The 72,089-nt window shown below is 35.7% G+C and overlaps 1 protein-coding gene across 2 annotated transcripts; it reads right to left on the bottom strand.

Moving 5' to 3' along the window:
- Window positions 1–37,111: 37,111 nt before the first annotated feature.
- On the bottom strand, window positions 37,112–39,074 carry LOC149210085 (antimicrobial ginkbilobin-2-like protein). 2 transcript variants are annotated; one of them, XM_089394354.1, is made up of 3 exons: window positions 38,113–39,074; window positions 37,605–37,737; window positions 37,112–37,491 (listed from the first exon to the last, which is right to left on the bottom strand). In XM_089394354.1, exons 1-2 carry the CDS (start codon window positions 38,855–38,857, stop codon window positions 37,652–37,654), a joined length of 831 nt encoding a protein of 276 aa, XP_089250480.1. In that variant the 5' UTR covers window positions 38,858–39,074; the 3' UTR covers window positions 37,112–37,491; window positions 37,605–37,651. The 2 variants fall into 2 exon arrangements, with proteins under 2 accessions (XP_089250480.1, XP_089250479.1); XM_089394353.1 differs by having other exon boundaries at window positions 37,112–37,495; window positions 38,113–39,073.
- Window positions 39,075–72,089: the final 33,015 nt, after the last annotated feature.

Genomic DNA, 72,089 nt, shown 5'->3' with positions numbered 1-72,089 from the left:
TATTGTGTTATTGTTTTATTAATGTGTGGGGTTGTATATGTTTATAGTTAGATAATGCATTTATCTCAATCTAATAACTCTTAATATTAATTGGTTCTCATATTAAGAGTAATTGTAAAATTATAAACAGAAGTACACTTCTCTCAACCCCCAATTTCATCTTTAATTTTTCTGAATGATTACTTGCCAAACAAAATGTATTACTATCAATAAATAATATATTATTTTCAATTAGAGAAATAGCAAATTAAAGATTATTTTAAAAAATTGGTGAGATTTTTTTCAATCTTGGGAGTATTTGAATCGTTTTGTTATAGAGGAAATGGATTCAGTAGCATTAAAAAGGTTTGAACATCCAAAATCCTCAAACTTGACAGTTGTAATCTGAATTTTCAAAAAATTATATTGCTAAGCACGTTACTCTCATAAAAATGACAGAAATGAAGAGAAATGCAAGAAGAAATATTACTTGATCTAATAGTTATAGTTAAAAGTATGTCTATTTTGAAATATGTTTTTTACAAATTTTAGTTTATCAATTTTTATTAGGTGGATGGTAAGGTTTTAATCTTATAGAATATTAGATAATAATCTCTATAAAATTTTAGGTGCCCCTTGGGTATGCTATGAATATGTTCTTCTCCTCAGAGTATTTTGAAGCATATGGACAAAATGTAATGACATAATGTTTGCAAATATGTTTATGATAATTGTACTGGCACATAATATAAACCAGGTTTTTTTCATTTAAATAAAAAAATAAAAAGTTAGATAATATTTACAATAATATGAAATCAATTGTCGATATTTATTTCCAAATAATTATGTTTTTTTAATTAAATTGATTAATTGAAAAATGTTATACGAAATCAGTTATGGTTTTGTATTGAAACAAATTCTATTTATAGATTAGGAATTTCCATGGTTAAGAATCTTGTCCATGTTGTGTTGTTTTCAATGTATATATGTTTAGCTTATATATTAAATGTATCACGAAGTGTTATGTTGCTTATGGATTTACTTCATGGTTAAAGATTTTGTTCCATGTTGCATTTTTTTAAATATATATATGTTTAACTTATATATTAAATGTATCAAGACGTGTTTTGATGCTTATTATAGATTGGAGTTTATTTGCATTTACCAATCATTTAATTTATATGGGTGCACTAGTTTGTACTCTAACTAAGGTTTTTGTTTTTATTAGTATTTTTCAATTTTAGTTTGGTGTAAAATTTAGTATAAGATTTTTTAAAATTGTAAATTTGATTTTTTGGCATAGTTAATTAATAGATGTTTTGGGTATTTTTTGAAATGTATAAATAAATTAATTAAAAATACATATTAAACAAGGGCTACATAGTAGCTAGTACTTGTGGCTTAGATTAAATATAGCTTAACTAAAATAAAAAATAATAAAGACAAAGAATTCATTACAAAATAAAACAACCAATGAAATGTTATATTTTTGGCCAACGCGTTTCGAACCAACAAGTGTGGACCACACTTGTTGGCCGCCAAAAATTTCTCTTATGTGATTTCTACCAAAAGGTTTTGCTTAATTCATTATGGATCACAGAAGCTTTGCTTGAATACAGAAAAAATGTTGTATTGTTAAATGCCATCACCAAAAATTAAGAAATATAATTAACTAGTATTGTTTATATTAAGACATGATCTATATGATGTAACCAATAAAGAGAGGGAAGGAAGGTATCTGCGGGAGGCTTTGCAACTTGAACTAGGGTTAGGGTTTTGCCATTGGGCACCATGGCAGGATGCACAGGGGGGAGTGTTGCTCTCTCCTACAGTCAAGTAGCTATGGATAGAAGCAAGGACGCGGCAAAGACGTGTTTCAAGAAGCCTCTGGAGAAGGCAACAGGGGCAAGTAACACGGACAGATTGGGAGGAAACAAACCTCATGAACAAGAAGGGGAACAACACGAAGCTAGTAAAGAAAAGGAGAAAGGGGATAGCAGTAAAAAACCTACTTCTGTAAGGACATCTGGGGTCTGCAAACTTAAGTCCACCATTCCTCGGGTCATCTTGAGCGACCCTGTGCTACAAGCGCATAGGGATCATATGATGGAACATGCGGTCATCTACAAATTCATGGGAATATGGCCGATGGAGAGGGCGCTGCATGTCTAGATAAGGAGCCACTGGAAGCCAAAGGGGGAAATAAACCTTCATCTAGGATCCAAGGGCTTTTTCACAGTAGTATTTACAAGCCTAGAGGATAAAGATAGAGTGTTTGAAGGAGGACTATATTTCTACGCTGCTGCAGGCCTCTACATGCGGCCATGGATAATGAACTTTGTTCTGGAATGCGAGACATTTTCATCGGTACCGGTATGGATCAGACATATGATCTAGGAGGATCCATCGATCCAAATGCACAAGTGTTCGAAGTGTCATCATCAGTGTTCATAAGTGTCGTTTAGTGTCGTCGTCGCTTCAGTTAAGTTTCCACAGATCGACAGTGTTGGTTATGATCAGGTTCAGGTAATGTTATGGTTTCATGGCATTCAGTTGATGTGATGTTGTATCTAGCTGTTGACTTATGTCATCGACAGTTCTGCTAGAGTTTGGTCGACGACATGTGTTTTTTCGTTTGACTTTCTAGGATTTATGGTTGATATAGTTGATTGTGTAACAAGGTTCGAGTTAAAGTACCTGGTCGACGACATAGTCTTGTCATCGTCACCAGTGTCAGTTTCAAATAAGTGATGGTCATCGTCGTGCAACGTTGACGAATGTCGCACGAAGACTACAAGGAGGTACCAGGGTTGATCGTCCGATAAAGGGTTCAATTTCGCCAATGTCACTGTGCAAAGCTGAAATGGGTCTTGAAAGTTAAACGAAACTTTTTACCTAAACCTAGACCTAAACCCTAACTCCTAAGATATCTTATTCATCTTCGTTACCCTAAGAATTCTATGCAGTTAACCTATTTCTAAACCATGTTCAAATCCTAATCTACACATCCAAATCCCTTTGCAATCCTAAAGCTCTAAACCTATGATCCTAAATCTAATGCTCAAGTCCTACCTATGTATTAAATTACATTTACAAACCCTAAGCCTATGTTTAAATACCCTCGGCCTATTATTATTGTTTAAACATTACAAAACAAATACTATAGAACCAAAACAGTTCTAAACCACCAAGCTAAACGGTATCGGAACCGTGTGTATGTGATCACTTGTTAGTAATCACCATCAGAGTTTATATAAACAGTGCTTAACCGCAAACAGACCACGCGGAAACCGTGACCGTGGCACGTGACAACGAATGGGAGACCGATAGTTAGTAGACCGGAACCGCCGGAGGTTGGCCGCAACAGTTAGCCGAAATCTGCCATGTGAACGGGGATGTTACCCCGCCGTTAGGGGATAACTGTCAGGTGTCTGACAGCGGTTAGACCCCCCACTGATCACATGCGGATGGTTAAACTATTCCCGCCCGGTTAGCAGACCGTTGGCAGTCAGCGCTTATCATATAGTTTATTTTGGGTTTTCATTATTTAAATTGGTTTTGTATTAATTAAAATACCATGATTAGGCCTAAAGGTGGCTAAACAAACCCTAAATCAACCCAGAAGTCGGCACTTTCAACTAGATTCATCCCTGAACTCTGTGAAGTAGGTTATTATGCATTTGCAGGCCTTTTTAAGGTGAATTGTTCATTGAATAACAGGAGGAGAGTTTTCAGCTTTTGTATGCAAGTTCTGGAGGTTAGAGGCGAATTTTGTTTTCTGAGTTTCGAGAGCATCGGTAGTCGGATTTGGAAACTGTAAGCGACGTTGGAAAGATGGTTCAGAGATCTATCTGATGACAGAGGTCAGAATTTCCTGTGTGTAAGTTCAGTTTGAATAAAACACTGTGTAATCCACTTCTTCTCATTCCTAATAAAATTGTTGCCCATCTTGAAAGCGGACCCGGAGACGTATTCCATCAAGGACGAACTCCGTAATCAATATCGTTGTCTGGTATATCTGTGTTTTCACTGTTTACACTTCTGTTTTGCATATTTCTTTTGGTTTATCAGCTGTCGTAAAGTGTTATGCTCCAACAGTTTTCCTCATTTTCCGTGCTTTCGGTTTTCATTTAATTCACTAATGGCTAATCAACTCTACATCAATATTTAATATATGATCATATTATATCATCTAATTTGGTATCAGAGTAGGTTTTCATTTGTAGAGTTTCCATTGAATGTTAACCAGGTCTAAGTCGCAATGAGGAGAAGGAACTCTTGAGTAGATTGATCCAGAGATTAGAAAGCGACGAGTCGTTCGGAAATCGACCATGTCAGGATCTGATGCAGGTGAAAATACTGAGAATAAGATGAGTGAGAAACAGTTTCAGCAAGAATTCTTAACGATGCAACAGATGTTGGGAGAATTGTACGAAGAAGAAGGCGAGAGATGTGGCATCCTCTTCGAAGGCATCGAAGAAGGACAAAGGCAAAGGAAAGAATGACAAACCTCCTTCACCTCCATCATCTCCATCATCCTCTTCTTCTTCTTCTTCTTCCAGTGGAGCATCTGAAACATATAAGAAACTAAGAAATCATCTCTTTTGAAATTTGATGTTAAATTTGAGTTACCTGTTTATGATGGTGAAATGAATCCTTAAAAGTTAGATAACTGGATAAAGCAGTTAGAAGTGTATTGTCGCATTCAGAACATTTCTAAAGATAAAACTAAAATTCAGTTAGCTACACTTAGAATGGGGGGAATAGCTTTAATCTGGTGGGAAAGAAAAACTCAGTTAGATGTAAAGCAAACAAGAAAAGTTATCTCTTCATGGTCTAAGTTTTTGAAAGCTCTTAGGAAACAGTTCTATCCTTTAGGATACATGCAACAAACTATTATTGATTGGCAGAATTTGAGGCAAGGTAAAGGGCAGAGCGTTCAGGAGTTTACTCAGGAGTTCAGGAAGAAAGCGTTGGTGCTTGGTATTTCATTGGATACATGAGAAACTTTGTTAAAATATATCGGCAGTTTACATTCATATTTGCAGCATACTTTATTAATGTTTAATCCTGATGATTTTGACGAGGTGTGTGTTCAGGCCATACATATTGAATTAGGTGGCAGACCATTCAAGTTGTCATCTCAGTCATCCAAAGAGATGGAAAACAGAGAATCCAGAGACAGTAAGGGGAACAGTTCAAAGAGAAATAAATCAGCAGTCGTTCAGAAGGAAAGACCTACTTGTTCTCATTGCCAGAGAATCGGTCATTATGAATCGAAGTGTTGGAAAATTCATCCAGAACTTAAGCCCAAAAAGTTCCTTAAGGCAAAGGATGAAAAGAAGGCAACTGCAACAATCCAGCAAGACCTCGATTCAGATTCAGGTGATGAACGGAAAATAACCGCCATGGTTACGGCAGGTAAAACTTCTGATATTGGTTCAAGTTCGAAATCTAATGTATCTTCTTCAAACATAAATCCTCCACATGAGGATAAACAAGTTGAACTCTTCCACATAAGGATAAATTCTAAGCATGCAAAGATTGACACAATGTTTGACAATGGATCGCAAGCAAATTTAATATCTGAACATATAGTTAATCAATTGGGGTTGGAAACACAAAATCATCCAAGGACATACCCATTAAGTTGTATTAATAAATCAACTCAGATACATGTCACAAAGCAGTGTCGGTTAAAATTTGCAATTACATCTAAGTACATTGATGAAGTGGAGTTAGATGTGGTCCCAGTAAACATTTGTGGAGTAGTCTTAGGGAGTCCTTATCTTTATGATAGAGATGCAGTCTTTTACAGAAGAGAACATAAATATCACCTAAAGAAAGAAGGGGTTGAATTTATTGTTAGGACACATAAAGTCAAATCAAACTTGGATTTAATTGTTTCAAATCAGGTTAAGCAGTTTATGAGTTCAAGTAAGTATGTATTCATGGTTATTAAGGAACAACATCAGGTTGATTGTTCAAATTGCAAGATTCAGTTTATAGATCAATTGGTTAAGGTGGTTAATTCTTTTCCAAGAAGTCTTATTCATGAATAGGATAAGCAACATGAGATACATTTAATGTCCTACGAACATCTTCTTAAAGACAAAACGAATCTCAATTCATTCATTCAACTAAATTATAGAAGCTATCATCATCGCAGTGTATTGCAGGGAATGGTACACGTGAGTCTAATCAGAGACTTGTTTCAGATGGTATGCTATTTTCAGTTTCAGGGGTGTAGGTCATATTGGGAAAAGTCAGTGTCACATTTCTTTAGTATTGCATCATCATTTCATGCTTTTAGAAGTAATGGAACCTCTCTTCAAGTGGAGAGGAAGTCTATAAGTTTTCATGACAAAGAATTTTCAAAAGCAGATCTAAAGTTTCCTTACCAAGGTTTGAAAACTAATGCATTAACTGAAAGTGTAAGTCAATGGAAATATCAGTTAATAGATATAGTGATTCAAGTAAATCAACAATTACTTAGATACTTTCAGAATCACACTAAGTTGCAATAGTATTTTCATCACAATTGGATGAGTTATGGGTAGCAAGTTCACTTAGTAATCAGTCAACAGGAAAGTAAATCAATTCAAGTAATTGATGCAAAATCAAAATCAAAGGAGTCTTTGAATATTTTAGTTATTCTGGAAAGTAGATTGTTAATACCCATTAGATGTATTGAACAAAGTTCTACAAATATTGTTTTCAAAGATGTTTTTGAATCACTAACTCATGATTCTTCGTGGAAATAATTCAATTGCCATGTTGATAACAGGTTGTTTGCCCATCGTCGCAAATTGATCATACTGCAGATTGAAGAAACATGTCACCGAATCAAAAAGTATCATGGTCAGCATCATCAGGGTCATCGTATGCAGATGATTGATTGAATTCATTGGTACATCGTCAGGTCAAGGTGGAAAGAGAGGGAGTTCTACCCTCATCGACTATTTCATTAGTCAAACTTTTGTGGTCCAAAAGCTTTCAAGTGGAGAGGAATGATCCAGGAGGATCCATTGATCCAAATGCACAAGTGTTCGAAGTGTCGTCATCAGCATTCATAAGTGTCGTTCAGTGTCGTCGTCACTTCAGTTCAGTTTTGACAGTGTTGGTTATGATCAGGTTCAAGTAATGTTATGGTTTCATGGCGTTCAGTTCATGTGATGTTGTATCTGGCTGTCGACTTATGTCATCAACAGTTCCGCCAGAGTTTGGTCGATGACATGTGTTTTTTCATTTGACTTTGCAGGATTTATGGTTGATATAGTTGATTGTGTAAAAGGGTTCGAGTTAAAATACATGGTCAACAACATAGTCTTGTCATCATCACGAGTGTTAGTTTCAAAGAAGTGATGATCGTCATCATGCAACGTTGACGAATGTCACACGGAGACCACAAGGAGGTACTAGGGTTGATCGTTCGGTAAAGGCTTCAGTTTCGTCGACGTCGCTATGCAGAGCCGACATGGGTCTTGAAAGTTAAACGAAACTTTTTACCTAAACCTAGACCTAAACCCTAACTCCTAAGCTATCTTATTCATCTTTGTTACCCTAATAATTCTATGCAGTTAACCTATTTCTAAACCATGTTCAAATCCTAATCTACACATCCAAAATCCCTTTGCAATCCTAAAGATCTAAACCTATGATCCTAAATCTAATGTTGAAGTCCTACCTATGTATTAAATTACATTTACAGACCCTAAGCCTATGTTTAAATACCCTCGGCCTATTATTATTGTTTAAACATTACAAAACAAATACAATAGAACCAAAACAGTTCTAAACCGCCAAGCTAAACGGTATTGGAATCGTGTGTATGTGATCACTTGTTAGTAATCACCGTCGAAGTTTATATAGACAGTGCTTAACAGCAGATAGACCGCGCGGAAACCATGACCGTGGCATGTGACAACGAATGGGAGACCGATAGTTAGTAGATCGGAACTGCCGAAGGTTGGCCGCAACAGTTAGCAGAAATCTGCCATGTGAACGGGGATGTTACCACGCCATTAGGGGATAACCGCTAGGCGTCTGACAGTGGTTAGACCCCCCACTGATCAGATGCGGATGGTTAAACTATTCTCGCCCGGTTAGCAGACCGTTGGCAGTCAACGCTTATCATATAGTTTATTTTGGGTTTTTATTGTTTAAATTGGTTTTGTATTAATTAAAAGACCATGACTAGGCCTAAAGGTGGCTAAACAAACCATAAATCAACCCAGAAGTCAACACTTTCAACCAGACTCATCCCTAAACTCTGTGAAGTAGGTTATTATGCATTTGCAGGCCTTTTTAAGGTGAATTGTTCATTGAAGAATAGGGAGGAGAGTTTTTAGCTTTTGTATGCAGGTTCTAGAGGTTAGAGGTAAATTTTGTTTTCTGAGTTTCTAGAGCATCGAGAGTCGGATTTGGAAACCGTAAGTGGCGTTGGAAAGCTGGTTCAGAGATCTATCTGATGACAGAGGTCAAAATTGCCTGTGTGCAAGTTCAATCTGACTAAAACACTGTGTAATACGCTTCTTCTTCTCATTCCTAAGAAAACGGTCGCCCATCTTGAAAGCGGACCCGGAGACGTAGTCCGTCAAGGACGAACTCCGTAATCAATATCGTTGTCTGGTATATCTACATTTTCGCTGTTTAAACTTTTATTTTGCAATCTTTCTTATGGTTTATCAGCTGCCGTAAAGTGTTCTACTCCAATAGTTTTCCTCATTTTCCGTGCTTTCATTTTCATTCAATTCACTAATGGCTAATCAACTCTACATCAATATTTAATATATGATCATATCAGATCACCATAATCCCTTCCTCTAGATTATTGGTTACTAGAATCGCTGAAAACAATAGGCAACAAACTGGGGCATTTTCTAAAGATCTCATATGCGACTCTAAAAGGAAAATACACCTCCTTCACCTGGATCTGTGTGGAAATGGACTTATCTGGAGCACTTCCGGACGCAATAATTTTAGAAGTATTGATGAAGAATGGGTACAGGCATTGGACTATGATCACATCCCATTTAGATGTCGCAAATGCCATGAGCATGGGCATCTATATAGAGACCGCCCAACAAAAAACATCTAGAGAAATGTGAAAACCATTGTGGATAAAAATATTGATGGTTTTACCAAGGTTGGGGGCAAAGGAAAAGGCAGAAAGAGGCTGCAAAAGAAGATCAATGAGGAAAAACAACCAAGCCACAATAGCTTTAAGATCCTAGAAGAAGAAGAAGGAAACAAAGAAACGAACCAGGAAATGGAGAACATTATCACTAAGAAGGAAAGGGATGACAACATGGAAGATATCATAGAAAACATGATGGAGATAAATAGGGACCATGAGATGACTCCAAGTGAGGTGGGAACGGAGGACCATGAACTGTAGGAGATTCTAGATAAGGAAAATTTGGATCTAGAGAAATTTCTGGAACAAGGAATGACCAGAGGAGTGGACTCCCTACCAAAAGAGGAATATGATAGGGTTCAAAAACTCTTCCTATGGAGATCACAAACAAAGGGAACTGGAGTCAAAAGAAATCATGAAAGCCAGGAACATAGAGGGATCAAAATGATGGAGGAGACACAGGAACAATCTCCAAAGAACCCAGGCAGGAAAAAAGGAAGAAAAAGATAGAAGGAGTTTCTCAACGAATGTGGGAAACTATTGATCAACTTAGGTAAGATGAAAGAGCTTACCAGTTACTCCTTTACAAACCTTTCTTAATGAAGCTCACAACTTCAAATATTAGAGGCATAGGAAATATAAGGAAACAAAGAAATCTCAGTACTAGAATAAAAGAAGAAAAACCAGACATGGTTTTTATTCAGGAGACAAAATGTTTGATGGATAAGATTAGACAAATTCATAATAAATCGCTAATCAAGTATGAGTATCTAGAGGTTAAAACAAAAAACTTAGCGGGGGGGATTCTCACGCTGTGGGATCCACAGAAATTTGGAATCATGGATGCTGAGGCATCTAGGAACTATCTTTCTTTGGTTTGTCAACCTTTAGGTGATAAGGAGATATACATTATCACAAATGTCTATGGACCTCAAAAGCAAGAAGGCAAACTCAAGCTTCTCACCTCCCTTGAGGAACTAAGAGAAAGACACCCTAATATGCCCTGGATCGTTATAGGAGATTTCAATATGATAAGATCTCTTACAGAGAAAAAAGGCGGTATCAGACAGCTAGGCAGAGACTCCATGGCCTTCCAGAACTTCATAATGAACATGGGGTTAGTGGACACTGGAACAATAAATGGGACCTTCACCTGGAAAAACAAAAGGGGAGGAGCTTCACAAGTCACATCTAGACTAGATAGATTTATTATCTCAGAGGACCTCTTTCTCTCAGGCCCTGCCATAACAGCTTCTATTCTTCCCTTTGGAGGTTCAGATCATTGGCCTGTACAACTGGAAGCCACTTTTATGGGTACACCAAGAAACAGACCTTTCAGGTTTGAGAATGCCTGGCTCTCTCATCCTGAATTCACCAGTAATATTGACAAATGGTGGAGAGAGGATCTAAACATTCAAGGCACTAGAATGTTCCTGCTCCAATAGAAACTTAAACATATCAAATCCAAGCTTAAAGGTTGGAACAAAAAGGAATTTGGCAATATCTTCAAAGCCAAAAGAGAAGCTGAGCAGAAACTCCAGGAGATCAATCAGATCAACATCACAGAGGGCTTTACATAGGAATGGAAAAAGCTAACTGATTCTTTGCTGGAAGAATAGGAAGAACGGTGCTTGCAAGAGGAGATTTTCTGCAGACAAAAGTCAAGGATTCAGTGGATTAAAGAGGGGAAAAGAAACACGAAGTTCTTTCATAAATCCACAATGGATCATAGGGCACACAACATAATCACAAAGCTCAAAGAATCTCAAGGGAGAGAAATCATCTCTCACATAGACATGGAATCTCTCCTTGTACAACATTTCCTCAGTATTGTAGAGTAGCCTCTGGGGGATAGATCCAGGTTCATCAACCATTTCACTCAATATATCCCTTAGTTGGTTACTAGATAAGATAACCACAATCTTAATAGGCTAGTGTCGAAAGAGGATGTCAGTGAAGTGATCAATGAAATGAAAAATGGAAAAGCTCCAGGCTCGGATGGGTTAAATGTAGACTTCTTCAAAGCATGTTGGAAAACAATCAAACAGGATATCCTTGAGGTGGTGGAAGACTCAAGAAGATCCAAAAAGGTTTTGAAGGTGTTTAATGCTTCCTTCATAGCATTGATCCCCAAAAAGGAAAATGCCATGACTCTAGATGGCTTCAGACCCATATCCTTATGTAATGTGGTGTATAAAATTATTTCCAAGGTGATCACCAATATACTCAAGCCCCTTTTACCAGCTCTCATCTCAGAGGAGCAAACAGGCTATGTGGAAGGAAGACAAATCCTCAATAATATCATCCAAGCTCATGGGGTGGTACACTCTCTCAAAAGCAAGAAACAAGCTGGTATGATCATTTAATTAGACCTAGCAAAATCTTATGACAAGCTAAGTTGGTCTTACATAAGGGCAGTTCTAAAAGCCTATGGCTTCGACCAAAACTGGATAAGATTGGTTATGGCACTAGTCACCATGACTAGTTTCTCCATCCTGCTTAATGGTGCTCCTTCAAGACTCTTCACGCCCTCTAGAGGTCTCAGACAAGGGGATCCACTCTCACCCTTCCTATTCGTTCTCATGATGGAAGGGATTGGTAGAGCGATTAAAATGGCTAATGTTGAAGGAAGAATCCAGGGCATCAAACTCACCTTGGATGGAGTGGCAAACACACATCAGCAATTTGTGGATGACACAATGCTGCAGGGCTTACCTACAGTCAGGGAAGCCAGAACGATCAAACAAATTTTGAATGACTTTGCTATGGCTGCTGGCACAGAGGTAAGCCTCAACAAATCAAAAGTTTTTTTCTTTAACACTGACATTGCTATTCAAAGAAATATCACCAGAATTCTTGGGTTTCAAAGGGACCAGCTACCTTCCAAGTATTTGGGCATACCTCTCACAGATAAACCTCTTAGCAAGGAAGTGTGGGAGCCAATTATAAATAAAGTGCAGGACAAGATCCGAAAATGTACATTCAGGTCTTTAAACTTGGCGAGACACCTTGTGCTCACACAAGTTGTCCTGCAAGCCATTCCTATATTTATGTTCTCAACTCTTCCTACTCCTAAAGGAGTTAAGCAACAGATGAGGAGCATACAAAGGGAATTTCTATGGGGAAAAGGAGAAGAGAAAAAGAAATGGGCTTTAGTAGCCTGGGACAAGATCTGCAAACCCAAGAGCCACGATGGCTCGGGGCTTCATGATCCTGAAACCATCAGTAAGGTTTCGGGAGCTAAAATCTAGTGGAGATGGATTAAGGAATCGACAACTCCCTGGGCTAAGATTGGACACAAAAATATGCCAAGAATTTGCAAGAGAAAGATCACATTAGAATGTCAAGGCACATTAAGGGCTCCCATATTTTGAACCTTGCCTGGGAAAATAAAAGTATTGTTCAGCGACATAGTTTCTGGGAAATTCAAGCTGGGAACCTAGCACGATTTTGGGAGGATAACTAGCAGCAGGAACCTAATTTGTATAAGGATGAATTAGCAGCTCTCAAGAGTGACAGAAAACAAAGGTCTACTTATGGTAAAAGACTTCTGGGACTAGGAAAGGAACAATGGAAAATGGAGAACTTGGAAGGATCTAGGCCACAGTGAAGAGAGTCCTCTGAGGGCCTAGGCAGACTCTCTTACCCAGGATCTAGAGCATAGGAGGATTCTGGTATCATCCTTGCCTGACCAACTAAGATGGGGAAAGAACACTGAAGGAAACTTTAACCTCAATGAAGCTAAACAAATAGTAGCAGGAATTAACTATCTAAATCCTGATCAAGTTTGGAAGAATCTTTGGAAAAGCCCCCACTTGATGAAAATAAATTTATTTATTTGGCTAGTTCATCAAAGGAAAATTTTAACTTGGGAGAATCTTCTGAAAAAAGGCTTCACTGGACCTTCCAAATGTTACCTTTGTGGTTCACAAGAGGGGACGATGCATCACCTTCTCAACCTCTACCCTTTCACCTCCATCGTGTGGGAATGGGTGGCCTCAATCTTTAGGCACACTGATAGGGACAGAGTCAACATCTCCAACACTTTGAAGAATTGGAGGAAAAACTTCTCAGGGAATGAAATTATTAATAAATCCTGGACCCTGGTTCCAAGCTTTGTCATTTGGAATGTCTAGAAAGAGCACAATAGTCGAATCTTCAAGAACAAAGCAAGAAAGCCCCAACACATAATTGACCAAATTTTAAGGCATCTCAAAGATACAGTTAGTAGCTTGTTGAGGACACTTCCTAAGGACCCTCCTCTACCCCAAGATGCGAGTATTCTACTACATTTGGGTCTCCAGCCCATAAGCCCTCAGGGAATTATCAAGGGAGTGAGCCAAATAAACTCAGATATAAACATTTGGAAGCCTCCTCCATATGGTTTCTTAAAGGTCAATATAGATGGAGCATCTAAGGGCAACCCAGGGTTAGCTGGTTTTGGAGGTGTTATAAGAGATGAACAGGGGCAAATAAAGAAGATCTTTCATGGGCACTTGGGGAAGGCTACTAATAACATGGCGAAACTCATGGCCCTAGAGAAATGCTTGGAAATATTGGTGGATTCAGATTCACACAATGTCATCATTGAAGCAGATTCAGAATTGATTATTAGAGCGGCCAAGAAAATATGCAATGGTACATCACCAGATAGAGTGTCGAAACATTGGAAGCTCTCACATGTCTTTCACTGTATACACTCCCACCTGCAAACCTTAAAAATTGTAAGCTTTGTCCATCTGAGTATATTTAGCATATGTTTAATCTTAATACTTATCAACAACTGTAGTGTATTAAAAAGTTTGTTAGATTGCAATAGTTTTTAATAGCTTTTAAAAAATTATATTCAGTGTCACGTGGCTCCCCACCCACCAATTTCTAGGGATTTGAGATTATTCCAATTCTAATAAGCTCTTCCATGATAAATTCTTCATTATTATTTATAATTCCAATTCTAATAAGTTCTTTCATGATAAATTTTATTTAGCGAAATGGTCCATTACTTTTAATAAATTAAAAAAATGATTTATAACATTAATTTATAAATTTTTTTTTTTTTTTTTAAGTTAAAGTTGACCCATAACCTTTTATACATGGTTAATCAGGTAAATGTGTGTATTACTAAGGCATTATTCGTGTTGCAATAGTTTTTTGGCTATATTTATGAAGCTTTCGACTATATCAACCCAATAATATTTTTAATGTGGTTGTGTACTAGTTTAAGACATAAATTTATATTTAAAACAAAAATATTTTAAGATAAAACTTTATATTTAAGACAAAAAAGTTTAAGACAAAACTTTTTATTTAAGACAAAAACAATTTGAGGCAATTATTTTAAGACAAAAATTTATAAAATTTGATAAAATTGGAGGACATGTATCTCTTACTATTCTCATGGTCTATTATTGGAAAAATAATAAACAATTTCCTCTAATAATTTTTAGTGCAATATTTTATGCAACTGCAAATTTGTTACATTGATTATCTTTGTGATCATCTTATCTACCATTTAGATCTTTCCTACTTCGCTACTTGCAATAATTCTAGTCAAAATTGTGACTCCAAAACTTGCTTATTATTTTTTGGTAAAAAGGGGATGAGACTCAATGACCGTGTTGATGGAAGCCCACTAGATCCCTTTGTTTCAATTATTTTTCCTTAAATGTCTTTCTATACAAACTTCTGTAAGAGTAAGTATCCTTCGGCCTTATGCAAGATTTGCTTGAGTATTAGTAATATAAACTATGACTAATTTGTATGAAAGACATTCCTAACACTCTTATTTTTTTAGCATGCCATATGTTGAACATTGTTGTGTTTATATTTTAAACCTCTCTTAGATTTCAATTCTTGATAAGGAACTCGTTGTTGGTTACGTATACAGATGGTTCTAGTCTTTATTGAGTAACACACGTTGTAGTAGTGTATACATTTCCTAAAGTTTGAAATTTCTTCAGCAGGTCTTATTTATGGGAAGAAAAAGGTTTATATTAATCTCTACAAATTAGAAAGTGGTTATGTGAATTAGATATTATGAACATCGTAAATGTGCCCATGGGAGTGCACTTGGTAGTTCCATACAAAAATGAAATAAGAGTTTAAACTGGTGATATAAGATGATTTGTGATGAGAAAAGGTCGATAATTGTATTTTTCATTTTTGTGATTCCTCACAAATCCTCTCTTTGTATGTGCTAATTCTAAATAATGTAAGAACATCCATGAACATCATGTTGGAAGCATATGTGCATACAGATGTATATATCACACAATTATAGTTAGTAGCAGAGATAGACTATGTTCTTTAGTTATTTTATTAAGACATGATCTATACAAATGTTCATATTTCCATCTCATCAACAAACATACTACATAAAATAAACAAAGGAATGTCCAACCTCCATATATTTGTAGGTCAATGACCTTGATTAACGAATGCATAAAGAACTTTCCTAGAAATATTCCTTTTATTTATATAATTATCTTTCCCTTCAAGGATGGTGATGGGGATGTTTCTCTGATCATGTTTTATCCTCGAATCTGTTGGCACCTAATACCTACAATCTTAGCCAATGAGCCTCAAAGTTCTAGGTTAAAAGAAAATAAGAAAAGTGAAGGGGGTATACGATAGAATGAGAACTACAAAATTATATAATTTTAGCTAGTCACAAAATTGCATTATGTAGAGTGTGTTTAGAATTGCAACAAATAATAACATTCCTTTTGGGCACCAAGTTGTAAGAATAAAGTAGACATCATTGCGTTGGAGTTTTTCTCCATAATAAGGAATTGGACCTAGCACCATAAATAAAGAAACCAAGCCCTTTATAGAGTCTATAAACAATGCTCATTCACGCATGTTAGAGAATAGCCGACAGAGAAGCATGAACTCAACATAAATCATAATCTCATTGACAACTAATTTTTTTGATGACAAAATGCATTAAACAAAAGGTTATCCATCAAATGTAATTAAATTAGGTTTCTTAAGAGTTGTCACAATATCCATAATTTCATTTTTCATTTAGGAACAAGGTACTTGGATTATTGTTGCTGGGTATCAAGTTAGCATTTAATGATTAGTTTCATCACTATCTACTAGAAGGTTATTACATCATTTTCATTAGACAAGCCTAAATCCATCTTAACTCTAGATCTATCAAGCGCCAAGAGGGATCAAATTTCTCAAGGTGCAAATCTCTTTTTTGAGTGCAAAACTCGAGGAAAGGTTTGCACCTTAGAGATTTGAAACCCTCTCGGCACTTGATAGATCAGGAGTTAAGATGGATCTAGGTTGGTTTCAGTCGTGTGTGGCCAAAGAAAACCTAACGAACATATGATTAATTTTATCAAAAATATGTAAAATCATCTGATATTAATATAATAATTTTAAATATGCTAAATATGTCTCAGTATAATGTGGTCATTTTAATTTTAAATTTTCTTAGTTACCAGAGTTTGTTGAGTGATAAATATTGTGAATAACTTTAATTATGAAAAATGATGAAATAAAAATTTTGAATGTAAAGTGACAATGTAATAGTGTTGAATGATAGAAAATGTGAATACTAAGAATATCGTAAATTATAAATAGTCTTCATTATGATTAATCTAAAACTATATTCTTCTACTATTCTTATTGTCACCCTTGTTACTTTTGTTGTCTTTTCATATCGATTATATGAAAAGGACAGGTTAAATTGTAAACAAGTTAAATCTTTAGCTCAATATATTGTAGTAAACATCATACCTTGTCTTTCTTTCTCTCTAATATTAATAGGTTGAATTACTATAACACAAAAATCAATGTAGATTGTCAATAATTTTTTATGCTTACACAGAAATTGATGCACAATATTAATCCAATAAATTTAAAATTAATGCACCATCATACATCCAATTACATCAAATTAGAAATCAACATCTACACTGAAATCAATGCATCTAATGCAAGAAATGAAATAAGATTAGAAAACAACATTCACACTGAAATCAATGCATCTAATGCAAGCAATCAAATAAGATTAGAAATCAACATTTGCACTCAAATAAATGCATCTAATGCAAGTAAGAAAATAGGTTTATAAACCAACATCTACACTGAAATCAATACATTTAGTGCAAGTAAGAAAATAGGATTATAAGCCAACATCTACGCTTAAATCAATGCATCTAGTGCAAGCAATCAAATAGGATTAGAAATCACCATCTACACTGACATCAATGCATTTAGTGCAAGCAATAAAATAGGATTAGAAATCATCTACATTGGAATCAATGCATCTAGTGCAAGCAATAAAATATTATTAGAAATCAACATTTACATTGAATCAATGCATCTAGTCAAAGAAATCACATAGGATTAGAAATCACCGTCTACACTAAAATCAATGCATTTAGTGAAAGCAATCAAATAGGATTAGAAATAATCTACATTGAAATCGAAGAATCTAGTGCATGCAATCAAATATCATTAGAAATCAACATCTACACTAAAATCAATAAATCTAGTGCAAGCAATGAAATAAGATTAGAAATCACGTCCTAAACTGAAATCAATGCATCCAGTCCAATAAATATTCTTCCCTCTCTCCCCCCTCCATCTATATCTATATCTCCCTCCATTTCTCCTTATTTGTCTCTCTATGTCAACCCCCCAAACAGACACATTGTCTCACTCCATATCTATCAATCTCTTTGTCCCTCCCTCTCTCCATCTCTCTCTTCTCCCCTCTCTTTACTTTCCATCTAGATCTCATTCTCCCTTTGTCTCTCTATATCACCCCCAAAACACACACTCTCTTTATTCAATGTATCTATCTATCCCTCCCTCCTCCTCTCCCTCTCTCTCTCTTGTTCCCCTTCTCTCCCTCTCCCCCCTTCTATCTCTTTTCCCTCTTGTTGTCCTCTCTCCCTCTCTCTCCATATTCCTGAACACTCCCTCTCTCTCTCTCCACCTTTATCTCTATAATTTTTTCTTCTTACCTCCCTCTCTCCCCTTCCAACTCCATCTCCCTTTACCTCCCTCTCTCCACTCTCTCACATCCTCTCCTTTCTCTCTATCTTCACCCTCCAACTATGTTACTATATCCTTCCCTCTCCTCTATCCTTCTCTCCCCCATTCTCTCTATCTCTCCTTCCTTCTCTCTTTATCTCACCCCCAAACATAAACACTCTCTCTCCATCTCTCTCTTCACTCCCTCTCTCCACTTCTCACTCTCTATGTATTTCTTCTTCCCTCCCTCTCTCCTCCTCTCTCTCAATTCCGCTCTCTCATACTTTCTCTCTCTCCCTTTCTCTCCTACATCCCTCTCTCTTCCCCATCTCTCTCTCTCTCTCTCTCTCTCTCTCTCTGCCCTCCAATCCTTTCTCTCCCCCATCACTCTGCTCCTCTCTCTCAAATATTGTCTCCCGTTCTCTCTCTCTCTCTCTCTCTCTCTCTCTCTCTCTCTCTCTCTCTCCAACTATATTACTATATCCCTCCCTCTCTCCTTCTCTATCCTTCTCTCCCCCTTCTCTCTATCTCTCCTTCTAAGTCTCTTTATCTCACCCCTAAACATACACTAACTCTCTCCATCTCTCCCTTGCAATGCCATCTCTCTCCACTTATCACTCTCTATGTATTTCTTTTTCCTTCCTCCTCTCTCTCTCTCTCTCTCTCTCTCTCTCCATTCCTCCTCTCCCCTATTCTTAATTTTGTATCCATTTCTCCCTTGTCACTCCCCTTATCTCTCCACCTCTATCAGTGTATGTCTCTGTTCTTCCCTCCCATATATATCTAGAGTTGTATATATCATCATATTAATATATATTATAATACAACAAATTTAATATTGTATTAATCCAAAGTTATTAAATTTAATAATATTAATATTATAATATATTAATATGAATATTAGATTTAATAATAATAATATTAATCTATCAATATTAATATTAGGGTTAATAATGTTTTTTTGCATGGTATTAACAATAATTTGGCCCATAGGCTTGGTATATAATTAGAAGTTGATTTCTAATCTTATTTGATATATTTATATTTGTTTATCATACCACTTTATACTTTTTTATATTTATCTATTTACCATACCTCTTTTACAAATATGGTATTTGGCCCAAGGTATTATTAATTATTTGTCCCATGGTATTTGGCCCATGGTAGTATTAATTATTTCTCCCATGGTATTTGGCCTATAGGATTCACCTAAATAAAACATATTTTTTGAGTTTTTGTAGATATAAAGAAGTTTATGGAATACATATAAAAGGAGGTTTTATTTATTTTCCATACCTCTAGTTTATTTATATTTTTATTTACTTACCATACTTCTAGAATAAATATAAAAAAAGGTTTTATGTATTTACCATACTTCTCGTTTATTTATATTTTTATTTATTTACCGTACATCTTTTTTCAATTTTTTAAACCTCTTTATATTTTAAATTAGCATTAGGCTTACATTTACATTTACATTTACGTTTTTATGTAAGATCTACTCCCATACTCGGCTGCAGAGCCCTCTCCGCGCAATAAATGCAAAATTATATTTATAATTTATTCATGTTTCATTTTTGTAAAATAATAAATAAATAATTATTAAAAAAAAATATTTTTTCACTCTATGCTAGTTTTAGTATAAGGATATTTGATCCCTCTCCGCACTTAGTGGATCTAGAGTAAACATGGATCTACGCTGATTTAATTCCCCATTTAAATAGGCTACATTCCATGTGAATACCATCGGTTCTCAAAACCATGTGTCAATACCATGTGACATCTTTATTTTTATTAATATTAATATTAGGGTTAATAATGTTTTTTTTCATGGTATTAATAATAATTTGGCCCATGGTATTTGGCCCATAGGCTTCACCTAAATGAAACCTCATTTTTTTAGTGTTCTTAAATATAAAGTGAATTATGGAGTAAATATAAAAAATGTTTTATTTTTTTACTATACCTCTCGTTTATTTATATTTTTATTAATTTACCATATCTCTTTTATAAATATGGTATTTGGCCCATGGTGTTTAGCCACGGTATATTTTTTTAGTCTCCTTAAATATAAAGAAGTTTATGGACTAAATATAAAAAGAGATTTTATTTATTTACCATACTTCTAGTTTATTTATATTTTTATTTATTTATCATATATTTTTATTAATTTACCATATCTCTTTTATAAATATGGTATTTGGCCCATGGTGTTTAGCCCATGATATATTTTTTTAGTCAAATAGAGATTTTTTTATCTATTTACCATACTTCTAGTTAATTTATATTTTTATTTATTTATCATATCTTTGGAGTAAGTATAAAAAGAGGTTTTGTTTATTTATCATACCTCGAGTTTATTTATATTTTTATTTATTTACCATGCCTATATTTTTAGTGTTCATACACTTTTTTATATTTTAAATTTATATCATGTTTATAAATAATAATAATTAGATTGATTTATAAATAGGGCCAACATTAGATTAAAAATGTTAAATGCTAAACATTACATGTTAAATGTTTACATTTACATTCGTTTACACATTTCTGTGAGATCTATCGTCATACTGGGCTGTAGAGCGCCGCAAAAAAAATATAGAGCACCACAAAAATAATATTTATAATTTATTCATGTATTATTTTTGTAAAATAATAAATAAATAATTATTAAATATATTTGTTTTTACTATACTCCAAAATTATATATACCAACATAGATCTATTTTTAGGGCCAAAAAATTATATTTATATGTTATTCATGTTTCATTTTTGTAAAATAATAAATAAATAATTATTAAATATAATTGTTTTTACTATACTCCAAAAATATATAATAACAACATAGATCCATTTTTACTCTCGATCTACCAAGCCCCTAGATGAATCAAATCTTTTTTCACTTTATGCTAGATCTTAGTAGATTTAGAGTAAAGATGGATCTATGCTGGTTTAATTTCCCAATGGTTCTCAATACCATGGGTCAATACCATGTGCCATCTTTATTTTTATTAATATTAATATTAGGGTTAACAATGTTTTTTTGCATGGTATTAATAATAATTTGGTCCATGGTATTTGGCCCATAGACTTCACCTAAATAAAACTTCAACTCTGAGTGTTTGTAAATATAAAGTGAATTATGGAGTAAATATACAAAAATGTTTTATTTACTTACCATAACTCTAGTTTATTTATATTTTTATTAATTTACCATACCTCTTTTATAAATATGGTATTTGGCCCATGGTGTTTCGCCCATGGTATTAAAATGGTATTTGGCCCATAGGCTTCACCTAAATAAAACCTCTTTTTTGAGTCTCCTTAAATATAAAGAGGTTTATGGACTAAATATAAAAATAAGTTTTATTTATTTAACATACCTTTGAAGTAAGTATAAAAAGAGGTTTTATTTATTTACCATACCTCCAGTGTATTTACATTTTTATTTATTTACCATAACTATTGTTTTAGTGTTACCGGATGGGGGTGGCATTAATAGTTATTTATGAGGAGCCGCACTACACAGGCAGCTGGCCTGGCAGACGGCAGGTGGATGGCCCTCATGATACGCGTAGCAGGATGGCAAATGGATTTAAAAGCAGGTGAAATCAATACTGGGTAGTCTCGAATGTTGGTCTTGCAATCAGGCATTAATGCGAGCATGGTTGATCAGCAGACAGATTGGTTTATAGGCGAGCATGGTTGATCAGCAGACAGATTGGTTTATCATGGATCTGATCAATACGCTGTCTCAGTCACTGGTTCCTTTTATGGTGATTCAGGTTTGGCATTTATAGGCATGGATCTGATCAATACGCCTGTCTCAGTCACTGGTTCCTTTTATGGTGAAGCAGAACCGCTTCAGTACCCCTGTTTGGCATTCCGAATTTGGCAGCTAACCTGGGTGTGTAAGTTCTCTGAAACTTTCTGCATTCCTCCGGTTATTGGTTTGCTCTGCCTCAATCCCTCTCTCCGTCAATTCGCATTTCTGAATATGCCTCGATGCCGAGGTATCCCTCGCAAAGGCAGCCATACCGGGAACAGAGGCCGCCCTTCTCACCCTGTTCCACAGAATGTTGTCCCTATCACCTCAGCATCCCCTTCTTCTCCGCCTCTGGAACAAGTTAGGCCTATACCGAATAATTCATTCCAGACCTCCAGGTTCACTTTTCAAAGCCGGCTCAACATGCCTGTTTTGACAGAAAGTATCACCATCATTCTCGCGGAGGAAGAAAGCAATCAGGTCAGCTCAGCTCCAACTACTCCCTCTCAATCTCAGGGAGACAGTGTGCTTCTAGGGGACATGACAGGGATGGTTTTCTAAGCGAACAACATGCAAGAGGATGCCCATATCTCGGAAACGCCTCAACAGCCCGTGGATCTGACTCAGAGCGATATTCTGGCCTGTGGCCCGACTCAGAGTGCAGGTGGGATTTTAAATTTGGTGACCACTCCTGATGGTGGCACAACGGAATTTGATGAAAGCGGTTTCGTGACCTGGGTAGCTTATTTCAGCCAGGTGGATAGGGATATGCCGGATTCACCAAAGCATGCAGATTAAAACCGTCTCCTCACTGCCGGGTGGCCTATGCAATTTTGGTTTTGTGTCGTTAATTTTGAGGTTAGGTGTCTCTGTCTGGTTCATACTCTGGTTACAGATTGTGGCAAATGCCATTATAGTCTCTGCTTTTTGTTATAAAAATGGCTATGATAGTTGTTTTTCTGTTTTTGTGGTCAATGAAGGGCATGACGAAATCAGTCCTGGTAACCTCTTTCAGTGTGTCAGGGCCTGAATACAAAATTTTGTAGTCTGTATTGTAAATTCGGCAGGAAACAACTGTAATGTCTCTGAGTTTTTGGTTGAGGAATGGCCGCAGCCTCCTCTGAGGTTTTGACCTCATTGTATATACCTTTTTATTTTCTTTAATAGAATTAGCATTTACGAAGAAAAACTATTGTTTTAGTGTTCATAAACCTCTTTATATTTTAAATTTCTATTGTGTTTATAAATAATAATAATTAGATTGATTTCTAAATAAAGTTGACATTAGATTAAAAATGCTAAATGTTAAACATTACATGTTAAATGTTTACATTTACATTTACATTTACGTTTACACATTTATGTGAGATCTACCCCAACACTAGGTTGTAGAGCGCCTTTGGGCAGAATAAATACAATAAATTGAGACATGCCATTACAATTCTCTCAAATTAAATTGATGGGTTAAGAATCACTATACAGTTCCAACTACCAAGGCTCTAAAAAAACCCAAACCTATGAAGGATTTCCTTTCATGGTCATGTAAAATATATGTTATTAATTAGATAGCCTCGTACCCAACAAAAATTAATTTTCCATATTGCTTTATTTTAAGGAAACACCAAGATTTATCTTTTATGGGTTCACAGAGAGAAAATGGAGTTTAATGTGATGGGCACATGGTCACTATATTTGTTCTCAAACTCAATGGATATTGGAAATTTATTACCAATATTTAATAATTATTTTTGGTAGAATGACAATTAAGAAATTGAATGGTTAATATGGCCATGGTATGGGTGAATTTGTTTCTCAACCATAATTAATTGATTGCACTGAATGCACCGATTTCAATGTAAATGTTGATTTATATCTTATTTTATTGTTTGCATCATATGCATGCATTTATATCAGTGTAGATGTTAATCTATGATATACTATGATGTAAATATATTTCATCTATTTTAATGTATACACAAATTGATTACCTGAATTAATTTCTATTATAATAATAATACCAATTAATATATAGTTTACTCCATAGATTAAGTGCAATTTATCAATTGATGAAGAAGCTTCAACTACCGCCGCCATTTATATATATATCCTAATATATTATTTTGATACCTTTCCTTCTTCCACAATGAAAACTACTACTCTACTTGAATTCAAATTCCTTGAGAGACATATTATGCAAATTAAGAAAGAGAATACAATTGATAGACAACATGAACCACAACAATGAGTTATTAGTGTGCACAACTTATTCAAATTTTTTGAGAGACATATTATGCAAATCAAGAAAGAGAATATGATTTATATTCGTGATAGACAACATGAACCACAACAATGAGTTATTAGTGTGCACAATTTAAAACGAAATATTTTAAACATATTTAACATATTTAGAATTATTAGATTCATGCTCGTACACTACTCAAACGAGCCTATATCCATCTTAACTCCATATTTATCAAGCAAAGAAGGATCACATTTGTAGAGATGCAAATATTTCCTCAAATTTTGCACTCAAAAAGAGGTTTGCACATTTTTTCTCTCTCAGTGTTTGATAGATCTGGAGTTAACATTGATCAAGGCTTATTAAGTCAACTCCATGTTACTCACCTATAAAATTACACATCCTCCTCATATTAGATTATAAAAATTACAAAAGAATAATAACTATAAGAACTCTATTTTTCTATAGGGTGATGGTAAACAATACATTTATTAAATGGTTAGATGATTTTATACTAATATAATGAATGCTCAAACTAATCTTTTCATATTGAATGTATAGGATTCAAGGATTCCTAAAGAGAATCTTTTTTGGATATGGGTGCTAAGAAATATTAGAGAAAACTTATTTAATGCATATAAATTGTAGATAAACGAGACTTGAAATAGTGACTAGTAAAAAGTTAATAATTTTTTTTTTCAAAATTTTGATATGTGAAATGGTGACCATTGAATCCTAATTAGTGTTTTTTAGAAAAGTCTCAAAATCTATTTTTGGGAAACTTGAGAAGTTGTTAACTAAAAAGAGACCACAATGCAAAGAGAGAAAATTGTAAGTTAAACATGAAACAATCCAGAAATCTCTTAATGTTAATTGAGAATTTACAACAATCACAAAGACTTGTGCAATTTTCAGACTTGTGTGAGAAATTTAGAAGATTCCCAAAAGCCATTTCGGAAAACTTGGAATATTGTTAACCAAAAAAGGAGAAATTTGAAAATTAAACCTGAATCAATTTTGATATTGTAACATCCCTGTGCTAATTAATTAGCATAAATTATTGAGTTATGAAATAATAATTCGTTTTAAAAGAAAAAGATCACGAATTAGTTACAAAAACTAATTTTTATTATCCATAAAGCTATCAATTAAGAATGGCAGGGGGGGCGCGAATGGCGGCTTGGGAAATGGGAACTAATTCTTGGATTCGGAACACTTCTTGGATTTGCCGCTTGATTCTGCCATTGGTTACGATCCTGTCGTTTTTGGAAGTCTTTGGAAGGTTTGCAAATGGGGAACGAGAGGGGTAGCTTCACGGCGGGGGGAGGGGAAAAGTCGTGACTCTGGACTAAGGTCTTGAAAAAACTGAATCTCAGTTCACGTCTATTGATCTTGCTGCGATGACGATAAAGGTTAGTGGTTCAAACGTATAAGTTACTGAAGGTTCTTACCCTCAGGGGGTTGCCACTAGAGGGGCGATCCTCATTCCTTTCGGAGTCTCATTTGTTGGAGGGGGTGTTTCAGAACTGCTCGGCAACGAGATCGCAGGTATACTGTTTTACACTTCTAATTTTATCTTCCACGCTCTAGTATTTGAAACCGAGGGTTGCATCAAAGCTCGATAAATGGGCATATGCTACTGGAAATTGGTTTTTCCATGGGTTACTTCCTTCTCGGTCCAGCGACTAAATAGTCTCAGCTCAACAGTGAAGTTCCAGTGGTATAATTGGGATTATGCGCACACACCGCATAGGTCATTACACTAGTTCCTTCACCGCTCACCTCACCGGAGAGAATGAAGGTAATCCAGGCGAGTGTGAGCTTCCATGGGTCCCTCTGATGATTCAGCCGCTCGAGGAGATTCTCGGTCTTGCTCTTGCTTCTTTTCCAGCTCAGGTCTATTGGTTATCACATGGTCTTAGACCTCGTGTGAAGCTTTTACATGCGAATTGGTAGTAGAAGTGATGCCATTTAAGACAGAGAAGTTTCATTATATTTGTGTGCAGACGTTAATGCATTGCAGGGAAGTATGTGTTTATCTTGCTAGTTCTTGAAATGGTTTCCCTGGTTATACTTGTGATTGTTTCTTGATGTTTACCCATAAATATAGGGTATCTTTAATAGTTTCTGGAAAGGTAACTATGTGAAGGAATGTATGTGCAAAGGCACATAACCAATAGTTTATTTCCTAGTATGTAAACTTAACCATTGTGTTATTTGTTTTTAAAAGAAACATGGACTTGTAAACTAATAGTTAGATCTCTTAGAGAGAGATATGCACCAGTGTGAATAAGCTTTGGGTAAAGTAGAACAAGAAGTTACTTGGATAGAGGTACTAGTGAGTTAGTATGTTATGCTTGCTCATGCAGATGAGTAGAAGATAAAAAGATCCTTTTTAAAGGTTGTTCAATGAATTATTGATAATGTAACTAATATTATTGCCAAGCTTGTTTTCAACAGCATTGACAAGAAACGATGGCGGTTGGTGTCAAAGGAAAGTGATGTTTAACATTATGGCACGAAAAAGGATTATTCGTCCATGCAGATGAGTTCAAGCTGCAGTATTGTCCATTGCTAGAACAATTAGGCCACAAGGAATGTTGCATGTGGCGGTATGTAAATAAAAGATTACATGTAAGTTGTATTAGCTTTTAGCTAGTTATGTGATAGCTTAATGATAATTCATTGTAAAGATTTGAATACAATGGTTAAGGGATGGAATCCCTTATAAGCCATTGAGTGAGGGGTGAAAACCCTCACGAGCGTTTAATAAGAAGATTAAACGTTTGTTGGTTTTCACCCTACGGGGTTTCCAGGGTATATCCGTGTTCTATGGTGTGATTGATTTGATTGCCTTATGTGTCTGTTGATGATGATGGGTCCTTGATGATGATGGTTCTTTATTTGTTGTGACAAGCAGAATGTCTTAGTGCATGATTATTTAATATGGTTAAGAATATCAAGAAATGGATGCAGGGATTCATGAGACAGCTTATGTCAGAACACTACCACATGGATGGTTAATGGTTATGAAAATGGATATATAACTTATTGTCTTTCACTGCGATTTACTTGATGTATTAGTGAATGTTATATCTAATCGTTAGTGATGATTTGTGGAGTTGTGAACTGATTAATTACTTGTGGTAATTGTATAAATTAATTCTAACTCCCTACTTTTACCTGCGAGGTTACCGGGGTATGTGACAAGTGGTATTAGAGCTAAAGGTTGCAGTACTGGCGCCTTTGGGAAATGGTAAGCGGAAAGGATATTGAGGTACACCATCAGTAGGCATTAACTCAGGTATGATTTTAATCAGTCGCATATTCATTTATGTCGTACACTACTTTTGGCATGATAGGTGCGATTCATGTTTATAACTTCTTTGAGAAGTAATAAGTTGTTGCATAACTACGTTCATAACGTTGGATTCCTGATGAGGATAAAAGACAATGAAACTTTTGTCGCACTTACAAACAAAATTGAACACTCATTACACTTAAGAACAATATTGAACACTCATTGAGGAAGTGACAATCAACTACCAACTTTTGATTTGCACATATGGCAATAACAACAATGCATATATTGAACTAGATTGAAATTACAATGAACGAAACTTAATGAGCCAATGCATGAATATAAATCAGGGGGAACATCCTTGAATAGGATGAAAAATTGTTTTAAAAAGAACATTAGAAGAACCCCTTTAGATATTGAAAAAACATGCAATGAGTCAAGCAGTGAGACTGGAGTGTCATAACTAACTTTTGGATTTAGCCTTGTCATGGATGCATGAAGATGATTGGTAGTTGAGATTGGTTAGTGTTGTATGACTAACCCATAGAACGTATATGCACTAATTGAATTGGACTAAGATTGTTACAGTTCGTAACCAAGTGAAGGTTGATTGATGTCACATGCATGGAATCTGTGTGTGAAGATTTTTACTCTCTCTGTGCTATAGTTCTAGTTGTTTATGAGAAGAGTTCTTAATTTTATTCACCATGAGAATGCATGATGAATAGTATATGCTTATGTCTTCATAGATTTAATGATGTTACCCTTTAATTAATCAAAATTCACTAGCATGATATGTGTTTATGTTAATCATTACTTGTTGGGAGATAAAAATCATTCGAGCTTCGATTTAATGATGGTTGAATTTATCTCTACTATGGGAATGATGGATTTCTTATGCATGTTGCATTCAGTGCGAGGTTAATTGTAAAGGCATGTTCAGTGGGTAACATTTCTAGGACCCATTCGTGGTTTGATTACATGCGATAATTATTCATAAATAGACTACCTGTGTTAATACAGTTGTCAGTAAACTTTAATTACCTTCCCCAACTATAGATGCTTCCAAAGGAAATGGAAGCAAGGAGAAGGAAGAAGACCGTGCTGTAGGGACAGACGGAGATGGGAAAAAAAAAAGTTTGGGAATGACTAGATAGCGCTTGATGTGCATATGAGTATTCCCTTGACCATGCTTAAAGAATTGGAAAATGATAACTATAGCTTGATGTGTCATATGACAACTATTTTAAGCAAAGACTCCTTAAAGACTCCACGTGAGTCTTGTATGTGAAATGCTTGTCTCTTGTCTATAAAATCCTTGCTAAATATGGCCAAAGTAACTTCTTGAGGAAAGAGTATATTACATATATACATAAACATAGTCTCATCCTAAGAGTATGCATGCTTCATGTATGAAGATGCAGGATTTTATGAGAATTTTCTTGAAAATAAAAGTAGAGGTTCTTTCCTTAAAGACACATTAGAATAGTGATCATACAAGAACCAAAATCCTTATTTGTTCATGAAAAGAACTATGTGCATTGAAGTAAGGTAATTGTGTTAGGAGAACACATGTTGCATATGAATAGCTATTGTGACTTTGAAATTGTAAGTCGGTGTGTACTTAGAGAAAGTGGTCATGCTAGCTTCTTTGAAAATAGTAATCTCTTGGAGAGATTGTCTTGTTGGATGAGCTGTGTCGATTGCTTGATTTTGATACATAAAGGATAAGTAAACTTTGTTTTTGTATCTTGATTTTCTTATGCCTAAAGATAGATATCTTTAATAATTTCTTGAAAGGGAATCTTGAGAAACCCTCACATCGAAAGATAGAGAAATGAGGATTAAAATGACTTCCTTTAAGAAAGAGGTATGTGGTTCGTTGTATGAAATGCTGGTAGTATTCTAGTGAAAGGAATATGGGTTGCATACATTAAAGAAAGGCTTATATGATAAGCAATGGTATGCACAAATATTAGTCATTATGATATAGAGTTATGATCTTTGTATATTAGAGAGATTACGTTTAATTACATTAACAATGCATGACTAAAGCTGGCCATAGTAAACGTAAGCTAATACTCCATTAATGATGATTTGAATTGGAACAACAGACTATGGCAAAATTGGAAATGTTTAGATTATTAACTCAACTATTGTTGACATTTATACATTAATGAGTATTTGCATATGCTTTTATACATGACAATATTGTGTGCATGAGCATTCTTGGAAATGGAATACGTGTTAACTCATGCATATTTATAACTAATGTTGCTGATGGGATTAAGTAGTGGTAGCTTAATGGAAAAAAGAAAACTCATCACATAAATTGCTGCAATGTGAATTGCAATCATAAATGAGAAAGAATGATGTTATATGATATGCATAAATTATGTTATTTGGAAAATTTGCATGCATACAACGTGTATGATGGATATGTTTCCCATCAATCTTGATGTTGTGGACCCATGTTGGGGGTTAAGTGTAAATGCATGATATACATGCATGTTTGTTGTGCTAATGATAATATTCATATGGTTCATTGTGTAAATTACTTTGAGAAAGAGTATTAAAAGAGAAAATATTCATGCTATGTCTGGTTAGGATCAGATGGCATAAGAGGAAAAGAATTTTCCTGTGTACGCTATGTCTGGTTAGGATCAGATAGCGTTTACTGGCGAGACCAGTGTAATTGCGGTCGAGTAGGACCTGCAAGTGCTTGGGTTGATGGCAATACCTGCCCGGAGGGGTTGATGGTACTTGTCTGCCCAGAGTTGGGTTGATGGCAATTACCTGCCCAGAGGGGTTGATGGTACTTGTCTGCCCAGAGTTGGGTTGATGGCAATTACCTGCCTAGAGGGGTTGATGGTACTTGTCTGCCCGGAGTTGGGTTGATGGCAGCTACCTGCCCGGAGGGGTTGATGGTACTTGTCTGCCCAGATCTCCTCTCCCTAGAATTCTTGAGCTGGTTGGCCAGTGGGATTCTATGTTAGACCTGGTAAGGTCTCTATCGAAGAAACTGTCTGGATGTGAAAATGACTCGGTTTGGTTGTGGAAACCAGTTCCCATGGGTTGGGAATTCTTTAGTCCATTGTGGTCTCATGGCTAAAGGAATTAACTAATCAGCTATATGTTATGTTAGAAATAAATTTTACATATAGTTGTGTGAAATGTGTTATGCACTTTTAACAGGAAATGAGTTTAATGTTCAATAAGGAGTAATTGGAAATTTTAATTCCTTTATTGTATTATTAATTTTATGAACATCTTAGTGGGAGCTAAGACAGTTTTGATGGTTAGAGAGATAGGTGCTCTTTTGGTACTTTTAGAAGTACATTATGGATGTCTTTAGTGAAAATTCATGCAGTGTGCACGTGAGCAGTGATTTATCATTGGTTGATTAGTGTTAGTGCTCTTTAAGTACTTGTAAAAGTACTGTGATTTAGAAGCATCTAACATTGCACAATTGATTGCTAGTCAAAAGTATCTCATTTGACTCAAAATATAGTGACTAATGTGATTGAATTTGTTAGTCATATGTTACAGAAATTACTTACCGTGGAGGAATGAAGAGTTTCCAACCACTATTAAAAATACTTACATGAAAGTATTCATGGTTTTCAAAATGGATGGTAAGTAATGGTAAGTTGACACAGAGAATTGTTTATTATGAATGAATAAGGGCCAGATGGTGGCGATTAAAAGTTGCATATTTTGCAATTACGAATGCTTATGACTATAGATGCTTATAACTAATGATATTTCTTCTGATTATATCACTACTATTTCGGTTATTGTCATTTATTGAAATGAAATCTTGGATTTTAAAAAGGAAGGATCATCTTTTTGTGGGGTTGAGATGGTTATACCATGAGTAAAATCTCAAGTTCCCAACGAAAGATGAACACCGAGGACGGTGTTCCTGTTAAGGGGGGGAGTATGTAACATCCCTGTGCTAATTAATTAGCATAAATTATTGAGTTATGAAATAATAATTCTTTTTAAAAGAAAAAGATCACGAATTAGTTACAAAAACTAATTTTTATTATCCATAAAGCTATCAATTAAGAATGGCAGGGGGGGCGCGAATGGCGGCTTGGGAAATGGGAACTGATTCTTGGATTCGGAACACTTCTTGGATTTGCCGCTTGATTCTGCCATTGGTTACGATCCTGTCGTTTTTGGAAGTCTTTGGAAGGTTTGCAAATGGGGAACGAGAGGGGTAGCTTCACGGCGGGGGGAGGGGAAAAGCCGTGACTCTGGACTAAGGTCTTGAAAAAACTGAATCTTAGTTCACGTCTATTGATCTTGTTGCGATGACGATAAAGGTTAGTGGTTCAAACGTATAAGTTACTGAAGGTTCTTACCCTCAGGGGGTTGCCACTAGAGGGGCGATCCTCATTCCTTCCGGAGTCTCATTTGTTGGAGGGGGTGTTTCAGAACTGCTCGGCAACGAGATCGCAGGTATACTGTTTTACACTTCTAATTTTATCTTCCACGCTCTAGTATTTGAAACCGAGGGTTGCATCGAAGCTCGATAAATGGGCATATGCTACTGGAAATTGGTTTTTCCATGGGTTACTTCCTTCTCGGTCCAGCGACTAAATAGTCTCAGTTCAACAGTGAAGTTCCAGTGGTATAATTGGGATTATGCGCACACACCGCATAGGTCATTACACTAGTTTCTTCACCGCTCACCTCACCGGAGAGAATGAAGGTAATCCAGGCGAGTGTGAGCTTCCATGGGTGCCTCTAATGATTCAGCCGCTCAAGGAGATTCTCGGTCTTGCTCTTGCTTCTTTTCCAGCTCAGGTCTATTGGTTATCACATGGTCTTAGACCTCGTGTGAAGCTTTTACATGCGAATTGGTAGTAGAAGTGATGCCATTTAAGACAGAGAAGTTTCATTATATTTGTGTGCAGACGTTAACGCATTGCAGGGAAGTATGTGTTTATCTTGCTAGTTCTTGAAACGGTTTCCCTGGTTATACCTGTGATTGTTTCTTGATGTTTACCCATAAATATAGGGTATCTTTAATAGTTTCTAGAAAGGTAACTATGTGAAGGAATGTATGTGCAAAGGCACAGAACCAATAGTTTATTTCCTAGTATGTAAACTTAACCGTTGTGTTATTTGTTTTTAAAAGAAACATGGACTTGTAAACTAATAGTTAGATCTCTTAGAGAGAGATATGCACCAGTGTGAATAAGCTTTGGGTAAAGTAGAACAAGAAGTTACTTGGATAGAGGTACTAGTGAGTTAGTATGTTATGCTTGCTCATGCAGATGAGTAGAAGATAAAAAGATCCTTTTTAAAGGTTGTTCAATGAATTATTGATAATGTAACTAATATTATTGCCAAGCTTGTTGTCAACAGCATTGACAGGAAACGATGGTGGTTGGTGTCAAAGGAAAGTGATGTTTAACATTATGGCACGAAAAAGGATTATTCGTCCATGCAGATGAGTTCAAGCTGCAGTATTGTCCATTGCTAGAACAATTAGGCCACAAGGAATGTTGCATGTGGCGGTATGTAAATAAAAGATTACATGTAAGCTGTATTAGCTTTTAGCTAGTTATGTGATAGCTTAATGATAATTCATTGTAAAGATTTGAATACAATGGTTAAGGGATGGAATCCCTTATAAGCCATTGAGTGAGGGGTGAAAACCCTCAGGAGCGTTTAATAAGAAGATTAAATGTTTGCTGGTTTTCACCCTACGGGGTTTCCAGGGTATATCCGTGTTCTATGGTGTGATTGATGTGATTGCCTTATGTGTCTGTTGATGATGATGGGTCCTTGATGATGATGGTTCTTTATTTGTTGTGACAAGCATAATGTCTTAGTGCATGATTATTTAATATGGTTAAGAATATCAAGAAATGGATGCAGGGATTCATGAGACAGCTTATGTCAGAACACTACCACATGGATGGTTAATGGTTATGAAAATGGATATATAACTTATTGTCTTTCACTGCGATTTACTTGATGTATTAGTGAATGTTATATCTAATCGTTAGTGATGATTTGTGGAGTTGTGAACTGATTAATTACTTGTGGTAATTGTATAAATTAATTCTAACTCCCTACTTTTACCTGCGAGGTTACCGGGGTATGTGACAGATATCTCTCATAAAACAATTTTGATATCTCTTAGTGTTGATCGAAAGGCAATTTCCACAAACTTGGAATGTTGTTAACCAAAAAGAAGGAGAAAAATGGAAAGTTAAACATGAAACAATTTTGATATCTCTCAGTCTTTGATCGAAAGGTTAAATTTTAAAATAATTCCAACGTAAAACTTATAAACAGTAGGGTAATTTTTTTTTGATAAAAAAAATAAAATTTGCAAATGCCTAGCAAGAATTGCATTAGATTTAGATAAGTTCATAGTAAAGATTTCCAAGGCAAGGAAGGTTTTGGTAGTTTTAAATGATCAATTCATAATCGAAGATATGCAAGATGAGGAAGGCGTAGGCCAAGGCAAATGGGAATTTATTTTATTTTAAATGTGGAGAATTTAATAAGAATTTTTAATATTTTTTATTTTATTTTATTTTAAATGTGGAGAATTTAATAAGAATTTTCAATACTTTTGGGGGATTATCTTTGATTTGGATATTAAAAATGCCTGTGCATAATTTCAAAAACTTTATTTTTTAGAAATGAGATAAAGAAATAAATGTTAACTAGTTTTAGATATAATAATAATACAAATAGTATGATAATTTAAATTTTATTAATAAAAATTATGATTAAAAAATATTATAAAACAAAAATAATATTCTAATTTTTATTTATTAATAAATTAAATGAAAACAAAAAAAATTGAAATGGAAAACAATACTAATGGGTTAAAATTGTAATAGTATCATAAAAATATTTAAATTATTACATTCACATACATAAAAACAAATATTACGAAAATTTAAAATGGCATTTTTAAGATAAAATGTGATGTTTTACATTTTAAGGATACAAAACTCTAAAATATAAAGTGGTAAAAAAAGGTCTTTGGAAAATATTAGTTGATACATCAATGACCATGAACATGAATTTTGTATATGAGCTTTGAAAATTTTATATACCGTTTGTGCTATGTTTGCATAGGTCCACTTCCAAATAAGATCAAATCATTTTAAATCAATGGAACAGGTAAATGGAGGCCAACGTTCACCTGAACCTGAAAGTAATAGGAGATATTGAAGGATGGCTCGTTCCATCAGCGAGCAAGGAAAAAATAAAGAGACGTGCACGCGTTCGTTTACCACTATATTGATATAGATTATGATTTAAATTAGGTAGCATAGTTATTTTTGGCCACCAATATTTATTTAATGTGGGGTTGTATATCCTTATAATTACATAATTAGATAATGTAATTACTTAAATTTAATAATTTTTAATATTAATTGGTTTTCATATTAATAGTAATTGTAAAATCATAAACAAAAATACATAAATAATAATAAGAAAAATAATAATAATATTAAATTAATAAATAATATTTTGATCTGGGTTCTAGGGTTAAAATTAGCCGTTAGTCCATTTAGCTGTTGAAGAATCTGCTCAGACTATTTAACATGCTAAGCTAGATCTGTTTCTTAACTTGTCCTGACGATGAACCACACTAGTTGGTTCGAAACTCGTCGACAAAGGTCTTTCTATATGTAATTTACGCGGAAGCTCTACTTATAAAAGTAAACCTCTCTCAACCCCCAATTTCATCTTTAATTTTTCTGAATGATTACTTGCCAAACAAAATGTATTACTATCAATAAATAATATATTCTCTTCAATTAGAGAAATAACAAATTAAAGATTATTTAGAAATTTGGTGAGATTTTTTTCAATTCTGGAGTATTTGAATCGTTTTGTTATAGTGGAAACTTGACAGTTGTAATCTGAATTTTCAAAAAATTGTATTGCTAGGCACGTTGCTGTCATAAAAATGACAGAAATGAAGAGAAATGCAAGAAGAAATATTACTTGACCTAATAGTTATAGTTAAAAGTATCTCTATTTTGGAATATGTTTTTTACAAATTTTAGTTTATCAATTTTTATTAGGTGGATGTTAAGGTTTTAATCTTATAGAATATTAGATAATAATCTCTATACAATTTTAGGTGCCCCTTAGGTATGCTATGAATATGTTCTTCTCCTTACAGTATTTTGAAGCATATGGACAAAATGTAATGACATAATGTTTGCAAATATGTTTATAATAATTGTACTGGTGCATAATATAAACCAGGTTTTTTCATTTTAAAAAAAAAAAAAAAAATAAAAAATTAGATAATATTTACAAAAATATGAAATCAATTGTCGATATTTAAGTGTTATGTTGCTTATTATGGATTGACTTCATGGTTAAAGATTTTATTCCATGTTGTATTGTTTTAAATATATATATGTTCAACTTATATATTAAATGTATCAAGACATGTTTTGATGCTTATTATAGATTGGAGTTTATTTGCATTTACTAGTCATTTAATTTATATGGGTGCACTAGTTTGTACTTTAACTAAGGTTTTTGTTTTTATTAGTATTTTTCAGTTTTAGTTTTGTGTAACATTTAGTATAAGATTTTTTAAAATTTCAAATTTGATTTTTTGGTATAGTTAATTAATAGAGGTTTTGGCTTTTTTTTTTTAATGTACAAATAAATTAATTAAAAATGCATATTAAACAAGGGCTACATAGTAGCTAGCAATCCCCACTTAGATTAAATATAGCTTAACTAAACTAAAAAATAATAAAAACAAAGAATTCATCACAAAATAAAACAACCAATAAAATGTTATATTGTTGGCCAATGCTTTTCGAACCAACAAGTGTGGACCACTCTTGTTGGTCGCCAAAAATTTCTCTTATGTAATTTATACCAAAAGGCTTTGCTTAATTCATTATGGATCACATAAGCTTGAATACAGAAAAAATGTTGTATTGTTAAATGTCATCACCAAAAATTAGAAATATAATTAACTAGTACTGTTTATATTAAAACATGATCTATATAAAATTCAAATGTTCATATTTCCATGTCATCAACAAACATACTAAATACACAAAACAAAGGAATGTCCAACCTCTGTATCTTTGAAAGTCAATGACTTTGATAAACGAATAGATAAAGACCTTTCCAAGAAATATTCCTTTTATTTATATAATTATCTTTGCCTTCCAGGATGGTGATGGGGATGTTTCTCTGATCATGTTTTATCTTCCAATCTGTTGGCACCTAATACCTACCTTCTTAGCCAATGAGCCTCAGAGTTCTAGGTTAAAAGAAAAGAAAAAAGTTGAAGGGGTATAGGATAGAATGAGAACTACACAATTATATAATTTTAGCTCGTCACAAAATTGCATTATGTAGAGTGTGTTTAGAGTTTAAACAAATAATAACATTCTTTTTGGTCACCAACTTTTAAGAACAAAGTAGATATCACTGCGTTGGAGTTTTTCTCCATAATAAGGAATTGGAGCTAGCACCATAAATAAAGCAACCAAGCCCTTTATAGAGTCTGAAAACAATGCTCATTCATGCATGTTAGAGAATAGCCCGAATAGAAGCATGAACTCAACACAAATCATAATTGAAGAACTCATCACAAATCATAATTGGATTGACAATTAATAGCTCTCTTAAAAGAATAAATTGGGAAAAAAAGTTTCCAAATGAAATATCTCGTTCGAAATGTCATGAAATTTTTTTTCAAAGAAAAAAACATCATGATATTATATTAAGAGAATATAATGAGCTGATACATATGAAGCCATATCCTTCTGTCCAACAGATACATACCTATAAACAGATAGGACTAATGTCATGAAATATGAACATGACTTTTGCCTACAAGCTTTGAAAATTTTATATAGCATTTCAAAGCTTAATCTGTGCTATATTTATTTGACAAACCCCACTAATAAACATATATCAAAGCATTCTAAACCAACTGTGAACAGGCCGTAAATGGAAACCAACGTTGACGTGGATAAGGAGAGCCCGCATCCTGAACCTGAAAATAAAAGGAGATATTGAAGGATGCATCGTTCCATCTGCCTGCGTACATAAAAACCAAAAATCAAACATGAGTGGGATTAGTTTTTGTCAAAAATAAAAGGATCAGCCAGCAAGGCAGACATAAAGAGACATGCACATGTATAGTTACCTCCATATTGACAGACTATGATCCAAATCACAGTAGCAGAGCCATTTTCACATTAACAGCAACAGCAAAACAGTAAGCAGAAGCACAGCTCTCCCAACCCCCAATTTCATCGGTAATTTTCCTGATTGATTAGCTGTAAAACAAAATGTATTTATTATTAATGAATAATATATTCCTTTACCAATAGAAATAATTGGCATTGTAAGGATTATTCAGAGTGAGAAATTCAGGACTATCAATAATTCTGGAGTACCCAAATTCAGAATTTTCAAAAATTCCTAGTAATTTCCATTATTTTCCAAGCCTCCTTCAGGCTTATGGCTCAAGGCTTATGCTACTTAAGGCTTATGGCTACTACGGAGAAACTAAGTGACCGTTAATCTGATAAAAATGGCAGAAAGGAAATGAAGAGAAATGCAAAAAGAAATATTACTTGAAAGTGATTAATTTGATAGCGATTGAAATATTACTTGAAGTGATTGATTTGAAAGGAAAAAAGGAATATTACCTGAAAGCGATTGATTAGATAGCAGGACATAGCAGCTCTCCATATAAATTGCGGAATAATCATATGGATAAGTTTGAAGCTGTTTCGTTGCATTGGCCAAGCAGTTAGAGCAATTGGAGGTGGATATAACTCTGTAGCACTCAACGAGAGCGTAGATCTTATGACCTGAAGAGTCAACACTCCCTCCTTCCGCGAATCTCTTTATTGATATAGAAGCTTCACTAGACAGATTGGAAACAAGATTTGTAAAAGCCATTTCTTGCCCCTTCATGAATTGATTAATAACAGAAGCCAAATGACGTGTTCCTGTAGCAAGGAAGCTGCTGTCGTTCCGGTAGTACAATTCGCACATAGGGAACCACGTTCGACATCCAGCTTGGTTTCCGCACAATATAGTAGCATTATTCCTTATATTTTGACAGCAATCGGAACATTCCTTTTGCGATGCGTCTCCCCTGCACTGGAGAAGCCCAGAAACTTTGTTGGGAGATTCGCCATACGAAGAAACATTAACCCCTGTCGAAGGCGTGGTCTGAACAAGATCATCCAAAACCTTGTTCAAATTTGTCGCAAATTGGTCGCCATACGTGTACGTCCGGTTGTCGGGAAACGAAGCTATTCTTGCGTACGGGACCTGTGCCTTGCACTGCGCTATCAAAAGGGCGAATAGTAGAATCAGAAGATAATTACAAGAAGAAATGGAGTGCCTTAAACTCCCATTCTGCCATTGGATTAATGTACTCATATTTGCAAAGACAACAGCTGATACCCTCTGTCTCGGGGTTCAATCCCAGGCAAGAGTATGTAAGTTTGAGAACTAGTTAGTCCAAGCACGCTAATAATACCCTCGATGGATATCTGCCATGAACTGCAAGAGTGAGTGTGGACGTTCAAGAATCAAAACTATATAATCCCTCAATTTTGCTTGCGCGGCTCACCATTCTTGAATATGCAAAAGCCAAGTGAAGAAGCGCACCTTTAACAATGCGTTCCCAGGCGTATGACCCTCAACTCTGTTGCCGTGACTCTCACGACTCATGGAATATGCAAAGCCTCCGTTGCCGTGACTCTCACGACTCATGGAATATGCAAAGTCATATGAATGCCAAGGCTGTTTGCACAGCTCACGATTATTGAACACAGCGGTGCGATTATTTAAATTGCTATCAAATGGCTACATTGATACGTGTGACCTGTGTTTATTTTAGAATAGGGTTTTCACAAATTTTAATAAGCATTGTCTACCGAGTCAAAGATGAAGTTTGATATTTGTAACCAGGATTTCTAAAAACTCAAACACAGATATAATGTCAGCATAACACATCTGAGGGATAGTTTGGCACATGTTGATTTTTCCATGAAAGAAGTGGCGGTGTCATCTTTTTCCATATCCCAACACACATCTATTCTAATTTTGTGTGAAAAGTAGGCTTATTTGAATGCCAATTATACTGATTTTTTTCTTTACATCAACTATATTAAATAACAATTGTGAGTTTCTTGTACCTTTCATGTAAGATTAGTAAGAATGATATAAATATTTATTTATGTAAACATGATATTAATTAATGTAACATGAACAAAGTTGGTTTAGATTGTTGATATAAACATCCATTCATGCAAACATGATATTAATTAATGTAACAAGAACAAAGTCGAATTAGATGGTTGATATAAACATTCATTCATATAAACATGATATTAATTAATGTAACAAGAATAAAGTCGAATTAAATAACAGCTCTAAGTAGCCAAAAGATTGAGTTCATAATAGATATAATTAATTTTTGGTTATCAATAATAACAATTTAAGTTATTATTAAAACAAAATAATTAAAATTCAAAGTAATAACCATACAAAAATAATCTAACACACAAAGAAATAGTTTGAAATCAACCAATAAGAAAACTCAGAAATTACAATTAGCTTTTTTGAAGTGATACTTGTTTTCTTTTACTAATTTTAATATTTTAATATTTAAAAAAGAATATATATTATAATATTAAATAAATATTACATAATATTAAAAATGAATAACTTGGTGGTGAGAAACCTAGACTTGCATAACACAAATATATATAGGCAATGAGAAAACCCAAAGAAAAAATACTAACTCTAATATTATAATATTTAAAAATAATATAATACTAACTTTAATATTATTTTGTTTAAAAATAATATTATGTAATGTAAAATATAATATTTCTTTATTATAATATTATATTAGTTTTAATATGATATAATTTTATAATATTTAATTCAAGAACATCATAGCATTATATTATTATATTAAACATAGTGTTATAATATTATACCTATAAAATATTAATAATATAAAAAAAAATATTATTATAATATTATATTAATTTTAATTTAATATAATGTTATAATATTTAATTTAAGAATTTTATAGCATTATATTAAATATATTATTATAATATTGTAATTTTTTAAATTTAAATATTATGTAATGTTTTTTTTTTTCTTTTTTTAACGGTCTGTTTTAATATTATGGATAAAACAATACATTCTTATGATGGACATATTGTCCTCATAAACCTTGAGAAATACAAAGCATGATAAGCTACTTTGGGTAGAAGCTTCTCCGCTTACATCCATTTGTACTATTGTCTAAAGATACAACATGATGATATTATTTTCTCTCAGCCATTTTTGCAATTTACATAGATTCTAATATGTGGATCAGATCCTTTACATTTCTGTAGATCACAGACTTAATGTATTCTTTTCTTATATGATTTTTATACAAAATTTATACAAAACTTAAGACAAAAAGAAACAAAAATTTAGTATGAACTTATCTGCAATGAGGATCTGCCTTTTTGAGTGATCTATCTTGGCACTTTTAGATTTTCTACTTTTGTCTCCTCTGCTCCCATTTTCATCATGATGTGCATGCCTTCTTCTGTGTCCTGTAGTCCCTATTTCGATAATGCATCCGTTGATTTGTTATTTGTTATGTACCCTGCTGATGTGCTCAATGGATGAATTTTGGAAGGAACTCCAAATACATTTTATACGTCTCAACCAACCTTGTAGGGAAGTTTCCTGAATGTTGTTCTTCCCATTAACATGGTCTATTATACAATTGGAATCCCCAAAAATTTGTACTTGAGGGATATCTAAGAACTTGATAAACCATAATAAACCCCATAAAGCAACAACTTCTGCTTTCATACTTGTTCCTTCTCCCCCATACCAGTGACTCCAAAATTCCTACTCTTTTGTCAATTTTAAGCAAAAGTCACTCCCACATCTTCCTCCTTGAGCTGCTCCATCAAAAAACGCCACCGAATAGTTGGAGAACTGAACTCTCCCCTTCTCTGTCTTCTTCTTTTTACTTTTATTGGTGTCCTCATTCTGATCTAATACGACCCACTGTTCTATGGATTCATAGATCAATTCCTCCCCACCCCCCCCTCTGCTATGACCAAAAATCAGATGATTCTGATCTTTCCAGATTTCTGAGAAAATGACCTAGGCTAGCATTCTCCTACTTTTACTCTGAGTGCTCCACCATTTTAAACATTCCTCAATTGTATTAAATTGGGTGAATGGAATCTGCCTCTTGCCTGTGAAGTGTTTCCAAATGCTAACAGATCTATGACAATGTAAAAATAAGTGCTCATTATCCTCAGAATTATTCGTGCATAGATAGCATATCCCAGGGTCATAATGGTTCTTCTTTTGTAAATTTTCCCATGTCAGATTTTTGTTCTGCCATGTTAGCCAGAGGAAGGTTACAATTTTAATTGGAATGTTTACTTTCCAAAAACTGAAAAACCAGCAATATTCAACATTCAGAATTTCCTTCATGCAAATTTTGAGGTAACAGTCCGTCACCTCTACTTCTCCTGAGATCTTCTTCTTTCCAGCCCATGTCATACAATCTCCTTTGTTGTCATAACTTATCCCTGCCTCCTTTAATGTTTTTACCAGCTGTAACCAATCATGTTTATACTCATTAGCCAGATTCAGTTGGGAGAAGTCGCGCCATATTGGAATATTTCCTTTCCAATCATTGACCAACTGACTTAGGACAAAAAAGCCTCTTCTATTCAAATGCATTATCAGTTCTACTGTCCCTGAAACACCCTCACCTACTCCTACAATGCAATCTTTACCCAGTATAATACTGTTACTAGATCCAAAAAACCACATAATGTTTTGTAAAAGAATATTCTTGACCTTTCGAAAATTTATTCTAGATTTGTGAACCGCCTTTTTTCCCAATTTCTCCTTGTCTAAACCAGAAGGAGAAATCCTTGTTCTTCATATATTTGGATCGGATCAGCTCTCCCCAAATACTTCGACTATTGATACCCCTCCACAGTGATTTCAAAATAAGAGCCCATCCAAAGAACTTTAAGTTATGAATACCCCAGCCACCCAAGATTTTGGGTCTAGTGATCTTTTCCAACTTCACTAAATGATACTTGTTCATACTAGCACCGAACCATATATAACTTGCTATTACTCGATTCAGAAGATTAATAATCATTTGAGGAATACAAAAAAGATGTGCCCAATAAATCCCCACCTGAGTCAACACTGTGTGAGGATGATACATCCTCCCATAGATAAACATATGTTTTCCCACCCCTTAATGTTTAGATAGAATCTCTCCACCAGCCACATCCAATCTGCATTTTTGTAGCTACCTGGCTTTAGTCGATAACCCAGATATTTCATACCCTTTTCTATATTTTCTGCCTTCACTCCAAAGCGATTCTGAATAAAAGAGATATCATCCTGGGCGCATGCTCCATAGAGAATAATAGATTTCTGTTGGTTTTGAACAAGACCCGTAGCTACCCCAAACTTTTTTAAGATTAAGGAGAGTGATAACCATTTAAACATATTTACCATAATAGAATATCATCCACAAAAAATTTGTTATTATATAATGTAAGATAAAATAGGTTAAATTTAGAAATTCATTAAAAATTTAAATATTATATAATATAAGATAAAATATGTTAAATTTAGAAAGTCATTAAAGTAATATTTGATTTAATATTATATAGTATTTTTTATTATAATATAATATAAATTTTAATTTTAATATAATATTATAATATTTAATTTAAGAACGTTATAGTATTATATTAAATATATTATTTTAATATTATATATAATATTGTAATTTTTAAAATTTAAATAGTATGTAATGTTATTATATAATGTAAGCTAAAATAGGTTAAATTTAGAAATTCATTAAAAATTTAAATATTATATAATATAAGATAAAATATGTTAAATTTAGAAACTCATTAAAGTAATATATACTAAAAATTATTGAAATTTTCATAAAAAAATATGTAAGCTCTTAACTTGAATTTACATTATTTTAATGTTAATATTTTTTCTTTATATTAAAATAAAAATAAATACATTGATTTTATTGTATATCCCATTTTCTGCTCTTAGCTTATTGATTTTACTGGATGCATTGATTTCAATATAAATGTTCCATCCGCTTCCGTACATAAAATCCCAAAAATCAAGCATTGATGGTATTAACTTTTGCCAGAAATGAAAGGATGAGCCAGCACGCCAAAAATAAAGAGACGTGCACGCCTGTGTTTACCTTTATATTGACACGCACTACGATTGAAAAATACGTGAATCTTGGAGACGAGACGGGTCCTAATGTCTGGCTAGTCAATGCTGATCCTAATATCTCGAGAGTCACGAGACCACGGAGGGAACAATGATGGCTAATCGTCATTCACGGACTATGGGTGTATTACACCTAAAGAATTTTAAGATATTTTTTAATATCGGAGAAATTTTTTATTTTAATTATTTTAAATTAAAATTTAAGATTAATTGAATTGTTTTAATTATAAAATTTAATAAAAAGATATTTTTTGATAAATATTTATCGAAATTTTTTATTTCAATTTAAGGTGAATGAAGATTTGTTGATTTTTTTAATTAAGGGTTTAGAATGGTTTTTAAGGGAATATGTTCAACATATATTTAGTCTTATTCTAATAAGTTCTCCATCATTATTTATAATATTCATTTATATATACACATTTTATTTAGCAAAATGGTCCATTACTTTTAATAAATTTAAAAAATTAGATTCTTGTCAATTACTCCCACCAACTATTTTCCTAAAGATTTGAGATTATTCCAATTCTAATAAGTTTCTCCATGATAAGTTCCTCAATATTATTTATAACATTCATTTATAATTCATTTTTTTCTTTTTAAATTAACCACATTGATATTTTTTATGTGATTGTACTAGTTTAAAACAAAATTTTATATTTAAGACAAAAACGGCTTAAAATATTTTAAGACAAAACTTTATATTTAAGACAAAAATAGTTTAAGAAAAATATATTTTAAGACAACATTATATTTAAGACAAAAAGAGTTTGAGACAAAAATTTATATTTAAGACAAAACTTTATATTTAAGACAGTGGCCACTTAAGAGAAATCCCATTTAAGACAAAAACATATCAATTTACCAATTTACAAGTTATTACTTTTTTGGCCGCTGCTATTTCACTAACAAAAAACCCACTTAAGACAATTAACAATTAAAACAAAAACATATCAATTTACCAATTTACAAGTTATTACTTTTTTGCGCTTATACCGAAACTGCTATTTCACTAACAGAAAACCCATTTAACACACCTAACAATTAAAATAAATACATATCAATTTACCAATTTACAAGTTACTACTTTTTCACGCCTATACCGAAACTGCTATTTCACTGACCATTCACGTTATGTTATTGATCTGATTAAAAATATTAAATTATTATAATAAGATCCTCTTCAAATATCTGATTGAGAATATGCAAAAACCAAGTAAAAAACCTCACCTTAAACAATGCGTTCCCAGGCGTATGACCGTCAAGTCTGTTGCCGTGACTCTCACGACTCATGGAATATGCAAAGTCATGAATGCCAAGGCTGTTTGCACAGGTCACGATTATTGAAGACAATGGTGCGATTATTTAAATCGCTATCTAATCGCTAAATCGCATGGTTAGAATATTCAGTAATATTGTGAATCTTTTCAACTAAACTTATTCTTGGAAAAATTAAAGAGAGGCAAATGGAAAGAAGCACCTTTGGTTGGATAACTTGATTTACTTTTAGTTCAGCCTATAACATTCAAATCGTTTGGTGCTTTTGGGTGGGAATGTATTAAGTTTTTTTTTAATACTTATATTAAAGTGCCATTATTTGTTTTTGGAATGTATAAAGAAATTTTTTTTTAATTATGTATTATATAAGATTTTTTTGTTTGTGACTCGTCATATAGTAAGTTAAATTGGTGATAAAATAAAATTTTCATCAAAATATATTATTTAGTGTAGTTTTTTAAAGTATGTTATTGTAAATAAAGAAAAATAAAATGAAGCAAAATATAAAGAGATTAAGTAGAAGGATGGGTATCAATCTGAAGATGATCCAAAGCATTAGGACTAGGTAGAGAGATGTTGATCTATGGTTTATTGTTGCTATGATATGCACTATGGGCTCATTCATGTTGATCTAGGGTCAATTGTTGCCATGATATGCACTATGGGCTCATTAATTTTTGTGAGTTGCAACACCATATTGTCCAAAACCAAAAGAATTTCCTCTTTTGCATCGTTCTTATCTAGTGGAATCTTTTCCAAAATTTCCTTCATGCTCCAATTAAAGTTAATGATAAATATATATTGATTGTTTCCACCATAGGTGTGGCCAACATCCAAAACCCATGCAAACACAATGTCCATACCTTTGAGTCCAATAAACAATTATGCTCTCCCTTTAAATCATATTCCACCTTGTCAATATGTGCCCTCACCTGCAATGGTATTTTTTCTCTATAGAGTTGAATTGAAGTCTCCGCCCACGTATGAACCTTTCCTCTTCCACTACAGTGGAATCGATTATAGAAATTTTGAATAATATAACACTTGTTCACAGAGATTATCCTGATTATACACTATTTGCATAATGCATGCATAATACATAACCTCCTCTACGTTGATCATCAATTTTGCGGAACTAAGAAACAATCGTATGCGCACATTGAAACATCAATCACACATATGAACACAGTATGTAATGGGGAAAGCATACAGCTGAAAACCCCCAACTATCTGTATATTATAATGATAGAGAACATGTAACAATACATAGTACAATACTCCTCACAAGTACTCAGTACTATCTCCACCTACTACACACAAACTAGCTCAGATCTGAATCAAGTCACACGTTCAAATCTCTTCCACTATTTGCCTGCCTCTATTGCGCATTCCTGCATGAGAATAATGATCTTCCAAACTCGTATTCCCTTGGTTTGTACTGCGTAATCCTCATTAGCAATATCCATCAATTATTGTGCAAATCTCATGCACAACTATAGTCACAACTGACAGCTGTCTTGCCCTTTCACTCACCTCTAACACCTGTCTCCATTGAACTGTCCATGCACTAAGTTAACTGATGTATTCATCAGTTGATTTATGAGTTAATAATTAGTGAATTAATTAATAATTAATTCACACCACTCATCACTAGTGTATTTGTCAGTTAAACTAAATACAACTAGTTCAACTAAGTCAAACTGAACACAACTCCATCAACTCCTCAATCAACTCCACCAAACTCAATCACTTGAGTTCTAACTGAAGTCCATCATGCAATAGCTCAACTAACCCATAGGAAAAGCATATTTCCTTCTGGAAGTTTCATGTGCCACATCCGTAGCTCGAACTGAAGTACCGCAAGAGGATAAGATAATGTTTATAGTCCAAATATTATTAAGAGCTAATAATATTCGACAGTTCCATTTTTAGACTAGCAGTCTGAAAATAGACTCCGCCCATATGTCTAAAAATAGAAGTCCATCTATTTTTACCAACATGACCAATCATCCATAAATAACATCCTGCAACTCATAGACCACGATCCATATGTCTAAAATAGACATAGTCTAAAAATAGACTTTGCGCCAAAAATAGCCTGATGGCCCACTTAGTGAAGGCGACTTCTTTTCACTGAGATCCATCATCTTGTTGCATTTTCAACACTCCCTCTCAACAAGATATGGATTATCTGCAACCCCTATCCTGCCTCTGTGGTATTCGAATTTTCTCCTGGTAAGCCCCTTGGTCAAGATATCAGCATCCTGATCCTCCGTGGGAATGTATGAAAGTAACATGATTCTCCGCTGCACACAATCTCTGATATGATGGCGCCTGATGTCGATGTGATTGGATCTATCATGAACTACTGGATTAGCCAAGAGTTTAATGCAACTCTGGTTATCACAATAAATCATAGTAGGCTCCAAGTGTGACCCGAACAACCCGACTAGGATCTTCCTCATCCATATAACCTCGCATGCAGCCAAACTTGCTGCCATATACTCGGCCTCTACTGAACTGAGTGCCACGGATCTCTGCTTCCTGTTGTACCAAGAAACTGTTGTCAACCCGATACTGAAGATCCCTCCAGATGTGCTCTTTCTGTCCGCTGGAATCCCTGCCCAATCTGCATAGGTGAAGCCACATAGCTTCACCTCATCCTCCTGTCTGTACCACAATCCATATCCCGATGTGCCTCTGAGATAACGCAATACATGCTTGCCTGCCTTCCGGAAGAGCTTGGTTGGCTTGTGAAAGCTGGTTAACAGCATAGCATATATCGGGTCATGTATTGACCAGATACATAAGCGACCCCACCAACTGTCGATAAACAGTGGCATCCACTACCTCCGCTGAAGTAGCATCCTCCTTCCTCCAACCTCTAGGAAGAGGAGTATCAACAGGCGTGTAGCCATGCATGTTGAACTTCTCTAGTATCTCCCGGGCATACTTACCCTGAGAAACAAATAGTCCATCACTGCACTGCCACATTTCCAATCCCAGGAAATAATGAAGGAGGCCCATGTCCTTCATCTCAAACTCTCTAGCAAGATCCTCCTTGCATGAAAGTATCAACAACTCATCTCCTGTCAAAATCAAATCATCTACATAAAGTACAATGATCAACAACTTACCCTCCACCACAATTTGGTATAGGTTAGGATCCGCCTCACTCTTGGAGAATCCAAGTCCGGTGAAATAACTGTCTATCTGTGTGTACCAAGCACGAGGTGCTTGTTTCAACCCATACATCGCTCTCTTGAGCCTACACACATGTGACTCGCTGCTGAAGATCTCGAAACCTTCGGGCTGCTCTATGTACACCTCCTCCTCAATGACTCCATCTGATGGATGTGCCACCCCATCTGCACTGAGAGAGCAAGAATCATCCATATGGAAGAATACCTTGCGACATGTGCAAAAGTCTCCTCATAATTTATCCCCTCTATCTGTGAGAAGCCTCGGGCAACAAATCTTGCCTTGTACTTCTCCACACTCCCGTCAGCTGCCTGCTTCACTTTGTAGATCCATCTCGAACCCACCACTGATTTCCCTTCTGGTCTTGGGACAATCTCCCATGCACTGTTTCTAACAATCGAATCATACTCTTCCACCATGGCATCTACCCATGCGGGATCCTCCACAGCTTCCTCGAAAGAGGATGGCTCAGTCACGACACATTTGCTCACAAGAGCCATGTATCCAGTGTACCGATCAGGTGACTGTCTCTGTCTGTGTTGTGCTATAGGTGGTCCTACAACCTTCTCTGCATCTTAAGCCAGTCGCTCAACTTTTGTAGTGCGCTTTCGCCCTCTGATGGTTGGTGCTACATGAGTGGTCTCTTCCACTCCATGAACTTCATCTTGTGGCTGATCCACATCTTGAAGCTCATTCTTAGGAACTAATAGCTCCTCATCTACATGCAAGTGTGGATCCCTCTCAAGCGAACACTTCATGGCTTTCTCCTCCTGAAATTTAATATCCCGTCGCACAACAGTCTTGCGACTGTCTGGCAAATACACACGATAGTTGTGGGGCGTATCAATGTACCCCACAAATATCCCAAACTCTACGGTCGGCTCCAGCTTCTTCCTAGCATCCTTCGTCACATGCATGTAAACAGGAGAACCAAAAATCCTCAAATGGGAAATATTAGAAATCTTACCAGAATAAGCCTCCTCGGGTGTACTCATGCCAAGTATCTTGTGAGGACAACGGTTCTGCACATATACTGCAGTATTGCATGCCTCTTCCCACAAGTGAAGGGGTAGGCTCTAATCATGCAACATCGCCTGTGCAACACCCACGATCATTTTGTTCTTCCGCTCAACAACCCTGTTCTGCTGTGGGTTATGGGGAGCTATGAGCTCTCTTCGAATCCCTTCTGCGTTGCAAAAGTCCTTGAACTCGCCAGAGATGAATTCACCACCATTGTCGCTCCTAAGAGCCTTCACCTTCTTCCCCAATTCCTTCTCAACCAGTGCTTTGAACTCACAAAACTTTGAGTATGTCTCACTCTTCTTCTGCATGAAGAAGATCCAGCACTTTCGAGAGAAATCATCAACAAATATCACATAGTACTTGTGCTTTGTTGTCGAAGCTACTGAGAAAGGTCCACACACGTCTTTGTGAATTCTCTCAAGGATCGTCATGGTGCAACTATCCTTCTCGTGAAAGGTGGCTTTCACAAATTTTCCCAAAGTACACCCCTTACACTGATTTGACTACGCAAGAGTGCCTTTAGGAAGCCCATTAGAAATCTTTTGCAGTATCTTCAAAGCTCCATGGTGAAGGTGGCCCAATCTCTGGTGCCACAGCTTGCCATCATCCCAGCTCACCACTCCTTTTGCCTTGCATGCCATTGTTGCGCAGCCATCTACATGCAATTGATAAAGGTTCTTGAATCGAACCCCTATCTTCCGGGTTTCTCCAGTTGTCTTACTACGCAGGAAAGCCTTTCCTTCACTGAAGACAACATGATATCCCTTGTCTTCTAACATCGCCACAGAGATATGATTCTTCTTCAATCCTCGAACATGCATCACTTCCTTCAATATGAAGGATTTACCAGACTCCCTCTCAAAGGAAATGGTACCAATACCGGTCACACTGTATCTACCATCATCACCCATCTCGATGTGCACTCCAAGATCTTTCTCATCCATATCAGAAAACAAATTTCGATCTCCTGTCATGTGAAGAGACGCACCACTGTCCAAGAACCATATCGATCCCATCACACCAAGCATGCGATCAACGAAAAATCCAGCTCAAACTGCGAGGCTAAGGCCTCTCCCACTGCAGATCCAGCAGCTTGCTTATTTTTCTTCTTCTGCGGACAATTTGTGGCATAATGTCCATGCTGGTGACAGTGAAAGCACTTCACCTTGGACATGTCCTGCTTCTTGCCTTTCACACCGGAATGAGAAGCTTTCTTGTTCTTCCCCTTCTTTGCTTTGGCATCCAAAGCGCAATTTTCTTCATCAGATGCCTTTGATGAAGATCTGTCCCTAGTATTCTGCCTGATCTCCTCTTGCACAAGATTCGACCAAAGTCTCTCCCATCCTGGAAATTTATCCTGACCATTGAGAGAGTCCTGATAGGAATGCCAACTCTTCAGAAGACCAAGGAGAGCCAAGCTCACCAAGTCCTCATTATCGACAGTCACCCCCACACTTCCCAGCTCATCCTGGCATTGGGTGAACTTCGTGAGATACTTGGGCATACTGTCTCCTTTCTCACACTTAATGTTTCTGAGTTTATCCTTGAGCGCCAACTTCCTCTGGTCGCTCTTGCTTTGGAATAAATCTATTAACGCTTTCCACATCAAGTATGGAGAAGCCTTTCCATGCAGGCTGGATACAATGTGATCCTTCACGCCCTCCAACAGAATCCTTCGACACTTTGTTGTCTTCTTTTGCCAAGCCTCAACTTGAGCAGTATCGGTAGGCTTTGGGACATCAGCATCTATGAAATCCTTCAACCCATTGTCATCTAACACCGCCTCCATCCTATCTTTCCATGCAATATAATTCGAGCTGCCTTCAAGGCCATACTCCAATCGCAATCCGTCGAAAGACATTTCAACTTCGACACCAAGAAAACACTGCTGCAAATTCGAATTCCACCAGCTCAAAACTCAACCACTTCTGATCTAAAATTCGTGAGAACAAAGTATTTCTCGTACAAAGATTGACTGTATGGGCATTCACCAGATATCTCACCTTCCAAAAGAAGGATGAATCCAGAGGCTACCTGGCCCGATTACAAACTCTGCCTGAAGAAATAAAATGTAATCACTTTCTGAATAATAGATCTGATGATCAACTTCGCTCCGATACCATGTAGAAATTTTTAATAATATAACACTTATTCACAGAGATTATCCTGATTATACACTATTTGCGGAATGCATGCATAATACATAGCCTCCTCTACGTTGATCATCAATTTTGCGGAATTAAGAAACAATCGCATGTGCACATTGAAGCATCAATCACACATATCAACACAGTATGTAATGGGGAAAGCATACAGCTGAAAACCCCCAACTATCTGTATATTATAATGATAGAGAACATGTAACAATACATAGTACAATACTCCTCACAAGTACTCAGTACTATCTCCACCTGCTACACACAAACTAGCTCAGATCTGAATCAAGTCACAGGTTCAAATCTCCTCCACTGTTTGCCTGCCTCTACTGCACATTCCTGCATGAGAATAATGATCTTCCAAACTCGTATTCCCTTGGTTTGTACTGCGCAATCCTCATTGGCAATCTCCATCAATGATTGTGCAAATCTCATGCACAACTATAGTCACAACTGACAGCTGTCTTGCCCTTTCACTCACCTCTAACACCTGTCTCCACTGAACTGTCCATGCACTAAGTTAACTGATGTATACTTTAGTTGATTTATGAGTTAATAATTAGTGAATTAATTAATAATTAATTCACACCACTCATCACTAGTGTATTTGTCAGTTAAACTAAATACAACTAGTTCAACTAAGTCAAACTGAACACAACTCCATCAACTCCTCAATCAACTCCACCAAACTCAATCACTTGAGTTCTAACTGAAGTCCATCATGCAATAGGTCAACTAACCCATAGGAAAAGCGTCTTTCCTTATGGCAGTTGCATGTGCCACATCCGTAGCTCGAACTGAAGTACTGCAAGAGGATAAGATAATGTTTATAGTCCAAATATTATTAAGAGCTAATAATATTCGACTGTTCTATTTTTAGACTGGCAGTCTAAAAATAGACTCCGCCCATATGTCTAAAAATAGAAGTCCATCTATTTTTGCCAACATGACCAATCATCCATAAATAGCATCCTGCAACTCATAGACCATGATCCATGTCTAAAAATAGACATAGTCTAAAAATAGACTTTGCGCCAAAAATAGCCTGATGGCCCACTTAGTGAAGGCGACTTCTTTTCACTAAGCTCCATCATCTTGTTGCATTTTCAACATCTCTTTGTTAAACCATTGCAGACTCTATATAGGAAAGCAGCGATATGAAAGCCCAAACAACAAAGGAAGAGAGAGTGGAGAGTGTATAATGGGAGCAATGGAGAAAATAAGAGAATCAAGAACTAAGCCGATCGAGAAAAAGAAGTTGGAGAGGATAGAAAATTGTGAGTGACTAGCTGTTTGCAGTAGATCCAAGGCCCAAACTAGAAGAAGAATCCACTAGTAGGGGAGGGAAACAACCATTGAGTTGTTTTAAAAGCCCAAAAATTTGCTATAGGGTGGAGATTTTTTGTATTTATACTAGAGAATATCAAATCCATAATGAAGAGTTTGGGGTGAGGTGTGGAAAGTGTGCCATATGTCATCACCATACTGTCCATTTTTTATACCACAAACATATAGATGAATACATAAACTCACACACACAGATATAATGTCAGGATAAGACATATGAGGGAGAGTTTGGCACATTATGCCCTTTCCGTGATGGAAGTGGAGGTGGCATCTCCTTCCACGCCCCAACTCAGAGGTGTCATCTCCTTCCATGCCCCGACGCACATCCATTCTAACTCTATGTAGGGTGAAAAGTAGGATTATTTGAATGCCAATTATACTGATCTTTTTCTTTACATCAACTATATTAAATAACGATTATGAATTTCTTGTACCCTTCATGTAAGATTATTAAGAATGATATAAACATTCATTTATGCAAACATGATATTAATTAATGTAACAAGAACAAGGTCGAATTAGATGGTTGATATAAACATACATTCATGTAAACATGATATTAATTAATGTAACAAGAACAAAGTCAAATTAGAAACCGACTCTAAGTAGCCAAAGGATTGAGTCCATAACTGATATAATTAATTTTTGGTTATCTCATAATAACAATTTAAGCTACAAAAATAAAAAAGATATAACTACTTTCATAACATATCAATAGTCATGAATCAAATTTATCTACTATCACAATTTATAATTATTTTTCTAATTTAATTTCTTTTACATTATTAAAACAAAATAATTAAAATTCAAGTAATAATAATACAAAAATAATTTAACATACAAATAAATAGTTTGAAATGAACCAATAAGAAAACTAAAAAATTACAATTAGCTTTGTAAAGTGATACTATTGCTTTCTTTTACTAATTCTAATATTATAATGTTTAAAAAAGAATATATATTATAATATTAAATAAATATTGCATAATATTAAAAATGAACAATCGGGTGGTAAAAAAGCTAGACTTGCATGAGACAAATATAGGCAATGAGAAAACAAAAAAAATACTAACTCTAATATTATAATATTTAAAAAATAATATAATACACAGTTTAATATTATAATGTTTAAAAAATAATATTATGTAAAGTAAAATATAATATTTCTTTATTATAATATTATATTAGTTTTAATATAATATAATTTTATAATATTTATTTCAAAAACATCATAGCATTATATTAAACATATTGTTATAATACTATACATATAAAACATAATATTTGATTTAATATTATATATTATTTATTATTATTATTATAATATTATATTAATTTTAATATAATATAATATTATAATGTTTAATTTAAAAACATTATAGTATTATATTAAATATATGATTATAATATTGTAATTTTTTAAATTTAAATATTATAAAATGTAAGATAAAACAGGTTAAATTATAAATTCATTAAAAATTTAAATATTATATAATATAACATAAAATATGTTAATTTAGAACGTCATTAAAGTAATATATATTAAAAATTCTTTAAATTTTCATCAAATTAAATTGTTGAAATATATATAAGCTCTTACGTTGAATTTACATTATTTTAATGTTAATATTTTTCCTTTATACGCAAATAAAAATAAATGCATTGATTTTACTGTAAATGTTATTTTCTACTCCTATTTTATTGATTGTATTAGATGCATTGATTTCAATGTGAATGTTGATTTATAATCTTATTTTATTGTATGGATAATATGCAATTATATGAGTGTAGTCATTAATCTATGATGTAAATGTATTGCATATATTTTGATGTATACACAAATTGATTAAGTGAATTGGTTTCTATTATAATAATAATACTAATTAATATATAGTTTACTCCATAGATTGAGTGCAGTTTACCAATTGATTAGAAGCTTCAATTACCAACACTATTTATATATATCCTAATATATTATTTTGTTATGTTTCCTTCTTCCTCAATGAAAGCTAGCATATGTTGGAACTCTCTATATAATATATGACCTTGAGAATACGACTCTACTTGAATTCAAATTCCTTAAGAGACATATTATGCAAATAAAAAAAGAGAAGATGATTTATATTTGTGATGGATACCATGAACCACAACAATGAGTTATTAGTGTGCACAATTTAAAATGGAATATCTTAAACATATTTAACATATTTAGAATTATCAGATTCGTGCTTGTGCATTACTCAAACCAGCCTATATCCATCTTAACTCCATATTTATCAAAAAAGGATCGCATTTGTAGACATGCAAATATTTCCTCAAATTTTGCACTCAAAAAGAGGTTTGCACCCTTTTTATCTCTCTCAGTGCTTGATAGATATGGAGTTGTTGAGGGCCCGGAAATCGGGTCAACAACAAGGGGGATATCCACCCGGTCCGGAACTTGGTTGGCAGCTCCTTGTCCATTTGGTATAGCGGGTCCGACTGGAGATAATGGGACCAGTTTCCCAATCTAAGGGGTGTGTGTGTGTGTAGAGTTTGATGATGGTGATCTAGGAGTATTTTTAAGCTAATTTAATTCTAACTTCTAAACTAACTCTATGCTATTGTAATCTAACAAAAACAACACATCTAATCTATCCTAACCCGAGGTAGATTTCCTCTATTATGCGATCTAAAAAGATTTCGAACAATAACTGGTAATAAAGATCACTCAGCTATCATAAGAATAGAAATCAATTAAGATAAACCATTCTGCATAAAAAGTTAGGCAAAACAGTTGTGAGCAGCATATCGCATAATAAGTTATTCATATGTCAAGCGCAAATAAATGACTCCACCGTACATAAGTGCCAAATGGTAACCCACACATTCATACATTAACATACAAACAACTCAGCTACATATCACTCTAAGAATATAAGCAGAAATTGGTCAAGAGATAAAAGTACCATTTATGACTGATTTCACTCATAAACTTCAAGCAATAACGATTTATCTCTACTTGTTCTAATATCTACTAAGAATACAGAAGTGCAACATCAGTAGCAGACATTAAAATGCAAACATAAATAAATCTCGATCCATCCATTCATCAAAAACCCCCTCCGAGGGTGCAAAAGTGCATGTTCTAAGGACAAGTTCTTTGACAAATTTTCCGACCCTTCTCCAAATGCCATGAGAAGGGTTAAATACTACTAACTAATTAATCTTAATTACACAAATTTAGGAAACGTCTTCAAATGACCGCCCTTTTACTAAAACAAATTTATTTCTAAAAATTGAATCTAATTTCTAACCGTTTTTGTATCTGCTCCTTAGTGTTGTAAGCAATGCAACGTTCGCCTGGAAAGAGTCGGCTGGTTGTCTTTTCCTTTCGTTCGAGCGATAAAAGTAGAAATAACAAGAGCTAGCACCTCTTTCTGACAAACTAGAAGATATTTTCGAAAATATTCCTCTGGTTGGGTGTATTTGCTGTGTGTATACTTAGTATAACCCAAATTTCCTTCAAACTGATTGTGCTGTTTCTATTTCAGTTTCCAGCCATGCGAATGACTCAAGGAGTTAGGGATTTCGTTGCCTGAACAATCTTCTGAATTGAAAATTGCTTCCGTTCTTTATTCCAGGCTTTTCTGGAGCGTCTTCCCTCTTTAGCGTTTTTCTTTTTGCTTTACCCAGTCTGAGCTTCAGGATCTTTTGTAAACATGCTGCTTTTGTGCGCCTTTGACTCTGAGTCTTGGATAGTCTATTTCCATCAGTATCTGTTGAGTGATACTCTGGAATCCGCGGTCCTGCCACATGCGACAACCATTTGCGAAGGCATCTCCTCTCTGTTCTCCTAGTATTGGCGCTTTCCCCTTCTCCTTAGATGTTTCCTGCATACTGATTTATATTAGTTGCTGTCTTACAGTTTACGCAAAGGAAAAGAGAAATGACGAAAAGATTGACATGAAAGGTTTAAGTTCTAATGAATGCATAATAATGACACTCATAATGACTTGACTCTTCGAAAAACGCGACGCAATCATTCTTGGATACTCAGGCATACAATCATTAATTTCCCTTAAGGTGCGCGCTCAATTTTGGGTTTACAGACTATGTTGAGGAAATTTTGCGATGAGTGGCTTCTGTGATTCGCATCGCAGCATCGAGGATTTGCGATGTCAAGAAGTGTCATCGCAGGAATTGATAGTCTCATTCATCGCAGGATCGCAGATCGCAAGATCGCGTTTTTCATTTAATCACTGTGTGCTGCTTATGCGATGTTGCGATATGCGACGTCGCATATCGGCCGTCGGCGATTCCTTCAGATTTTTCATTTAAGGGCGCTTTCAATATATGCGATGCGATGAATTTCGCGTCGCTTCTTCGCAGCTTATTTATGCGCATAGGAAATGCTTCACTCTCTCCTCGCGATGCGATCTAGCTTTAGGGAGTTAAAATACAAAAATTTTGATAAAAATATTTTTGGATTTTTTGCTAAGGGTCCCCCTTTGCTTGGTGTTATTGCTAATATCAAACAAAGAGGGGGGTTGTTGGTGACCACAACAATGGCGATTCACTGTGAAGAACCAGTTATCTCTGCTTTTCTATTGAATTTCCACTTCCGAAACAGAAAAAATTTCGTATGTCTAAATTTTGTTATGGACAGATAGAGTACGTTACCCCTTATCCTGTCAACGATACTTTGTCTCAACCTTTTCATATTCCAATTGTCTGCTTCCTCAGGCTTAGTACTTGCATTCATACCAGACATTATTCTGTCTTTGTTAAAGATAAAATAAGGTCTTCTCTGCGTACTGGCTTTTTTTAAAAATATGCTCATTTGTCGTAGGTAGAGCCTCTGCTGCCCGCAAGCGTCCATAGCCTCGACAGGGTCACCATGTTATCCAGCAATGATCCTTTTTCCTGCTTGAGGTTATTTACAACATTTTCAGAGAAAAATCCTTTTTGACACTTTTTCCTTTTTTTATTCTCTAAAGAACAATGTCTTGGTTTGGTGGCCAAATTATGACACAGTCATTCACTTGATTTACACTTTTGCTGAACAAGTTGGCTCGTGATGAGACCCCTTGTCTTTTGATTGCAACAATCTTGAGTCGTTGCCCTGTTTTGATAGATAGTTTTGGCAAAGTCAGCAAGTTATAATATCTGTGATCATGATAAGCCAGCTCGTGATGAGACCTCTTATTCTTTGAGATATAGTGTTTTCTCGGATTGTTCCTCTAAATGCTGCGATTTCCTTTAGCAGGGAGGAAGTCATTGTTTTTCCTTAAGAAAGCTCTGGACGACAATAATAGAGTTTGAAAACAGCATCTTTACAGAGAATATTTATTTTATTATTGATGATACCTTTCATTGCGCTAACATGAAACAATTTTTTACCAAAGGTTGCTTTCATCAAAGTTTTTTTTGAGGTTGAAACTTCAAGGTAAAGTTAACTCTATTTGTCAATAATAAAAATCAGATTTTTCGAAAAGTTTTGCTACTTGTACAAGCGAAATCAAAATCTGATAGAGAATTGGTGTGCTCTTTCGTAAATCCTTTTTGATGATCATTTACAACCGGTTTTATTTATAAGAAAGAGAAAACAAATAAAAACTAAAACTATCCTACAAAAATAGAAGAATGATCTTCTATGGAAAATACATTTTAAGAATCTGTCCATTCACAGGTAAAGAATCTCTTCTACCTGCCAAATCCTGCAACACAAACGTCGATGGGCCTATGACTTCTACAATCTGAAAAGGACCGAGCCACAACTTCTGAAATTTCGTATGTTTGCCCTTTTCTTCATGAGCCTTATCCCATTTCAAAACTAAATCTCCCATCTGAAAGTTTTTTCTGGTCATTATGCTTGAGTCAAAAGAGGATTTTATTAGCGCTTGGCGGTGAGCATGGGTTTTCTTAGCTTGTTCTCGTCGTTCTTCTAGTTTGATTATTTCCATTTGTCTCAGTTGTAAGGAGGAAGTAGATACTTCATCGATGTATTGTACTAAAGACAAAGAGGGAATGACTAAGTGAGTTGGAAGAACCACTTCTTTCCCATAAACTAAATTAAAGGGAGAAGTGCCAATTGAAGCTTTCTTCGTAATTCTATCTGCCCATAAAGCATTTACCAGTGCTTTGTGCCAATTCTTTTGGTTTTGGTCGACTGTTTTTTTAATAATCCTGATTAGGCTTTTGTTTGTTGATTCAGCCAACCCATTACCTTGCGGATAGTAGTTGGAAGAAAACTTCAGTTTGAACCCTCTTTTAAGTGCAAACTCAGTCATTGTATTTCCAGAAAAGTACGAGGCATTATCAAACATTAAGGCCGTTGGTAATCCAAACCTAGTGATGATAAATTGATCTATGAATTCAATAATGTTTTCAGAATTAGCTGTCTTGAGAGGAACTGCTTCTACCCATTTAGTAAAATAATCTGTTGCCGTGAGGATATACCTATGCTGCTTAGAAGAGTGAGGAACGATCTCACCTATTATGTCCAAGCCCCATTGGTTGAATGGTTGCTCGATGTTAACTGGCTGCAGTGGCATGGACGATTTCTTTTGTCTCCCTGCAGCAGTCTGGCAGACTTGGCATTTCCTTACTTAATTGTATGAGTCTTTGAACAGTGTGGGCCAATAATATCCTGCACGTAAGATTTTATGTGCAGTAGCTTCTCCAGCATAGTGTCCACCTGCTGGTCCATCGTGGAGTTCCTGCAAAACTTTTTCGGCTTCAGTTTTCTCAAGACACCTAAGAAGTACAAAATCGTAATTCCTTTTAAACAGAACATCATTTATGAGCTGGTATTGTTTAGCTTTCAATCTCAGAGCTCTTTTCTTGGTGTGGTCCAGGTGTGATGGAGCATACCCGTTCTTAAGATAATAAATGGTGTCAGCATATAATGATTCTGCATCGTTTAGGCTTACCTCATACGTATGTACCTCTTCAGATGAGTTCTCAGGAATTTTTGATGCTCCAGCTAACATCTTGCAGAAGCCCTGACCTCTTACGATGTTTGCTAGTTTGATCTCAAGATCGTATTCTTGTAAGGCGGTAATCCAATTTGCTCTCTTTTCGCCCACATCCTTCTGTATCAGAAGGTTTCTTACCGCTGTAAATGGTACTATGACTTTGGTATGGGCTTTAAGTAAGAAAGGTCTGAAATACTTGATCGCTTTGAAAATAGCATATGCATGTTTCTCCACGTCTGAATAATTGAGTTCAGCACCTTGTAAGTTCGAGCTAAAAAATGCGATTGGAGCTTCCGCCTTCTCTTGATTTGCTTGAGTTAAAATCACGGCATAAGATTTCTCTCAGGAAAATGTGTATAAGATAAAAGATTCTGAAAATTTTGGGGTCGCTAAAGATGGAGCGTTGATAATAGCTTGTTTGATCAAGTTGAATGCTTCATGCTCATCTTGACCCCATTTAAAATTTGAATTCTTTTTTATCATATTTTTTAAAGGAGAAATAATACGTGAAAAATCCGGGACGAACCTTTTTACAAAATTGATTTGACCAAGGAAAGATTGCATGGCCTTTTTGTTATGGGGCATGGATATTTCGGAAATTTCTTTGATTCTGTCAGGTTCAATGTGAATACCAGATTTTGACACTATGAATCCTAGCAATTTCCCTTCACTTAATGCGAAAAAAGATTTCTTTGGGTTAAGTGAAATCCCATACCTTAAACATCTTTGAAAGATTTGTTTCAAGTCTTTGAGATGGTCGCTTCGCTTCTTGGAGTACACTATTATATCATCCAGGTAAATCACTACAGATTTATTGACTAATCCTTTAAACGCGATGTCCATGGCTCTCTGAAAGGTAGCGTCGGCATTGATCAGTCCAAATGGCATCTTTTGATATGCATATGTGCCCCATTTAGTTCGGAATGTGGTTTTTAACTGATCATTGGGATGTACCAGCACTTGATTGTATCCTGAAAATCCATCCAGAAAAGACATTAATTCTGAGCCTGCTACTGCCTGTAATATTTTCTCCATAGGTGGGAGGGGAAAATTGTCTTTTTGACAGGCTTTGTTGAGATTCCGGAAATCGATACAGATCCTAATATCTCCGTTTTTCTTTCTAACGGGCACCATATTGGATACCCATTTGGAATGTCTGACGGGGAAAATTATTCTGGCTCTCAACAACTTATTTAGCTCAGTCTTTATCTGATTTTCTAAGTTGGGGTGGATTTTTCTGAGTTTCTGCTGGACAGGTTTTTCATTGTCAATCATAGGGATAGTGTGTTGAATGATAGAAGTGTTGTATGTCTTCAGCTCATCGTAATTCCAGGCAAAAACGTTTTTGTATTGTCTCAGAAGACGGATATATGCTGATTTTTCTTCAGGGGCTAGGCCGTGGCCTAGATTAACGTTTTGTGGCTTCTCATCGGTTCCTAGGTTCACTAATTCATAGTTCAGAGTCGAACTGTAGAGTTTAGAATTGGCAGACCTTTTAAACCGACTTTTTAGATCATATAAGTCTTCTAACTTAACCACCGATTTAGGTATAGCATTATCAGTGCTATTTTGTTGTATTTGGTGATCATGATGGTCTTCGTCAATTATTTGGTTTGAGTAGGATCCTTCAGAAGTGAGGAAGTTTACAATGTCAGGATCGTCGTTGAATACTCTCTAGTTGGTGATGTTGTCAGGGATGGATGGTCTAAAGATTAATTCTATTGAGAATCTATCTGGACTAAAATCTTCGGAGGGAATAAGTCTAGAGGCTACGTTAGCTAACAGGTCTGTGCTCGCATTTTGGAGTCTTGGGATTGACGAAATATTGAATGCTATGAAATGTGCAGTCAAATCTTGTACTAAAGATTGATAGTGCTTCAAATGACCTGATAGGCAATGTATGGTGTTACGTACCTGTTTGACGACAATCTCAGAGTCTCCAAAGACTTGAAGATACTTAACGTTCAACCTGATTGCTTTGTATAGGCCTTGCACCAAGGCCTCGTATTCCGCTGAATTGTTTGTGCAATCGAATTCAAGTCTGCACGTAAGCATGGTCTTATTTCCGTCTGGGCTAATCAAAACGCATCCTGCTCCTCCTCCCTCGTTAGATTTGGAGCCATCAAAATATAATTTCCAAAACAAAGATGTATTTACAGGGTTATCTAAAAAATTAACACATTTTGAATTATCAGTTTGGGAAAAATTTTCAACTTGGGACAAAACTGAATTTTCTAAGTAAGGTGAGGTATGAGCATTGAAATTGCCGAGGAAAGAATCTACCGAGTAATTGCCTATGATAATATTGTTGTATGCTATTGCTTCATTCTCTCCTTCCAATTCCGTCACTATGTATTTTTGGTGCAACTCTCGTTCAACCTTTATTTGATTCGGTTTACCGTTATAGGGTAACCACATGTGCGACCAGTCGGTTGAGAAATATCCGTGGAGTTTTTCGGACCAATCCCTGCTAAGAATCAAAGCATAGAATTCAGGGATATCAGCTACTAGAATGTCGATAACCTGGCATACCTTCGGGTTAGACGACAATCTTATGGTCACTTGATTAAGTTCACCAATCACTTCGACTTGGGATCTATCAAGTTGAACTATGCGCGCTGCGGATTTTTGTGGTTGAACATTCAATTTGGCACATATTGATCTGGGTAAAATATCCGTTGAAGCACCAGAATCAACCAAGCAATTGTGCACGTTTTTATTGAAAATTTCATAAGTGAGAAGAAAAGGAGGAGCATGAGATCTTGATCTTCCTCCAATCAAGGCGATGTCATTTGGATCAATCTTATTGATCATGTTGGTTGGAAGTCTTCCAGTGTTGTGGAAAGCTACAACTATAGGTAAAGATGTAGTAGGCACGGCATGTAATTCTTTCATCATTATTTTCTGTTGATGTTTCAATTTGCTCAACTCGTAAAGAGTGATATTAGCCCTAGTCTTTTTCATGTCATCGATAATGTTATACTCCATTTCATCTGACACTATCAGTGTTCTTGATGGGGGTGCTTGATCTGAAATGACTAGGCTAAATTGGGTTGCTCTAGCAGTTTTTTTCTTTGTTGCGACCTTATCTTTTGTTGCAGGGCTTGTGCCCTTCTGTTTAGGGGTAGTTTGGGGAGGATCAAGTTGGTTTTTGCTTCGTGTGCTAACCGGGAATGCTTCTTGATCTTCTTCTTGTGGGAGTATGAAATCCCACATTCCTTGTAGTTCCACAACTTCTTCATCATCGGTCTGCCCTTCAGTGGTATTCTCTTCTTCTTCTTCTTCAGATTCGACGTTTGAGACAGCATTGGGTGGTCTGACATCCATGGGAGGATTTCTTTTAAAAGCTCTGTAGGGCTTTTTTAAAGAAGTCTCTGCTACTTGTTTTTTTATGTCAATCATCTCATTGGACATGGCCTTTAACACTTTTTGTAATCCTTCCAACTCGAAAGGATCTTTCGTTTGTTTCTTCTTGGTGTCTTCTTTGAAAGAGATTTTCTTAGATTTGCGTTCCCCTTCTCCTTAGATGTTTCCTGCATACTGATTTATATTAGTTGCTGTCTTACAGTTTACGCAAAGGAAAAGAGTGTTAGGATATTCCGACACATAGGATATAGTTAAGTTCAACTTGGTCTAGCATAGAGTTAGGGTAGAGTTAGGTAAAGTGTGTTTCTTTACCGTTGTACATTTTGTAACTTACAATCCGACGGTCACGATATGTAGTGATCCGACGGTTCACTCTCACCTCGGTATTACCGACACTTGATCCGTGGCTTGACACCCGATTGGTCCATGAGTTCTATTTAAAGCGCATGGAGGGTCATTGTTCGGGTAATCCGTGCATGAGAGAAGCTTATGTAAATTTTCATTCTTTGATTAATAAATTGCCTGTAGTACCCACGTTGGGACAGGCCGTGGACTGTTTCCCTCCTTGCACTCTGAGGGTTTTAACCACGTCAAAAATACTGGTGTATTGATTTGAGATCTGGTTGTGAGCGGTGTCCTTTTGGTATTCTTTCTGTGGAACTTACCCTGTAAATTCCTACATGGTATCAGAGCTATTTGAGGGCCGCGTCCGTTGGTGATCCAAATCTGAAGCCGGTAGAACTGCATGCGGCTGTCGTTTCCTAGATCTGTTGTTTCTGACTGCTTTCGGGCCGAGAGGACTGCTCTGTTGCGTTCGGAGCATCTGTTCCAGTGAGGAACCCCTTTCGTTTCATGCGAAAAGGTTTCCGGTAGCCCTAGCTGCGTCATTTTTTAGATCGGGAGGTATACAGTGTTTTTTTTGCAGTTTACTGTTAATTTCTCTCTGCTTATTTCGGTCTCAGTTTATTTAGCCTTTTTTTAAACCGGATCTATACCTTTCATTTCTGCGTATGCTCTTTGCCCTGCGACTCTGTGCGATCTGGGCAAATCAGAAACAGAAAGGAAGGATTTTTCTCATGCGTATGCTCTTTTCCCTGCACCTTAGTGTGATCTCGGAAAATCAGAAACATTGAGAAAAATATTTAGTTTTTCGGATAAAGCTAACTTTGAGATTTTTTTTAAAATTTCTAGTTTTTTGGCTAAAGCTAACTTCGAGCCGTAAGGTTCGTTTTTCTTTGCATATTCGTGTTGGGTTTTGTTTTTTGTGTTTTGTAGGGAAAAAGAGCTTTCTCAAGGCAAGCACGCAAATCGAGGCCCCCCCCCCCCCTCTCTCTCTCTCTCTCTCTCTCTCTCTCTCTCTCAAATTTTTTGTATAGATCAATTGGTTCAAAGCTATTTTTAGAGAGTAGAGGTCTTGGGTTCAAGTCTCCATTTTGTGGGGGCGGATTTTTTCATTCCCGCACATTCGCGCACTTTGCCGGCAACGTCAACAATTTTTTTTCAAAAAGCCATAACTTCTTCATCCGGAAGCCTTTTTCAGAGCCGTTTTTTTTAAAACCGCCTATTTTTTCGAGATCTATCCATTGGTACACTTACTTTCAGCATCTTCAGCTTCAGTTTTAAAAAAAAAATGGAAAGTCCATGCCAAGTCATTCTTGACAGCACTAACTACTTCCAATGGGTAGAATACATGGAAGATTTACTTAGAAGTAAAGGTCTCTTCAGAATAGCCACAAACCAAGAGAAGAAACCCAAAGATGAAGACAAGGCGGCAAAATGGGAAAATAGACAAGATCAAGCACGTGGTTTGATAAGGATGTCTATTTCTCCTGATCTTAGATTCCACATTGCAGGACTTGAGACTCCTCATGAAGCATTAGAAAAACTTGCTAAAGTTTTTGGGATTAAAAATGAAATTAGATCCCATCAACTTGAAAATGAGCTGCTTACTTTGGATCCTAATAATTTTTCTTGCATTGAAGATTTCTTGTCAAAATTCAAGACCCTTAGATATCTCTTGGAAGGTGTTAAAGTTAAGAAAGATGATGGTAACCTTATTTATTCCATCCTTACTAAGTTGGGACCAGCCTACTCTGTATTTGTTTCCACTTTCCATTCTACAAGGGAAGCTTTCATTTGTCAAGGACAAGACTACAAGGCCCCTTCCTTTGACTCCTTTTGTGATTCCTTAATAAGAGAACAAGAAAAACTCTTACACCTTGGTCTTCTTAATCTTGGAAACTCTTCCACAAAAGCGTTAGCCGCCCAGCAGCAACCAAATTCAAAGAATCCTAAGAAGTCATATCCTCAAAAGAATGGTCCTAAACCATCTCAGCCTCAAAATGAAAGATCATTTCAGCAAAATGATAAGCCCAATAAAAACAAATGGAAGAAGACTGATAGACATTGTAACTTTTGTAATCGAGATGGCCACTTAGAATCTAAATGCTTTAAGAAGATGGAAGCCTTGGAAGCCGCAATGAAGAAACATAACATCCATCTGGAGCCTACTTCAACTTCAACTTCCGGAATGGCATTTTCTGCATGTCATCGTCAATCATCTCAGTCTGGTTATGCATTAAATGTATCTTCTTCTTCTTCTCATTCTCATGAGTGGCTCATTGATTCTGGAGCCTCTTGTCACATGGCCAAAAACCAAGCCATGTTTTCTTCTTTAAATGATTGTAACACCAAAAATATATATGTTGGTGATGATAGATCTCTTAATGTTGTAGGGACTGGAACTGTTCATCTAGACAATGGTCAGTTCAATGATGTATTATGTGTTCCAAACTTATCCTGCAACCTTCTATCTGTCTATCAGATAACTCATTCAGGTGAAGGTAAAATTGTTGAATTTTCACCTCATGATGTTGTAATCAAGGATCTAAAAGATCCTAAACAGATTCTAGCTACTGGTCTTGCTGATGATTCCAAAAGGTTGTATAAGTTTCACAACTTTGGGTCATCCCATCTTCCCTCAGTATTTGTTGCTCATAATGATGAAGTGAGCAAACTTTGGCATGAGCGGTTTGGTCACTTAAACTATCGCTCCCTTCAGCATCTATGTAAAGAAAATATGGTGACAGGTCTTCCTATGGTATCTTGCAAAGATGGTGTTTGTTCCGGATGTGTACTCGGAAAACATCATCGGGACAGTTTTGACAAACGTGCCTCTTGGCACGCCTCAGCCCCTTTACAGCTTGTGCACAGTGATTTATGTGGTCCTCTTCCTGTTGCTTCATTCTCTGGCTGCAAGTACTTCTTAACTTTCATTGATGATTTCTCTAGACGCACTTGGGTATACTTCTTAAAACTCAAGAGCGAAGTATTTAGCACTTTTTTGGCCTTCAAAGCATTTGTTGAAAAACAATCTGGACATCAAATTCTTAAGCTAAGAACTGATAATGGTGGAGAATATGTTAAAAACGCATTCATCAACTTTTGCACCGAAAATGGAATTCAAATGCAACATACTGTTCCATACACTCCACAACAAAATGGTGTAGCTGAAAGGAAAAATCGCACCTTAAAGGAAATGGCTAATTGTATGCTGCAATCTAAAGGACTCAGTCTTAGTTTTTGGGCCGAAGCAATTAATTGTGCAAATTATATAATCAATCGCACTCCTACTAAGGTTCTAGAGAATATCACTCCAGAAGAAGCTTGGAGTTCCATTAAACCAGATGTAAGTCACTTTCGTGTGTTTGGAAGTGAAGCATGGGCCCATATTCCAGATGAAAAGCATAAAGCTTTAGAACCTAAGAGTGAGAAATGTACTTTTGTTGGATATTCTGAAGATGTAAAAGGTTATAGACTTATTCCATTTAAGTCCAAAAATGTTATCATTAGAAGAGATGTAAAATTTGATGAAAATAAATCGGCCTGCGAGCCTAGTCCGGCGGATGTGCCACCTCTTCCTATCTCTTCTATCTTTGAAAACATTTCTTCTTCTGATGATGAAAGCGAGGATGATAATCCTCCCCCACCTTCTCAGGATCCTCAACTTCCAAGATGGGTCCGTGCTACTCGGGATGCAGCAGGTGATCTTGCCGGTGATCCTACAGATCAGCGACGTACACGTTCTCAGTTTGAAAGAGCCTCTTCTTTACTGGCTCAAGCTCCAGTAAATCATGATCCTGACACTTTTGCAGAAGCTTCAGGCCATCCACATTGGGAAGCAGCTATGAATGAAGAATATCATTCATTGATGACAAATGATACATGGGATCTTGTTCCTCTACCAAAGGGACGCAAACTTGTTAGATGCAAATGGGTTTACAGAACCAAGTATGGACCAGATGGGAAAGTTGATAAACATAAAGCTCGTCTAGTTGCTAAGGGCTTTTCACAGGTTGAAGGCATTGACTACACTGAAACCTTCTCTCCAGTTGCCAAAATGAACTCTATCCGCCTTGTTCTTTCCCTTGCTGCCTCTTTAAAATGGGAAGTCCATCAAATGGATGTTAAATCTGCCTTCTTGCATGGGGACTTGCAGGAAGAAATCTATATGGAACAACCCATTGGCTTCATACAAACAGACTCCAGCCTCGTTTGTCGACTTAAGAAATCCCTTTATGGCCTCAAGCAAGCTCCTCGAGCTTGGTATGCCAAAATGGATAGCTTTCTTTTAGAATCTGGCTTTTCTAGGTGTCATTCTGACAATACTGTCTACACCAAGAAAGTGGGCAACTCTCTTATCATCCTTGTTCTTTATGTTGATGATCTTATTCTTACTGGTAGTGATCCCAACCTTATAAACCATGTGAAGTCCAGCCTTAAAAAGAAATTTGAAATGACAGACTTAGGACACTTACACTATTTTCTCGGTCTTCAAGTCTTGCAATCCCAAGAAGGTATTTTCCTTTCCCAGTCCAAGTATGCTTGTGATATTCTTCGTCATTTTCACATGGAAGACTGTAAGCCAGCCCCTTCTCCCTTTCAGTCTGGAGTCAAACTTTCAGTCTCTTGTACTTCTCCTGAAGTTGATGCTACCTTATACCGTCAACTTGTCGGAAAACTCTTGTATTTAACCCATACTCGTCCTGATCTTTCCTTTGTTGTTGGCCTTGTTGCTCGTTTTATGCAAAACCCCCGTGAAAGTCATTGGAAAGCAGCTAAAAGAATACTTCGTTATGTTCGAGGTACAGTACAGTTTGGGATTCATTACAGTGCCAAAGCAGCTCCTCTGTTAGTTGGTTTCACTGATTCTGATTGGGCTGGTGACCTTGATGATCGGAAGTCTACTGCCGGTTATGTCTTCACTCTTGGTTCAGGACCTATTACATGGGCTTGTAAGAAACAGGCTGCCATTTCTCTTTCGTCAGCAGAAGCAGAGTATCGTGGTGCCGTGGAAGCTAGTAAGGAAGCCTTGTGGCTTCGTCAGATTCTATCAGAGTTTGGCTTTGAGCAGCAGCATCCAACCACACTTTGGTGTGATAATCAAAGTGCCATTCAGCTATGCAAAGATCCAGTCCAGCATCAGCGCAGCAAACACATTGAACTACACATGCACTTCATCAGAAAGCTCATTCATGACCATGTTCTTGAAGTGCAATATTGTCTAACGGATGATCAGGTTGCAGACATCTTCACAAAGGCTCTCACAGAGGCGAAGTTCACTAAACTTCGATATATGCTTGGAGTTCAGGAAGTTGTCACTAAGGGGGGATAGGCTCTAGTGCCTCCTTCCTTCTCCTATTGTGTCATATTTGTAAATCCTTCAATCCTATCCCAAGTTGTTCTTAAGGGGGGATGTTAGGATATTCCGACACATAGGATATAGTTAAGTTCAACTTGGTCTAGCATAGAGTTAGGGTAGAGTTAGGTAAAGTGTGTTTCTTTACCGTTGTACATTTTGTAACTTACAATCCGACGGTCACGATATGTAGTGATCCGACGGTTCACTCTCACCTCGGTATTACCGACACTTGATCCGTGGCTTGACACCCGATTGGTCCATGAGTTCTATTTAAAGCGCATGGAGGGTCATTGTTCGGGTAATCCGTGCATGAGAGAAGCTTATGTAAATTTTCATTCTTTGATTAATAAATTGCCTGTAGTACCCACGTTGGGACAGGCCGTGGACTGTTTCCCTCCTTGCACTCTGAGGGTTTTAACCACGTCAAAAATACTGGTGTATTGATTTGAGATCTGGTTGTGAGCGGTGTCCTTTTGGTATTCTTTCTGTGGAACTTACCCTGTAAATTCCTACAAAGAGAAATGACGAAAAGGTTGACATGAAAGCTTTAAGTTCTAATGAATGCATAATAATGACACTCATAATGACTTGACTCTTCGAAAAACGCGACGCAATCATTCTTGGATACTCAGGCGTACAATCATTAATTTCCCTTAAGGTGCGCGCTCAATTTTGGGTTTACAGACTATGTTGAGGAAATTTTGCGATGAGTGGCTTCTGTGATTCGCATCGCAGCATCGAGGATTTGCGATGTCAAGAAGTGTCATCGCAGGAATTGATATTCTCATTCATCGCAGGATCGCAGATCGCAAGATCGCGTTTTTCATTTAATCACTGTGTGCTGCTTATGCGATGTTGCGATATGCGACGTCGCATATCGGCCGTCGGCGATTCCTTCAGATTTTTCATTTTAGGGCGCTTTCAATGTATGCGATGCGATGAATTTCGCGTCGCTTCTTCGCAGCTTATTTATGCGCACAGGAAATGCTTCACTCTCTCCTCGCGATGCGATCTAGCTTTAGGGAGTTAAAATACAAAAATTTTGATAAAAATATTTTTTGGATTTTTTGCTAAGGGTCCCCCTTTGCTTGGTGTTATTGCTAATATCAAACAAAGAGGGGGGTTGTTGGTGACCACAACAATGGCGATTCACTGTGAAGAACCAGTTATCTCTGATTTTCTATTGAATTTCCACTTCCGAAACAGAAAAAATTTCGTATGTCTAAATTTTGTTATGGACAGATAGAGTACGTTACCCCTTATCCTGTCAACAATACTTTGTCTCAACCTTTTCATATTCCAATTGTCTGCTTCCTCAGGCTTAGTACTTGCATTCATACCAGACATTATTCTGTCTTTGTTAAAGATAAAATAAGGTCTTCTCTGCGTACTGGCTTTTTTTAAAAATATGCTCATTTGTCGTAGGTAGAGCCTCTGCTGCCCGCAAGCGTCCATAGCCTCGACAGGGTTACCATGTTATCCAGCAATGATCATTTTTCCTGCTTGAGGTTATTTACAACATTTTCAGAGAAAAATCCTTTTTGACACTTTTTCCTTTTTTATTCTCTAAAAAACAATGTCTTGGTTTGGTGGCCAAATTATGACACAGTCATTCACTTGATTTACACTTTTGCTGAACAAGTTGGCTCGTGATGAGACCCCTTGTCTTTTGATTGCAACAATCTTGAGTCGTTGCCCTGTTTTGATAGATAGTTTTGGCAAAGTCAACAAGTTATAATATCTGTGATCATGATAAGCCAGCTCGTGATGAGACCTCTTATTCTTTGAGATATAGTGTTTTCTGGATTGTTCCTCTAAATGCTGCGATTTCCTTTAGCAGGGAGGAAGTCATTGTTTTTCCTTAAGAAATCTCTGGACGACAATAATAGAGTTTGAAAACAGCAGCTTTACAGAGAATATTTATTTTATTATTGATGATACCTTTCATTGCGCTAACATGAAACAATTTTTTACCAAAGGTTTCTTTCATCAAAGTTTTTTTTGAGGTTGAAACTTCAGGGTAAAGTTAACTCTATTTGTCAATAATAAAAATCAGATTTTTCGAAAAGTTTTGCTACTTGTACAAGCGAAATCAAAATCTGATAGAGAATTGGTGTGCTCTTTCGTGAATCCTTTTTGATGATCATTTACAACCGGTTTTATTTATAGGAAAGAGAAAACAAATAAAAACTAAAACTATCCTACAAAAATAGAAGAATGATCTTCTATGGAAAATACATTTTAAGAATCTGTCCATTCACAGGTAAAGAATCTCTTCTACCTGCCAAATCCTGCAACACAAACGTCGATGGGCCTATGACTTCTACAATCTGAAAAGGACCGAGCCACAACTTCTGAAATTTCGTATGTTTGCCCTTTTCTTCATGAGCCTTATCCCATTTCAAAACTAAATCTCCCATCTGAAAGTTTTTTCTGGTCATTATGCTTGAGTCAAAAGAGGATTTTATTAGCGCTTGGTGGTGAGCATGGGTTTTCTTAGCTTGTTCTCGTCGTTCTTCTAGTTTGATTATTTCCATTTGTCTCAGTTGTAAGGAGGAAGTAGATACTTCATCGATGTATTGTACTAAAGACAAAGAGGGAATGACTAAGTGAGTTGGAAGAACCACTTCTTTCCCATAAACTAAGTTAAAGGGAGAAGTGTCGATTGAAGCTTTCTTCGTAATTCTATCTGCCCATAAAGCATTTACCAGTGCTTTGTGCCAATTCTTTTGGTTTTGGTCGACTGTTTTTTTAATAATCCTGATTAGGCTTTTGTTTGTTGATTCAGCCAACCCATTACCTTGCGGATAGTAGTTGGAAGAAAACTTCAGTTTGAACCCTCTTTTAAGTGCAAACTCAGTCATTGTATTTCCAGAAAAGTACGAGGCATTATCAAACATTAAGGCCGTTGGTAATCCAAACCTAGTGATGATAAATTGATCTATGAATTCAATAATGTTTTCAGAATTAGCTGTCTTGAGAGGAACTGCTTCTACCCATTTAGTAAAATAATCTGTTGCCGTGAGGATATACCTATGCTGCTTAGAAGAGTGAGGAACGATCTCACCTATTATGTCCAAGCCCCATTGGTTGAATGGTTGCTCGATGTTAACTGGCTGCAGTGGCATGGACGATTTCTTTTGTCTCCCTGCAGCAGTCTGGCAGACTTGGCATTTCCTTACTTAATTGTATGAGTCTTTGAACAGTGTGGGCCAATAATATCCTGCACGTAAGATTTTATGTGCAGTAGCTTCTCCAGCATAGTGTCCACCTGCTGGTCCATCGTGGAGTTCCTGCAAAAC

The sequence above is a fragment of the Pinus tabuliformis genome, chromosome 1_2 (genome assembly GCF_031772625.1).
Source record: "Pinus tabuliformis cultivar Carrire ecotype Pingquan chromosome 1_2, CPIR1, whole genome shotgun sequence".
Classification (NCBI taxonomy): domain Eukaryota; kingdom Viridiplantae; phylum Streptophyta; class Pinopsida; order Pinales; family Pinaceae; genus Pinus; species Pinus tabuliformis.
The sequence above is the reverse complement of the archived record's forward strand: the minus strand, read 5'-3'. Positions and strand labels throughout refer to the sequence as shown.

Excerpts from the sequence above, each read along its gene's own strand:
- LOC149210085 (XM_089394354.1), bottom strand. The coding sequence starts at position 38,857 with ATGAGTACATTAATCCAATGGCAGAATGGGAGTTTAAGGCACTCCATT. Across the intron at positions 37,738-38,112 it reads ATCTAATCAATCGCTTTCAG|CTAATCAATCAGGAAAATTA; the intron begins GTAATATTCCTT and ends TTTGTTTTACAG.